Source organism: Rhineura floridana, chromosome 7 (assembly GCF_030035675.1).
Source record: "Rhineura floridana isolate rRhiFlo1 chromosome 7, rRhiFlo1.hap2, whole genome shotgun sequence".
In the NCBI taxonomy this organism is placed as follows: domain Eukaryota; kingdom Metazoa; phylum Chordata; class Lepidosauria; order Squamata; family Rhineuridae; genus Rhineura; species Rhineura floridana.
Window position 1 is genome coordinate 140,210,563 of NC_084486.1, and position 72,089 is coordinate 140,282,651.

The following is a 72,089-nucleotide window of genomic DNA, read 5'->3' on the forward strand; positions in this document are numbered from 1 at the left end:
CCCGGGGCTTTCTGCATGCAAAGCAGATGGTCTACCACTAAGCTAAGGTCCTTCCCCAGGGTTCACCTTTCAAGATGTACCCCACAATTGTGAATTAACTCTTATGAAATCAGAGACATTTTAGACATCCAGTGGCTCCCATATCTGGGTAACTGCTGAAGTTCTAGTATGATCCTGACTGCTGTAGATACGTGGTTCTGGAATCTAATGAATATGACAATATTTCTTTAAAAGTTAATGTTAAAAAAAGAAAAAGAAAGTTAAAGAGTTAAAAAAGTGATATCACAGCCAGTTAATGCACAACTATAACAATAAATACACAGAAGAAAACATTCCCCAATATCCCAACTTAAACCACGGCTGGCTGCTTGGCAAGGGTGGATTTGTCAGTTAACAGCCTACTCCATGATGGCCCCACAACCGTAGAACTCGTACCTCATAGAGGTGCATTTGTTCTCCACATTGACATCATTTTGCCAACAGTTAAAGACACACTTGTTTGCCTGTGCCTTTGGAGAAAGGTGTTTTAAATTATCATTACAATTATTATTCTTATTAATAGTAATTATTACTATAACAATGACTACAATATCTATTTATTTATTTATTGCATTTGTATACTGGCCCATAGCCAAAGCTCTCTGGGCAGTTTACAACAATTAAAAACTTTAAAAACAAATAAACAAATTTAAAAACACATTTAAAAAAAGCAATTTAAAAACACCTGCTAAAATGCCTAGGAGAAGAGGAAAGTCTTGACCTGGCGCCGAAAAGATAAGAGTGTTGGCGCCAGGCACACCTCGTCACAAAGGTCAATAATCATAAATATATGAATGCATGCAAGATGGTAGAAAATAATAACATAATAATACTATCTATTACTAACTTGAAATAAATAAAATGCTACAGAGACTTACACAGCAATCCAACTCAGGGGAAGCTGATGGAAGGGATGCTGGAGGAGGAGGAGCTGGCGGGAAGCTCCGCGGCATCCATTTGCCATTCGGGAGTGCTGGGCCAGCTAAATGTTAGCTCAGCCAGGAGATGCATGCACGAATGGAAAAGAAAAAGGCAGCTCCGACGAATACTCCTACCAGCGAGTATGCACTCCCCGCTTACTTTCATTGCAATTATTTTCTTAGACCAACCTTTTTCTCAGGGTAACTTTGGCCCAGATTGGGACCCACAGGAACTCTCTGAACAGCAGTTGCATGTTGTGTAAATCCTGCCCCTGGCTCCTCCTCTGTCATGCCCCCAAACATCCCTTTTTCGGGCCTTACGCCAGCTTATGCCAGCACCCCTTATGCCACCTCCCAACCAGGCTGGGCTTCCCCGGAGGACTGCTAGCTGAGCTGGCAGGGTCCCAGCTCCACTGTGGCCGAGGGGCTTCTGCTGGTGGAGCTGGGACCCTGCTGGCTCAGCCGGGGGTCTGCCATATCCAACTTCCCTCAGCCCTTCTTAAATACAAGTTGGATTACGCCCTTAATGCCTTGTTTTCTTGTCATCGCAAATGGTTTGACATTATATTGCATATTAGCATTCCAATATATAATAAAAGATTCTTTTATTTGTCTGTTTAAATTTGTTAGCCATTTTATGCAAAAAAGGTCTCAAAGCGACTTAACAAGATAAAGTGTGCGTAAACAGTAAGCACGCCCACAGAACAGGAAAGATGCAACATTTTACTGGAAAAAAAAACTGGAAATGGCTGTTACATTTCTCACCTTACTGAAAAGTGGAACAATGGCTTTGCCACTCTACAGAAAGTTGCTAGCATTAAAGAAGAAGCCTGCACAAAACAATTTCTGAGACGAAATTGCTGGTGTGTATGTGTTTTTCCTTTTGAACACATCCTGAGATAATCAAGCCGTTATGAAATGGCAGGGCGCTCACCTCTCCACATGAACAGACTAATTCCAGGTCTTTAATCTCGCCTGCTTGTGTAGGAAAAAGAAGAAAGGAAGTATCCCAGAGGGGAAATGACATGCCTCTTCTGGTATTAGCCCTGATAATTTACACTGGAGTTAGCAAATGCCCAAATGGACTTCTAGTCATTTCTCTTTTTGAGCCTTGGAGAGATCCAGTGCTGTTGCTACTGAGAATGAAAGTAGTATTGTGGGAAGTGCCATAGCTCAGTGCTAAGGATAGAAAGGTCTGTCTGTTTTGGTGCTCTCACGTTTCTCATTTCTCCAATGTTAAATTTCTACATTTCTACAGTGATCTTCAATTTTTTTAAAAAAAAATCCTCATGAAAATCCACCATTTTAGTGTGAATTTCTCCAAATAAACACATTTTTGTAGGCAGTTTTGACAAAGGTACACATTTTGTGAGCCATTTCTCATCACATCATGTCTTTTTGCATGTTATTTTCACATGTATTCATTTTTATGCACACTTTCCCCTAATATATGCATTTTTGTAAATGTTGTTTAGTTGGCGAACTGCATCCCAAAATTCTAATAAATGTGAATTTTGAAGGATGTGTGTGTTTCGGTTCTCATATTGTTTCTGAAATTGTGAATGTGATAAATTCTGCTTGAAATGCGAACTGAATTGAAATTCCCACCCATCCCTACTCAGTACTAGTGCCAATGTGCAGCTTGCAATGGATCCCTGCAATCTCCAGTTAAAAGGACCCCAGGTGCAGCTGGCCCAGGAAAGACCTCTGAGCACGGAACATGGACAAGTAGATGCTCAGATTAGATAACAGTGGGCTAGATAAGATGGTAGGTTGACCCACTGAAGCCCTATTCAGGCATTTGTTCCCTGATGCTCTTAATGATCAGATGGTGGGTGAGAGTAGAGCTGTGCTTGCTGGACCCCCTCTTGTGATACTGGACTTTATTTGTTTAAGTTAAAATGCATTTTAACTTACTCTGGCTTGCACAGTAAACTTACAATTAATTTACTTGTGTGTGTGTTTAACAGAAATGCTAAATTGCTGACTGGTATTGTTTGTATAAAGCTGCGTTTGCAAAATAGCTGGGAAAATCAGGCTTAGTTGCAATATCCAGCTGTGCTAAAGAAAAGTATCAAACTTCGTTGCAACGTCCAAGGTGAAAATGGGAAAAACAAGTTGTGAAAAACAACTCCAAATATGGAACTAGGAAGAGAGGGGAAGGTACCAGTGGGCATGGTTAAAGTGATGTAAGGAAAATGAAAGTGATGTAGTTATGATGATAATGATGCTAATGTAATTAACATAACGAAGCTGATAAAAAGGCCAGCAATGCTTGATTTTGCCAGAACTGCCTTGGCTACTTCTCCACGTGCACGTGATAGAAATAAAGATACTCCTTCTCCATCATTGTTTCGTCGTTTCTGAGACTCTATTGGGGTGAGTATTGGGAGCGAACTCAAGCCACCAGGATCCCTAAAAGGGACTGGGGCGTTTTGTTTGTAACACTCTCACAGCCCCACATGATGAGGGTTCAACAAGCTCCCCTCTAAAGTCATTTATAATGGTTAGAGTGTCAGATTAGGCATTGAGAGACATAGAAGGTTCAAATTCCCACTCAGCCACAAATTTCACTGGGCTGGTTGCTCTCTTTCAGTCTACCCTACCTCGCAGGGTTGTTATTAGGATACAAAGTGAAGGTGGAGAGAACCATATTAATTATCCCACCCCTCCTCCTGAAGGAGCCCAGGGCAGCTTTTCTGCAGCTAACTGACATAAACCTGGATTTCCAGGCCCAGCTCTCCAGATATATAGTCCACCTTGAGTGTTGCTGAACAAGGCTTTGCTCTTGTAAATTAAGTGTCAGGGCTTGCTATAATGAAATAACTGAAGCACTGTACCAAGATTGACCAAATGCATTGAATTCCAAGCTTGTATAAGGGTTGGGAAAAATTGTATCTAGCTGATTCTTTTGCAAAGTGACTTTGCTAATCATGGTGAAGAGGCACAGGGCTTTGTGAAAAACTGATGTACCCCATCAGCTGCCAAACAGAAAAGCTACCTAAGGATGAAAGGCTCAATCTATTTCTAGTTTGTGTCAGTTCCACATGGGTTCCTTCATGAATTTATGCATTCAGTGTTGTGGGTCCAAGCCTATGGAACCCCTTGCAAGCTGAGTTTAGACAGGGAACCTCCTTGCTGAATGTCAGGCACATTTTAAGATTTTCTAATTTCAGCAGGCATTTTAAGGTAGAGTTTCTGTTTGGTTTTATGCTGAATTTATATTGTTTTATTCTCTGTATGGTTTATTTCTATGCATACCACTTAGAAATGCTAATGATTAAGTGGTATATAAATACCAAAAATCAATAAATTCCATTTCCACATAAATCTGTGATTCCCCTCCCCTGCAATCTGTATGAAAATATCAAATTAAATTCATATTTAAATAGTATAGTATTTTAACACAAAATATGCTTTTAAATATGTATTATGTCTCAATGTATGCATTTCTAAACATATTTTATCCTAAAATAGATATTTTTAAAATACATTTTGGTACTTTTTTGAGCTGGGAACTGTATAGCAAAATTCAGAGTTGTGCAAAATCCTAAATACCATTACGTTCCAATCCATCTATTATTCCTGAGGCTGCAAATTAGGTCAGTTTGCTTAAAAATGCAGACAAAACAAAATTCTCCTCCACCTCTACTGCTAACACACACACAAACAAAAATAGATTGCACCAGGCATAGCTAACTTTCCAATCTGTTTTCAAAGACCTGAGGCTTAGAAACTTTTTTTTTTTTTTTTAAGAAATAGAAGTTTCTTCAGATACTGATTTCTGTACCCGATTCAAGTTTCTTTGCTTGTCTGGTATGACAGCAGGAGTCAGGGGCACTCCTGGCCTTGGTACCTTCACTCCATTTGTGCCCACCCTGAATTATTAATCCATTATTAATTTTCCATCCTGTACTGGATACTCCATATGGGGTTGCTTTATACAGCAGCTTTTGTTCTTATTCCACTGGAGCAGCCATGGGGAGCCTTTGAATAAAACAGCCAACTCACAGTCAGGTGCCTGTGTATACCAAAAGAGAAATAATGCCTCTAATGTTACTGTCTCATTAAACAGAGAGGACTTTCAAAAGGAAAAGAACAATGGCTCTAACGGGAATTTTCATGTAATGAGAAATGGATCTTAAAGCATCTTCAGCATTTAAGCAGTGCTATTGAAAGTTCCAGATTCAGAAAGCTTAAGCACCTTTCCTTTATTGGTTGTTATGCATTATTTAGTATAGTGATAAGTGAGCCCATTGTGAAGTCACACAATCATGATCATACAGAGATCAAAGTGGCTCTCGTCAAGACAAATGAGAGTTTTGTTAAGAAAAAACCCACGTGCTGCTATCCTTGAGTCAATCCTACACTGCCATATATCGCCAATAGGTAGTGTTACTAATTTGTTAACAAAAAAAGTCTGTTATCTCGGGCATAGTACCTCTGAGCAGGTATGGAATTCTTTCCCCTCAACATGATACTTCCTCCCCCCAAAAAAGGGCCCAAGAGCAAAGTATCTCTGAACATGTTTAGAGTGTCCTTCCTTAGTGAAGAGAATGCTTCCTCAGTTGTTCACAGGGACAGCCCCTGGAAACTGATGAGCTATGTCGCACCCTCAGTTTGCCTGCCTACGGTTGCAGTCATCCCACAAGGATTGTGCTGTCTGAGGTAAGATAGCAAGAGGGGACAGAGTGAGAGAAATGGATTCTGTGTTACGATCGTATGCATGGCTACCAGAAGTCAGACACAGTCATGAACAATCTTGCCAAAATGCATCAAGAACACAAAGGGGAAGGGCCGTAACTCAGTGGTGGACCATCTACTTTGCATGCAGAAGATTCTTGGTTTATGTTGTGTAAATTTTGTATAAATGTTAGCAGAGATTGTCAACGGTCTGAGATGCTGTGTGCCAGTGTGTGCATTTACCTAAGAAAGCAGGCTTTTACCCTGCATGGAGATCACTGAGACTTAAGACTTAGTAAAATAAGAAAAGCTACTTTATTTATAGAAATACATAGTAGATACAAAGGCATACCTAGTTCTAACTACATTGGAGGCGCAACGCTCAGGTTTGGGAGTTGCCCCCATGGCTCAGGAGAGAGCGAGCAGAGACAAAAGGATGTCTCCTCTCTCTCAGACAGTCGAACAAGAGAAGAAAGGGAAGGGCGGAAGGAGGAGGGGCAGATAAGCGTCCCTAAGCATATCAGTCTGCGAGGGAAGGAAGTCAATCAGAGCATCACAGGTGAAGGTAGTCAAGCCTAGCCATCTGGAGGACCCTAACTCTATCTCCCTTCTGGAACATAAACAAAAGAACAAAACAGGAGTTGCTCTTGCCCCACTTCCAACAGTTTAATCCCTGGCAGCATCTCCAAGTAGGGTTGGGAGAGATTCCTGCCTGAAACCTTGGAGAGCCACTGCCAGTCAGTGTAGACAGCCCTGAGCTAGACAGCCCAATGGTCTGACTTGGTACAAGGCAGCTTCCCATGTCCCTATAAAACAAAACACCACAGAATCATAGAATTGTAGAGTTGAAAAGGGCCTGTAAAGCCATCGAGTCCAACCCCCTGCTCAGTGCTGGAATCCAATTTAAAGCATGCCCAACAGGTGGCTGTCCAGCTGCCTCTTGAAGGCCTCCAGTGTGGTCACCTCCCTAGGTCATTGGTTCCCTTGTCATACCGCTCTAACAGTTAGGAGGTTTTTCGTGATGTTCAGCCAAAATCTGGCCTCCTGTAACTTCAGCCCATTATTCTGTGTCCTGCACTCTGGGACAATCGAGAAGAGATCCCGGCCCTCCTCTGTGTGACAACCTTTCATGTACTTGAAAAGTGCTATCGTATCTCCCCTCAGTCTTCTCTTCTCCGGGCTAAACATGCCCAGTTCTTTCTGTCTCTCCTCACAGGGCTTTTAAAGGCTGATCTAATCCAGCATCCTGTTTCTTACAGTGGCCAACCACATGTCTCTTGTGCAACCCACATGCAGGACATTATTTATGTATGTCTTTATTTATTATTAGATTTCTTCCCCACCCTTCACCATGAGGTCCCAAGACAGGTTACAGCAATTTACAATTACGATAATGCATTAACCCTCTCCTGTTATTTCTCCCCAGCAACTCCCCAGAGGCATAGGGTCTCTGAACATGAAAGTAGTATCTAGCCGCCATTAGACAAGCTGGCCCAGTGGTCAACATTCTTTTTAGTATAAATGACAAAGTGTGCCCCCTGCCCCCTTTAAACAGTACAACAGGATGGCTCCATTGGACACATACCTGAATAAAACTGATGTAGAGAAGGTGTCTAGCATTGCAAAATTAATGGGTTTCCTGGTTTCTCAGGTATATACATGACTATCTTTATGAGATATCGCTGCAGAGTTTTTGTAAAGTTATTGCAAGTGAGATGTTGCTCCATCCTCACACCCAACTCGTCTAGACTGCATTAATCTGTACCCACCTTACTCCTTGTCCCCGAATCTTAGGTATGCCTCAGTCATTTTCAACACATGTTGGTGCTGTCCTATATACACAACAAACATATTCAATGTAGCTTAAAAATCCGTTGCAACCACCTGCCCTTTTGCAAGCCTCAGATTAAAGCTAACATCTTGGCCACGGCAGTGTACCACAGCCACCACAACCAATTCTCCAGCACTCTGCCATTTCCCAGCATTTGGTAATTTACATCTTGGCAGCAGCCAACACGAAACCAGTCAACGGTCGATGTGTTGCTCCCTTATTCTCCTGCTTCTAAATATTGAGTGACGAGTAGCCAGGGCCGGATTATCCATTAGGCTTAGTAGGCTGAAGCCTAGGGGCCCGGAGCTCTTGGGGGCCTGTGGGGCACTGGCCTGAGGGCCCCTGGAGCTACAGGGGGCCCTCCGCTCTCCTTCCACGATCCACAGAAGCATCCGCGGACCGCCATCCCCCCGCTTTACCTACCTTTCCATTGTTTTTTGCGGTGCACAGATTTTCCATCAATAAAGATGGCGGCCGAGGTTTCCTTAAGGGGCTGAAGCCTCTGCCGCCATCTTGGCTGATGGCACACATGTGTGCTACACGCGCGCGTTGCTGCCATCAACAAAGATGGCAGCAGAGGCTTCAGCTCCTTAGGGAAACCTCGGTAGCTATCTTGATTGATGACAAACCTGCGCGTGCCGCAAAAAACAACGGAAAGGTAGGTGAAACGTGGGGATGGGGGGCCCAAACACCAATCAGCCTAGGGACCCTCCTCAGTTTAATCCGGCCCTGTGAATAGCCACCACTGATAGCCTTTTCTTCTGTGAATCTTTCTAACTGTACTTTAAAGCTGTAAAGGGGAATCTCATGCTCGAGAGCCAAAGGCAGCCCTCCAGGCCTCTCAATCCGGCCCCTGGGACTCTCCCAAAGCCACACCCCTTCCCCAGCCACACCCTCTCTTGCCAGATTACATCACTTACTGGACATGCTTTGCACCCTCATTGAGTGTTTTTGCATGGCTGTAACGTGTCCCTGACCTCTGATAATACATTTTGCTTACCTGGATGAGGGTAGAAAGGGGTGTTCATCATATGTGTAGAACCTAACCTCCAGTACAACGGTAAAATTCACATTCATTGCTCTGCCCATTTTTGTCTCTGGCCCTTCCCACCACTAGTATGTGGCCCCTGCAATGTTGCCCAGAATGGAATGTGGCCCTCAAACTGAAAAAGTTTCCTTACCTCTGATTTATAGGATGCAGCTCTCCCAGCTCGTTAGTTGCACACTGCACTACAAGTGTAGGCAACAGCCTCATAGGATATCGTAACTATTTGTGTAACGATTGTATCACAGCACACACATGCTTGCCACTAGGAGGGAATGGTCCCCCCCCAAGTTTTGTACCCTTACATTCTGGTAACCACACCCAAGGGTAAAATTTAAGTTGGGCCAATTAATTCTGTTAAGATGGCAACCCTGCCAATAGGAGCAATGGAACCCTCTACAGAGGCGTGCCAGCGCAATTATACAGAACTGTGTGCAACAAACTCATGCTTGTCTAGGAGACGAAGCAGGAAGCCTGATTTACCGTCCAATGGAATGAAAAACAGCCGGGAACTAAAAACACACCAACTGGCCTCGGAATCCAGCACAAAGCACCTGACCTTCGGCACCTGCTCAGTTGGGCATGACTCTGAAAAATCTTTCCAGAGTTCAAACATGTGATGTCTAAATGCATTTGTAAAATTTGTGGCATTACAACGCTAGCGGCAAAAGTTCCCACACCTAAGGGCAATGAATGAAAAAGGAAGTCTTCATGTGTTTGGGAGTTACCCCCCCACACCTTTGACAACCTTCACAATCTGCCATATTTTTTATTCTGCCTTTCTCTCTCTCTCTCTTGCTTTACTGCTTCTTTGCTTGTGTGGTCTTAGCTTTCCTCCTGTTCCAGCTTTGCTGACCAGCAGCAGCCAGATGTTATTTTTTTATGAAAATTGCCCTGCTGCCTCCACTATACACTGGGGCCCTTCAAAGTCACTGTGGACTTGCGGAGCAGCGAGGAGCGCTTTCTGCCATGCTGGGAACACCACCAACGGTATGGGTACTGGCCACGCACGGACTACCCCCTCTGCCACCACCCGCTACGCTACTACAACTGTGATGGCGAGAGCAAGCCGCCCCAGCAGGTGCGCCCGTGCACTGTCTTGGCCCCATTTACACTGTCATCCGTGCCGTGGCCTGTGGCTTCTTCGATCCCATGCTGCCCGATGACAACAACAAGACGATGACAACTGGCCAACCAAGGTCTACATCTACCCAGTCTATTCGCTCCATCCGCAGACACCGCCGGGGAGTTGTTTGGCCAACCCGAGATGAACTTAAGGTGGCACCCACCGCCCCAGAAGAGATGCAAGACTACGAGGCCTGGGAGCTACCACTGCAGCGTCGGAGGGCCCACGGGCCAGACCAGTTGGTTGGTCTGCCGGTTGCTGCCACCCTGTTTCTACTCTACCTGCATCAGCGTCGGCATCATGGGTCAGGGCATGCAGACGGAGACCCTTAGCGTTAAGCTAGATAGATAGATAGATAGTTTTTATTACGACCATATGGTCAGCAAAGAAACATTATAAACAACATATTTTGAGAACAACATAGTCCAATAATATTGGATACAAAGTTTAGTCAATTATGCATATACATGTTATAAAATAAAGGTAAAATAGATAAAATGTTATGTAAGTATAAAACAGATTTTTTAAAATTTACTAAAAATTACAATTTATCATTCATTATATCTTCAAAGTTAAAATCGCACTAGCTTGGTCTAGGAAATTTTTATAAAATTATTTCTTAATTTTTGTGCAATAAAGCTAAACTTTGCTAGTTGTACGGTTATCTTTGGTGATGTGCTATCTATCTAGCGTTAAGCTGTACTACTCTTGGCCTCAGCTGCAGGCCATCGCCGTTTCGGACTGGTGTACCGCCCCTTGAAATAGCTGTAAGTCCAGGCGAGATGGAATGTCTTTCCTGGATATTTTTTCTTAATATAATGTTATTTGCTATTTAATGTAATGTTTTGTACAATGTATTGCTTTATTGATGTATTGCTTTATTGACGTATTGCCTTGTTGATGTATTTTTATATTTGTGTTTACTTTTTCTGTAAGCTGCCTTGAGGGCCTTTTGGCTGAAAGGCAGGGTATAAATAAACATTAACATAACATAGCATATGCGAAGAGGTCTCGTTTGCATTTCAAACCAAACTCTAAATGCCAGCAGTTCCCAAACGTCTGATTTCTTCCCCCCCCCGACTTACAACTGGCAGCATGGTTTATTCTTGCACCTGAAAATATTTACTTTGAGGATCTGCAAGGGCCAAAGCCGATGTGACATGTGCCTGAAAGCTTGTAATGTGTGCCCCCCCTTTAACAACAGCAGCATGGGAGAGGAGCAGCAAATGGGGGAGGGAGTTAACTCTTTCTGTCACACCACTGTTGGCTTAAGGGTCGTTCTAGTAGATTTCATCAGATTTGAATATAAGCGGTTGCTGCACCATTCAATAAAAATATGATTCTTACCCATATTAAGACACCAAAAGCATAGTTGGAAATTTTTTATGTGGCACCCCTGATTTACAGGGGGGTTGGAAACAGGGGAGGGTCATCTTTAGGATTTGCATTATCTTCAATTTCTCTGCTTCTATAAATGATATCAACTTTAACCAAAAGCTGGTTTTATTCACCGTAGTCTGGACATCATTTTTATTTAGTTGTTAACTACTTTATACTAATAGAGCAAGCAAGTAAAGATAGGGAAAAATGTGGTTTCTACTAACTTTGACCCCTCTATAAGTGTTTAATTTCACAATTGCCATTTTTTTTACCATTTCCCTACCCAAAGGAGAGAAAGAAACCCCATAGAGTTTAATTTAAGTATCTTCTTCTAAGGGGGAAAAATCCTAAAGTTGGCCATTTTGTAAAACTGTCAGTAACTTTGTTATACTGAGAAATTGGAAGTTTTCCTGTACCTATAGAAATGCTGACAATACATGTAGAAGAATGACAAATGACCTTTGGTAAGTTGGCAACATTAGGTCATTGACTATTTGCTAGAAGTCAGCAAAACTGAGAATAATACAATGAATGATTCAGAGGTTGCAGTTTGCTTATCTTGTAGCCTTGTGCACAGTGTAAAAGCACAGAGCATGACTAACTCCCACCTTCGGAATTTGTGTGTACTGCCAAATGCTTAGAAGATAGGGTATAACTATATGCCTCTGAAAATGTGTGCTTTAGATCTCACAGACTGGAGCTTCTGTGAGTTCTCCACTTGCAAGTGACAATAAACGCCTTGGTTTGTATTTTTTATGAGTCTCCCGTTGAATAATTATTGGGGCCTTCATCCAGCGGCACGAACCTAATTCTAGTGTAACTATTTTACTCCTCATATCTCAAAAGGAGGTTAATTTAAAAATCTGACATTTTGCTCACAGAAAGCCTAGGTCAGTGAAAGCATCACCACCAATTTTCAGCATAGTGTTTTGCCCTAGGCTACTGTTAGTTTGAGAGGGAAGCCTCCATTGTGGCAAATGACAGCTTCTCTCCCAGGCTAATAGCACTTTGGAGGGATTTTTAGTGGGACCATGATTTGAAAGGGTAATCCCTCCTCTCATGTATCATATATCTGATCCCGCCTAAACCCTTCACAGCTGCTATTGTTAGAATATACTGGACAACAAATATATTAAATGCATTCAACTTCCATGACTATTTGGGTCCTAAGATTACCTAATCTCAGTGGACCCAATCCTAAATGCTTCTGTTTGAATCACTGTTCTGGGCATGCCTTCTGCTTTAAAGAGGCAAGTCCAGCACCATGACACATACAGACATACTATGGTTATTCTCCTCCAAGGATGGGCAATTCTGTTGTGTCTTTATATTAGCAGTGACTTAAGTATCCAATCACACAGTATACAGAAATGCATCAGATCAGGGAATCATGCAGAGATATAGCAGTCAGCCTTTTCTTTAGGTGGAGCTTTTAATTATTAATTTTCTTTATTTCTCATTGCATATGAGCAGTTCTCTCATGACACACTAATTGACCTGGCACACCGTTTCGGAACTATTGCTGTATGATCTCCCATGCTTTCTAAACTTTTCTAAACATTTAGGCCTTTTCTAAACTTGTATTCCTGTTAAGGGGGAGAAGCTTCACATTTATTGGGGGGGGGGCAACACAAGATAATTCATTGCTTTTTTTGCAGTCAAGGGTTCATACTTTCCCTTCACAGCCTCCAAACGCTAGTACATATTTTTTATCCCATTTCAAAATGCAGCAATTAAAGATGTGTCTAAAGGCAGATTCAAAAATACAAATGGAGTCTCCAAGACTTTTCTCAAGGGTCTCCAGGTAAAGCTACATAGATGCAGCTGCAATTTTTCATGATCGTGGTGGCATTTAAGTGGCGCCACAATCACAGATATCACAGCAGGAATATAGTTCTTCTGGTACTTGCTGAGTAGTGGGGCTGGGGAAGAAATCTGATTCAGTTCGCTTCAAAGCCAGCATTATCAAATTTGCACTTTCCAAAATAATATCAGAACCGAAACAGCCATTTTTCAAAACTAAAGCTTATCTGAATTTTGCAAAGCAGTTCTCCAGCCAGTGTTTGCAAAAATGTATATATTAGGGGAAAATGTGTATAAAAATGAATATATTTGTGAAAATAACATACCAAAATGCATTACTATATATTAGGAGAAACTGGTTGCAAAAATGCATGCATTAGCCAAAACTGCAGACAAAAATGTATTTCTCCTAATAAATGCACACAAAAATGCTGAAGAATTTTCATGAGGATTTAAAAAAAAAAATAGCAAAATGCTGCAGAAAAGAACTGAATTTAAGATTGGAAAAATGAGAAACTGAGAGAACTGAAAGTGACAGATCTATCTCTACTAAGAAGGCACCACATGAAGGGGAGTAATTTTGATGCAGTACACTGTATATAGCATTTAAAGTTATATTTTAATTGAGTTGAATTTGTTTGGTTGTTGGTTTAAGCACTGGTATTGTTCCATAGTTCGTGGGATAAAGTTGGTTCAGCATAAGAGTGACTACTGTGATAGCAAACTTAACAGGAATGGGTGGGGTGTTGACAGAAGATTTAAGGGGTGGTTTAAGGGGTGGAAATTTATTTTGGTTCAAACTCCAATCAACCAGGCTCTGGCCCATTCAAAATTTATTTCTTTATTTTTTTTAGTAAATGGATATCACACTATGTAGCACAATACCATCATTATACTACAAGGCACAGTTAGGGACCTAATCCACTCCAGAGCCAATCTGGAATTCAAATCAATTCTCCAGGTATCCAGAGGATGTCAGAGAAATTAATCTGGTTATTTGCTAATAATTCCAAAATTATTTGAGTACCCATCTGTTCATCACTAAAAGTACAGAGGAAAAAAAGCTGATATTCTTTTTACATATTGCCTCTGACAAGAATTGGAAAAAAAAATGGAGAGCACACCCTGCTGAACAGTATTACAGGCGGGCCCTGCTTATACGGCAGGTTCCGTTACGGACCCCCGCCGTAAAGCGGAAATCACCATAAAGCGGAACCCCATTGAATATAATGGGGAGCATCACGGAAAAATGCAGCAAAAGTGGCCGCAAAAGTGCAAAATCGGCTTTAAAACGGGGAATGAAAGCTGCCGCATTAGTGGAACACCGGGAAGCGAAGTGCCAGGAAGCAGGGCCCTACTGTACATGTTTTCAAAGCTCTGCTTCTAGATAATTACAAGTGATTGGTGGAACCCCAGTCCAATCCGGAATAGGACCCTTGAAATCAAATTAATTTACAGCATCTGGTAGGCATGTCCAAATTCAATTTAAAACTGGACCCATTCTGGTTTGCACTCCCTATTGTGTCATTGGTGCAATGAGGCCTAGAGCATGGGCAGCCACTGTCCCCTCCAGATGTTGCTAGACTACAGCTCCTATCATCCCTGACCATTGTCCATGCTGATTGGGGCTGATGGGAGTTGTAATCCAACAACATCTGCAGGGCACCATGTTGGTTGCCCTTGATCTATCTAGAGGATTTGCTGGTCCAACTCTAGATGGACCAGGAAATCCAGCATCTCTCTGAACATCTCCATTTCAGACTCCACCCTTATCACTGGTCATTAGAGTAACTCCAATGCATCACATGCAAGTGACTTGAGCCAAATTTGTTTACAAAGTAGAGTCTTTCAAAGCTGTGTCAGAAATGTTTTATTTATAACAAAATGCAAACTGGTCTGCTAATTAATGCAGTTTAGAAAAATTAAGGAACTTTCTGCTTTTAAAGGGCAGTTTGAATCATGTCTGTGAATTTAATTAACTGAGCGGCAGCTGGGAAAACTAAAGTTAATTATATGGATGTTAATAAGTGCCTTAAATTGTATTTTGACTACCATACAATTGGATTAACGGGTGAGTAGGGATTTAAAAGTTCTTTTCCAAGACCATATGCCATGTGCCAAATGCCATGAAAGCACACAATAAGGCCTAGGAGCATGACTTTGCTGCATTGAAGAGGGGGTTAGACTAGATGGCCTTATAGCCCCCTTCCAACTCTGATTCTATGAAAAGTACATGTGCATGACTGGAGGGACAACAGATTGGACTCATTCAGTAAAGTACATCTTTTAATATTTCATCACTTGACAGGAGGCAGCTGAATGTGTGAATCGACTCCATGGCAAAGCATTATGTTTGAGATGATGTTGTGGATATCTTTGGCATTTGCCCATTGATGCATGCAAGTAACCACCTGGCATTGCATGGAACATAGGAAACTGAGATGAGCCTGACCATTGTTCCATCTAACTCAGTATTGTCAACACCAACTGCAGTCACTCTCCACGGCTTCAGGCAGGAGACATCCTCAGCACTACCTGGAGGTGCCAGGGTTTGAACCTGGGACCTTCTGTATGCAAAACCTGTGCTCTGTCATTAAACCCTCATTCAGGCTGTCAGATGTCAGCAAAAGAAAAAAAAGAACAGAAATTCGCTGCTTAGCTCGTTCTTTTCCCAATGGTGAAAAGTTTGTGGCAGCCTTGTCATGGTCTGTTTCCTTCAGAAGAGAGATCACAGAGGGGAGAGAACGGGGGCAACATCTTTACTGGAAATCTGTATGTTTGCATTTACAGGCAGAGAAGGCATGGATAGGGACTGACTGTCAATGTCAGAATAAATGTTGGTCCCAGAATTAAACAAACTCAGAATCTCCTTGACTCATTCTGATCAGCGCCAGCAACTAAGACAGTCATTCCAGTCTGCGTCTGTGTTAGAATTGCTTTTAATATGTTTTCTTTAATAATATGTTTTTAACCCTTTTTTAAAAGATGTTTTTAAAACTTTTTAAAAAAATGTTTTTAACATTGTTTTGTTTTAATGTATTTTAAGGTCTTTTTATGATGTTTTAAAGTGTTTTTAGCATTTCTGTTTGCTGCCCTGTGCTCCTGCTGGGAGGAAAGGCGGGATATAAATCAAATAATAAATAAAATAAAATAAATTCCCAAGCTACGTCTCCACACCCAGGGCACTATGGAACGGTATCAGTGGCTATCTGTATCTCTTGGATACCTGAGCACACCCCACAGATAAATACAGGTAGGCTGGTGTTGTGTGCATTTTATTTCCAGGAAAGCCTGTTTATGATGCATGGTGGTCATCCATAGATGTTTGGCAGGCCCCTTTTTCTTTAATTGACTGACACCACACCCTTTTCTAAGCATCTCTCCCCCATAATAGTCATGGGGCTTCCAAGAAGAAAGTAGTGTTCCCCTGTAATTCATTCACTGGGCTGATTTTGACCACAGCCCCTGTCAAAATACCATGGCTATGCAGCTAAAAGAGGGCAGACAGATCTAAAATCCTTAAAAATATGGCATATACTGGAGCCCCGGTGTCTAGCGAAAAAAAGAGGAAAAAGCTAGCATGTGTTATAATGCTGCAATTTCTAAAAATAAGGGGTCATCCATTCTCTTACATTAAAGTACCATGATGTTCTTGGTTAAGAGAGAACTTTAAACAAAAGCAGCCCTTGAACTAAAAGCTAGCAAGCCCAACCCAAAATGCCATGAAATTTAAGTCTGCTAATACCTCTTATCATGAAAACACTATTCATAGGGTCGCCATAAGTCGGGATCGACTTGAAGGCAGTACATTTCCATTATAAAGCCTTTGGGGCTTACAAATGCATGAATGCGCTTGCATTTTGCTTCTTTCTGTAGTCTAATTATTTCAGATTATAGTCCTGTGATACCTACTTTGTTTCTGCTTTGCCTGACTGCATTGTAATTACTCACAGTTTACTATTTGCATCTCCTTTGCTTTGAATGCATTTCTTGAAAAGGTTATCATATATGAGCTTGCAGACAGTATGGAGGGAACCTGATTTCATAAATGTTGTTTATACCTCTTGTCTGAGGCTCTCAGTCCCAGAGAGAACAATCTGTGGGTCCCTGCGGGGAAGACTCAGCACCTGATACTGACCTCAAGGCCAAGTGATTCAAAGCCCTGATGGTAAATACAGGTATACATACAATCAAGAGACAGTCCAGTTATCCTACTACTGGGTGAAGTTGGGTTTCCCATGCCTTTACTGACACACATGCTCACCTCCAAAGCCATTTAAGCAGGCATGGTTTTCCCCAAAGTATTTGGGAATTGTTGTTTGTTAAGGGTGCTGAGAGATGTTAAGAGATACCCATTCCCCTCACAGAGCTGTAATTGGCTTAACAGTCAATCCTTCTTCCCAGGGGACTCTGGGAATTGTAGCTTTGTGAGGGGAACAGGGGTCTCCTAACAACTCTCAGCACCAGGCCCGGCACCAGCCTGTCCCAGGCATGCATCTCCTGCCTGTTCCACGTACCTCTCTCCTGTCCTTGCTGCTGTGCACGCTGCGTTTGCACGCTGCATGTGCAGGGCTGCCATCAACCAAGATGGCGGCGGAGGCTTCTCTAAGGGGCTGATATCCCCCCCACCATCTTGGCTGATGGCACGCTTGCGCAGTACTCTATGTGTGTGCACATGCCTGCCATCAACTAAGATGGCAGTAGGGGCATCATCCCCTTAAAGAAGCCTCAGCACGCGCAGCAGCAAAAACAGGAGAGAGGTAGGTGGAGCGAGCAAACAGGCAGGCCGCCTAGAAGCTCCCTCCTGGCAATCCGGAGCAGGGACCCTGCCGTGGATTGCGGAAGGGGAGTGCTACTCTCCCACCCTAAGGAGGGCCCCCTCTGGGCCGCAGGGGCCCTCAGCCAGGGCTCGACCTGGCCGCCCTTTGGCACCAGCCCTGCTCAGCACCTTTAACAAACAACATTTCCCAGGATTCTTTGGGGGAAGCCATGACTGTTTAAAGTGGTATGATACTGCTTTAAATGTACAGTGCAGATGAGGCCCAACACTGTTTCCCTTCCCCTCCTTTTTAAAATAAAGGTGTCTGGCAAGTTTACCCATTTAAAAGCTTTTTCAACCCTTAAAAAAAAACCACACACACACACAGTTTAAAAAGTAAACTTGAAAACTGCTCTGGAAAGGGTATTGGCTCATTTCACAAGAACCAGCCAATGTGGGCTGTGCACAGCTAACTTCTGTTAGAAACTATCATGGCTGTTCTCTGCTGTCCTCGACCCTGTGAGAAAAATTGTACATCTGATCAAAACGGGGTGAATGTGATTCCACAGCAGCTTGACCACCCTAACGATGTATGTATTTGTGCACCCAAAACCTGGAACTCTGGTTCTCTGTTCCACTAACGCATGAACCCCTCATGATTGCAACTCTTCTGAGGACCTTCAACTGAGAAGAAAGGCTGCATACCTCAAAGCCACATGCAGTGAGGTCACAGTAAAAGGCTTTAAGCTAGAGATTTGCCCTTTAGAAAACCTCTCCCAGGAAACAGCTGAGGGAAAAGGCTTGGGGTGTCAGGAGGAGGCCTCCTCTACTAAGCAAGAGCTCTGCTGGCCTCTGACATTTGTTGGGGCAACATCTAATTTTCTCTTCAACAAAGAAATGTAGCCACAAGGAGACCTGTGGAGACCTAACCTCCTGAAGGATATGCCCGGCACCTTCCCTGAATGTTAGCTTTCTTTATTAAAAATAAATAAATTAAAAATGGACACTAAGCTTTTTATTTGTATAAATGTAAGGAAAAAAGTTTAAGCAGTATTATTCCCTAAGACAGCCTTTCCCAACCAGTGTGCCTCCAGAAGTTGTTGTACCACAACTCCCATCAGCCTCAGCCAGCATTGCCAATGGTCAGGAAAGATGGGAATTGTGGTCCAAAACATCTGAAGGCACACTGGTTGGGAAAGGCAGAGGTAACCCTAAGAAGTAGATTTGCCTTTAAATGAAAACTGAATTGAATTTCTCCCCCAATCCTAGGTACGCGTGTGGGGCAGAGGCAAACAACTTATTGGGGGGGGCACTTTCCCTCCTCACACACACTCCTTCTGGTACAGCCTATCCCAATCGTCAATAACATTAGATAAAATGCAGATTTTAAAATGCAAAATATCACCTGCTCTCTACGCAAAACAGCTTTCCCTAAGTTGGTGGCCTCCAGACGTTTTGAATTATACCTCCCATCAGCCCCAGCTAGCATGGCCGATTGTCAGGGATGATGTGAGCTGTAGTCCAGCAACATCTGGAGGGCACCAGGTTGGGGAAGGCTGTTTTGCACACAAAGCTGACGTGATTCCCATGCGCAATTTCTTTCTGAGTGAACAATAACATTTTCAAGTTAATGATTCTTGCACTGTCCCAAATGCTTACAACATCTTTGGCCTGATGAGAAAACAGCAGCTAGAAATGAAAGGTGTCCTTTCATCTGAAAATATGTCTCATGAGTCACAGCCAGGCACTCTTAGTTCTCTTTGCAAACCAAATGTGCTCCAGTGGATTGTGGGACAGCTATTGACACCTGATCCACTTATGACACTATTGTCCATTTTCACTTTGCTTGCCTTTGACTCTGGCCCCCTCACCAGTGGCATGTGAAATGTTGCCCACATACGAGTGCGGCCCTGGAGCTAAATAAAAGTTTCCCATTTCCGCTGCAGACAATACTGGCCTAAATGGACTATTGGTTTGACGAAGAAGACTGCTTCTGTATCTCAAGAGAAGCAGCAGGTGCACTCCAACAACTGGTATTCAGCGATACTGGCATTCATCGACATGGTGGTTCCATGTAGTCATGAGTGTCAGCCGTGATATCCACCCTTTGGAACTCCCTGATGAAGATACTTTTTTTGGTTTCATCCCTTATACGCTTTTCACCATTAGAGATGAGGGAGGAATTTGATTCAGTTTCCATTTAAAGGCGAGTCTATCTAATCTGCACTTTCCGAAACAATATGAAAACCAAAATATTGTTGTTGTTATGTGCCTTCAAGTCGCTTAAGACTTATGGCGACCCTATGAATCAGTGACCTCCAATAGCATCTGGCATGAAACACCCTGTTCAGATCTTGTTAATTCATGTCTGTGGCTTCCTTTATGGAATCAATTCATCTCTTGTTTGGCCTTCCTCTTTTTCTACTCCCTAATGTTTTTCCCAGCATTATGGTCTTTTCTAATGAATCGTGTCTTCTCATTATGTGTCCAAAGCATGATAACTTCAGCTTCACCATTTTAGCTTCTAGTAATAGTTCTGGTTTAATTTGTTCTGACACCCAATTATTTGTCTTTTTGCAGTCCATGGTATGCACAAAGCTCTCCTCCAACACCACATTTCAAATGAGTTGATTTTTCTCTTGTCCACTTTTAAAATTCACACATCTCCAAATTTTGCAACACAGGTCTCCAGCCAAGTTACATGCCAAAAATGCATATAGCAGGGTAAAGAATGCATAAAAACACATACATCAGTGAAAATAACATACAAAAATGCATCATACTAGGCAAAATTGCTTTGCAAAAATGTACATATTAGGCAAAACTGCATGCAAATGTGTGTATTGAGAGAAATTCACACTAAAATGTCTACGAAGTTTTGTAAGGAAGTTTTGTGAGGACTTTAAAAAAACCAATAAATCACGAACTATGCAGGAAAGTGAAGGACTGAATATAAGATTGGAAAAAATGAGAAACTGAAAGAAACCAAAACCAACAGATTTCCCCTTCCTTGTTCACCATCAGCTTTAAAACATTATTCTTTTTTCCAGCATTTCCTGGCTTTAACTGACTGCTTTCTAATTTATTTGTCGTGGTGCTGCTTTCTGTTTTAACAGTGCAATCCTGTAATGCCTATTCAGATGTAAATCCCATTGAGTTCAGTGGGGCCTACTCCCAGGTAAATGGGTATAGAGGACTGCAGCCTAAATGTTGTTTTAAATTGCTTTTACCTACGGTGCTTACTGGTGGGTGTTTGTTGTGGGATGGGTGCTTCTAATGCATGCAATATTTTGTGCAACATCCACATGACATTGTTGCCATCAAGTGCAAGCCTGTACTTTTCCTAATTTAATCTCCCTTTTCCATGGAAAATCCAGTAAATTTAAAAAACTTGTTACCAACAGCCCATTTGCAGTAACTAAATGACCCATTTGTAGTATTATGCCCCCATCTGAAAACATCCCTAGAGTAAAATCCAGCCAAAATTCTAGATTTTATAGTCCCACTGAATATATAACTCTATTTTTAAGCCCATGCACCAAACCTCAACAGGACTTAAAAGGACTCAGCTCTGGGTGGATCATGCGCTTATGATTTCATCATTTTTATGTTATATCATTCTGAGCACTCATTTAAGCTGGAAAATTAGACTCAGAAACTCTATGAAATAAATAAATGTTCAGCAGCGGAACTAAGCAGGGGTCCCAGTTGAATGCTGCTGTTTGTTTTCTGGTCCTGGAGCAGCTGGTTCCTACTATATACACGCAAATCATCCTGCCACAGATCCCTCCAGAGGGCAGTTATTTTTGTTCTGAAAAAAGTCACAGGTGACCGTGTATCTGCAGAGGGCCTTTGGTATAATACTGAAGCGTCCTTGTGGGACACAGCGCCTGTCTTTGTAAGAAATAATAAATGATGGTAATTCTTATAATACTTTAGATGGCCCGCTGCACACACTCAATGTGCTTCACATGCATTATTGCAGGAATGACTATATAGGAGCAACTGCATTCTTTGGTGCATCTGAACTGTGCAGCAACTAGGGATGGAAGGATCTGTCCGTTTCCATTCCCTCAGTTTCTCATTTTTCCAATCTTAAATAAATTCATTCTCCACATTTCTGTAGCAATTTACGATAAAAAAGTCCTCGTGAAAATTGTCCAGCATTTAGTGCAAAATTCTCCTAACACACACATTTTTCTATGCAGTTTTGACTAAGCAGACGTTTTTTTTTCTAGTGTAATACATTAATATATTCATTTTTATGCACACACCCCTAACACATGCATTTTTGTAAACATTCTTTGGTTGGAGAACGGCATTACAAAATTTGGATATGTGTGAACTTTGAAGGATGGCTGCATTACAGATCTCATGTTTTTTCGGAAAGTACAAATTTGATAGATATGGCTTTAAATGTGAAGTGAATTAAATTTCTCCACCATCCCTAGTCACACTCCACCTTTCTGCCTGCCTAATGCCTCCACAGTTCAGCCATAGATCCCACAGGAAGCAATGGGATTCCTCCTGACATTGATGAGCAATGGGAGCATGGGCTTACAAAAAGTAAAACCAGGGCCAGGGGGTGGAGGAGAAATTAGAAGAAGAATCATTATCATTACATTTATATCCCACCTTTTCTCCAAAGATCTCAAGAGGGAGTGGTACATGGTTCTCCTCCTTTCAGTTTTTTATCACAACAACCCTGGGAGGTAGGCTAGGCAGAGAGGCAGTGACTGGCTCAAGGTCACCCAGAGAGTTCATAACATAACCGAGTATGGATTTTATCTCTGGGATCTCAGGTCCTAGTCCAACGCTAACCACTACACCACACTGGCTGTGAAAGTGAAAAACAGAAAGCACAATGATGGCCACAGGAAGGGGATGCTTCCTGCAGGTTCACATCACATATGATTTCATGGACTTGGATATTAGGTGCAGAGTTCAAGGAATGTGTGAGCCCGAGGTTCAACCCTTGACACCCAAACCATGATTTTAGAAGTGATGTCTAACCAGACTATCTCAATTATATCACATCAAACATTTATAGTGAAATCCTATATATGTCTACCCAAAACTAAGACCTACTGAGTTCAATGGGCCTTGGACGGGTATCCTATATGCCACAGGTGAGCAACCAGCTCATGACTTGGTATTATGTAGCCCCTGATAACTTCTGAAGCAGTCTCATTCTTCCATGCCATCCTTCTTTCCTGTTCTTCTTTTTTGCCTCTCTGGATAGAGTGTATAGCACACTAAAGTCAGAAAGGAGTTATCCCCAGGTGGGGCTTACTTCTGAGTAGATGTGCATGGGACTGGGAATTCTAATATGAGGCAGCCATGCTGAAAACTGAAGCAGAGTGGTTTTTATTCTAATGAATCCAGCTGGGCTCTGCCTATCATCAGCTCTGTTTCTACTCACCACTGGCATGTAGCCCCCAACAGATTATTCATAAGGGAAAGTGGCCCTTCACAGAAAGGGCCGCCCATTCCTCCTATACAGTAATAGCAAACTCATTCTCTGCATATCAATCCTTATGTAGCCAAAGCTGCACCATTCATGCACAAGAGGGGAGGTATGAGCAGGCTTGGGAAAATCCCAAGGGTTGCAGTGCCTGCAAGGGGAAGAGGACCATCACCGCCCAGGGAGGGAGAGCCATCTGCCCGCTTGTGCTGCTGCTGCTTGGCCAACATCTCTGCTCTCTCCTTCTTGGGCTCCTGCTCTGCACATAGGCACCTTGCAGGACCAGGCTCCAGGTACTCAGCCAGCTGTGCCTGATACTGTTCCACCTGTCCCTTCTCTGGAGGGGATATATAAGCCGGCTGGCTGAGAGGGCTTGGGAGATCCAGTGCCTGCAAGGGAAGGGGACCATCACCGCCAGGGAGGGAGAGCCATCTGCCTGCTTTGCTGCTGCTGCTGCTGCTGCTTGGCCAACATCTCTGCTCTCTCCTTCTTGGGCTCCTGCTCTGCATGTGGGCACCTTGCAGGACCAGGCCCCAGGTACTCAGCCAGCTGTGCCTGATACTGTTCCATCTGTCCCTTCTCTGGAGGGGATATATAAGCCGGCTGGCTGAGAGGGCTTGGGAGATCCAGTGCCTGCAAGGGAAGAGGACCATCACCGCCAGGGAGGGAGAGCCATCTGCCTGCTTTGCTGCTGCTGCTGCTGCTGCTGCTGCTGCTGCTGCTGCTGCTTGGCCAACATCTCTGCTCGGCCAACATCTCTGCTCTCTCCTTCTTGGGCTCCTGCTCTGCATGTAGGCACCTTGCAGGACCAGGCCCCAGGTACTCAGCCAGCTGTGCCTGATACTGTTCCATCTGTCCCTTCTTTGGAGGGGATATATAAGCCGGCTGGCTGAGGGGGCTTGGGAGATCCAGTGCCTGCAACGAGAAGAGGACCATCACCACCCAGGTGGGAGAGCCAGTGAGAGTGTAAACTGAATGTGTGGCTGTCTGTATGAATGTATGTTATGAGTGAATGTGTATTTTTTATTTATATGAGTTTTTATTTTTATGAGTTTTTGTATTTATAGTTTACAATGTGCCTGGGGAAGAGGCCTTTCTATCAAGTGGGGAGACTTGAGGGGCCCCCAATTGCCATAGTGATGGGCAGAGGGAGGTATAGTGTTATGAGAAGGACATGCCAGGTAAGGGGAACGCGGCCCAGACATGTAGTGCCTGTGCCTTGTTCCGGTCCTTCTCATATCCGCAGGGTTGTTGGTTGTCCTCTCAGCCAACCCTCAGATCTCCAGTTGCTGCTTCTTAATGCCAGATCGGTACAAAATAAAACCTCCCTCATCCATGATTTGATTATGGAAAGGCAGCTGATCTGGCATGCATAACCAAGACCTGGGTGGGCAAGCAGGGAGGAGTTAGTCTCTCCCAGCTCTGCCCACCGGGGTATTTGGTCCAGCATCATGGTAGATCTGAGGGTCGGGGAGGTGGGGTTGCTGTGGTCTATAAGAGTTCCATCTCACTCACCAAGCACCATGTCCATGCAATTACTGGTCTGGAGTGTTTGCACCTTGTGTTGGGCCAGAGGGACAGACTGGGAATCCTTTTGGTGTACCGCCCACCTTGCTGCCCAATGGCTTCTCTAACTGAGCTGACGGAAGTGGTCTTGGAGGTATTGTTGAGATCCCCCAGACTATTAGTACTGGGGGATGTCAACATCCATGCCGAGGCTACTTTGTCTGGGGCTGCTCAGGACTTCATGGACGCCATGACAACCATGGGGCTGTCTCAACATGTTAGTGGCCCAACACATACATCGGGGCATACTCTCAACCTTATTTTTGCTACTGGACATGGGGATAGTAATCTGGATGTGGGGAGTCTTACATCTCTCCCTTTGTCATGGTCAGATAACTGCTTGCTGAAGTTTAGACTTTCAGTGGCCTTCTCCCTCTGCAAGGGTGGGGGACCTATTAAAATGGTCCGCCCCAGAGACTAATGAATCCTGAAGGTTTTCAAAGGGCTCTAGGGGATTTTCAGGCTGATAGGAGTGGTGCTCCTGTCGAAGCCCTGGCTAATCTGTGGAATGCAGAGATGACCCGGGCAGTGGACACGATCGCTCCTGCGCGCCCTCTCCTTTGTAGAGCTCATACAGCTCCTTGGTATACTCCAGAGCTAAGAGCGATGAAGCAAGATCAGAGACGGCTTGAGCGGAGTTGGAGATGAACTCCCGACGAATGCAATTATGCGCTGGTTTGTGCTTCTACCAAGCTGTATGTAGGAGCGGTGAGGGTGGTGAAAAAACAACATTTCGCCGCCACTATTAAGTCATCTCTCTCCCGCCCAGCGGAGCTTTTTAGAGTCGTCCGAGGGCTACTCCATCCAGGTCCACAGGACATGGCAGATACATCGGTGGCCCGCTGTAATGAGTTTGCTGAGCACTTCCAGCATAAGATCTTATGCATTCGCCAGGACCTAGATTCCCATTTTATGACAGTTAGTCCTAATGAGGTGTCTGGAGCACAGTCTAGTCATGTTTTGTTGGATGAGTTTCAGTCGGTTCAGTTCGAGGACGTAGACAAGGTGCTTGGACAGGTTCGTGCAACCACTTCGGTACTCGATCCTTGCCCCTCCTGGCTTATAAAAACTAGCAAGGAGGGAACAGCTGGCTGGGCCAAGGAAGTGATAAATGCCTCCTTGCGAGAGGGAGTGGTCCCTGGCTGTCTGAAAGAAGCGGCGGTGAGACCACTTCTGAAAAAACCTTCCTTGGACCCAGAGGACTTCAACAGCTATAGACCAGTGGCAAATGTTCCATTCTTGGGCAAGATCTTGGAACGAGTGGTTGCTGACCAGCTCCAGGCGCTATTGGATGAAACCGATTATCTAGATTCATTTCAGTCAGGTTTCAGACCCGGTTCTGGCACTGAGACGGCCTTGGTTGCCCTGTTTGATGACCTATGTCGGGAGAGAGACAGAGGGAGTGTAACTCTGTTGATTCTCCTTGATCTCTCAGCGGCTTTTGATACCATCGACCATGGTATCCTTCTGGAGAGGCTTGCGGAGTTGGGTGTTGGAGGCACTGCTTGGCAGTGGTTCTGCTCCTACTTGGCGGGCCGTCTCCAGAAGATAATACTTGGGGAACATTGCTCGACACCGTGGGTTCTCCAATATGGGGTCCCGCAGGGTTCGGTTCTGTCTCCCATGCTTTTTAACATCTATATGAAGCCGTTGGGTGTGGTCATCCAGAGTTTTGGAGTGCGTTGTCATCAGTACGCTGATGACATGCAGCTGTACTTCTCCTTTTCATCTTCTTCAGGTGAGGCGGTCAATGTGCTGAACCGTTGCCTGGACGCGACAATGGACTGGATGAGAACAAACAAGCTGAGACTCAATCCTGAGAAGACTGAGATGCTGCTGGTGGATGGTTTCTCTGGTCAGACGGATACATACCCTGTCCTGGACGGGGTTACACTCCCCCTAAAGGAGCAGGTTCGTAGTCTGGGAGTCGTTTTAGACTCTTCCCTATCACTCGAGGCTCATGTAGCCTCGGTGGCACGGAATGCGTTCTACCAACTTCGGTTGGTAGCCCAGCTACGTCCCTATCTGAGTAAGGAGGACCTTGCATCAGTGGTACATGCTCTGGTAACCTCACGTTTGGACTACTGTAACGCGCTCTACGTAGGGCTACCTCTGAAGATGGTTCGGAAGCTACAGCTAGTGCAAAATGCGGCGGCCAGACTGCTAACAAGAACTAAGCGGTTTGAGCATATAACACCGGTTCTGGCTCGCCTGCACTGGCTTCCAATATGCTTCCGGGCCAGATTCAAAGTGTTGGTACTAACCTATAAAGCCTTATACGGCGTGGGACCACGATATCTGCTGGAACGCCTCTCCCGATACGAACCGGCTCGTACACTATGGTCTACTACGAAGGCCCTCCTCCGGGTCCCGACCCATAGGGAGGCCCGGAGGGTAGTAACAAGATCTAGGGCCTTCTCAGTGGTGGCCCCCGAATTGTGGAATAGTCTCCCCGAGGAGGTACGCCTGGCGCCGACACTATTATCCTTTCGGCGCCAGGTTAAAACCTTTATCTTCTCTGAGGCATTTTAATCTAAGTTAATTTGAGTAAATGTTGTAATTTTATTTTAGATGGTGTACTTTTATATACTTGTTGTATTAGATCCTGTAATTTTATTATTGTATATGTTTTTATGTTCACTGCCCAGAGAGCTGTTTGCTAGTCGGGCGGTATATAAGCTTAATAAAATAAATAAATAAATAAAATAAAAGAAAAACCTCTAGGAAAAACCCTATATGGGGGACTAAGCATGCCCAATGGCCACAGAACACTGTTTGACTGGTGAGAGGGGGGAGAAAACCACAGTAATGGGATGGAATGCAATATCTTGGGAAAGAGCATGGCTGGCTGACTGAAAAGGAGCATTCCAAACTGCAATGTATTGTTGCAGGTCCCACTTGTCTTATCTTACTACATAATAAAAATGCAAGCATCACACTGCAGTTCTCTTAGCCACAGACAGGTTGTGATGCAAACTACAACGTGATGACCTGCAGCATTCCATGGTGGTGACCAGGCTAGGCACAATGGGAGAACAAACATACAAGGTGTGCAGTTGAGGAGCATGAGAGAAACGGAAACAGGCAGGTGTAAAGGGTCCCACTTGTCTTATCTTACTATTTAATAAAAATGTAAGCATCACACTGCAGTTCACTTGGCCACAGGCAGGTGGCAATGCAAACTACAGCATAACAACCTGCAGCATTCCATGGTGATGGCCAGGCCAGTAACAAAGGGATAGCAAGTGTGAGATGCCAAGGAGTGGAAGAGAAATGGGGACAGGCAAGAGTAAAGGAGGTTGGGTAGGAAGATTTAGTGAAGGAGACAAACAGAGACAGCCAGAAGTAAAGAAGGGGAAGTCTTAGCAGAGAAGAGAAATGGAGACAGAGGGGGTGGCAGCAGAGGAGGAACAGGTGAGGCAAGTGGTCAAGGAGCACAAGCAGTCCCATGATGACTGACATGCACCAACACCTTGAGGCACTAAGAGTTAAGCGAGGGGAGTGGAGAGGCCTGGGGGGTAATGCGGTGGTGTGTGAAGCATGCAAGGGTGAAACCTCTGGTTTAAAAATAAAAAATATGTATAATGAGCAAAAACTTTAAGGCAGAGAAAAATATTGTTTCTGTATAATATCAGCTACAAGATGTTGTAAGAACCCCTTTTTCCAGGTAATCAAAAATAAAATCTGAGACAAGGGTGGAAGGGACTTCTGAAAGAAGTGGGGAAATTTCAGTAGGAACAGCAGAACTTCTTGGGAGGAAGTTGGGTTGGGCTCCTGCCATTCCCCCACAGCTTTGGATCACTTTGCTCACTGCATTTTTTTCCAGGAACACTTAACAACATCTTGTTTTAAATGCACATCTAAAAATAGAGAATGTGAATGCAGCAAATATGTAGTTGCAAACAGGTATATCCTACAAGCTGCACTCATGAAGGAACTGTGATTGGCTGCAGCTACCTGTTGAGGGCGCATTCAGTAGCAAACCCACCTGGCCTTCTGGCAAGCCAGTGTGGCGTAGTGATTAGCGTGTTGGACTAGGACCTGGGAGACCAGGGTTCGAATCTGCCCTCAGCCATGACCTTGGTGACCTGGGTCACCTTGGGCCAGTCACTGCCTTTTGGCCTAACCTACCGCACAGGATTGCTGTGGGGATTACATGGGGAAGGGGAGAATCATGTGCCCCACTTTGAGCTCCTTAAGAGAAAAATAAACAAACAAGCAATATGAGTGAATGGTCTTCTGTCATAACAACCTTACATGGTAGGTTTGGTTGATAATAAGAATGGCTGAATTTGTCATGTTTGGTTTCTCTCCATTTCTCATTTTTCCAGATTTAAATTCAGTTCTCCGTATCTTTACAGTTGAATGGAGGGGGGTAACCCAGAATGACAAAAAAAGTAAGTAAAAAGTCACAGTTTTATTCCATTTGTGTAAATTAAAATTGTATTAAAAAAGCCCAACACATTTCGGCTAATCTTATATAGCCTTCATCAGGGGATGCTTATTTTAAATTCTTTCTTCATTCAAAGTAATGATGATTCAGATTCTATTCAAAAGATTGTTGATTATTAGCAGCACGTTCGTCATTCCCCCCTCCATTCAACTGTTTCATTGAATGACATCCACTCTCTACCTACCTCCGTATCTTTACATCAGTTATTTTTAAAGTACTCTTGAAAATTCATCAGCATTTTAGTGTGAATTTCTCCTAATATACACACCTGTATGCAATGTTACCTAATATATACATTTTTGCAAAGCAGTTTCCTCTAATATAATCTGTTTTATTGGTTATTTTCCCCCAGTGTAAGCATTTTGTGCACACTTCGCTTGGTATATGTATTTTTCTACACATTATTTGCTTGGAGAACTGCACTGCAAAATTCAAATTTCAAAATCTCAAAGAATCCATGTGTTTTGGTTCACAGAAGCTTCAGAAAGTGAAAATGAGGCAGGTTCACCTTTAAATGTGAACTGAATTGAATTTCTCCCTCATCTCTAGCTGATAGTGACTTATTCAAGGCCACCCAAGAATGCTACACAGCTGATCACAAAACATCAGCGGCCCTGCACCACACTCCCCTCAAACCTAGCCAGCAGTGGCCAACCAAATATCAAGGATAACAGGAAATTGAAAGCAAACTACTACAGAGAGGTTAAGAGTCATTGAGCCCCTCAAACCTATTGGGACTTAATCTAAATAAAATAAATGGGTTGTGCTTCATAAACGAGCGGCTGAAAGTCCCTACAGTGAGCCCAATCTTTCCTCTGTCGGAAGGTGACAATGGAAACATATATTTGATCCTAATCTGTACACTAGTATGTGGAACATGTACCTGTGATAGCCACTAAACTGTGCAAGAGGAATTATTGTTTTCATTCTGCTTTACTGAAACAAACAAACCAAAAAAGCAAGAGGTATCAAAATAAGACACTTTCAAGTTCAGTAAGAGAGATCAAGTGACATCAGGCAGGAAAGATGGTACAAACTTGCCAATTCAGAAGAAGAAAAAGGGACAGTATTAAGAAAGAAGCTGAATGTTGGAAGATTCACGACAGACAAAAGGAAGTACTTCTTTACTCAGCGCATAGTTAAACTATGGCATTTGCTCCCACAAGATGCAGTAATGGCCACCAGCTTGGATGGCTTTAAAAGAAGATGAGACAAATTCATGGAGGACAGGGCTATCAATGGCTACTAGCCGTGATGGCTGTGCTCTGCCACCCTAGTCAGAGGCAGCATGCTTCTGAAAACCAGTTGCCGGAAGCCTCAGGAGGGGAGAGTGTTCTTGCACTCGGGTCCTGCTTGCGGGCTTCCCCCAGGCACCTGGTTGGCCACTGTGAGAACAGGATGCTGGACTAGATGGGCCACTGGCCTGATCCAGCAGGCTCTTCTTATGTTCTTATGTTCTTATTAGCAATGTATTGTATTGCAAAAACTAGGCTAACTGTAGAAACAGGATCTTAAATGGCCACATGTAATCAGGGCCAGCACTCAACATTCTGCCACCTGAAGATCTGCAGCGGCTGATGTAGGCACTGCTATTAGCCTTTTGCACTGCCCCTATGCACCAACTTCCTCTGATTGCTCCTCCTGCAGCTGTTGTCCAACTTTCTGCTGCTGCGTCAGCCACAGCATGGACATCCCAGGTCTCCAGAGCCATCGTCTCAGTCAACGGGGCTTTACCGCTGGGCAAGGTGGCCCCAAAGAATGCCTGAGCTGTGGCCATTTTGCTGTGATGGCAGCGAATACTGTTTAAAATTTAACAGCAGACAAAGGTCTCCATGTGGTTAATGAGTTGCCCTACCCTGCAAGTAATTACAGTGGGTAATCACTTTAGTTTGATCACTTTAGTTATCAGATTCACTGGGGTGCTGGTCTGCTGCCCATTTCAGACTTTAACTTATTCGCAAGCCACCATTTAGATCATGTCTGACCCCCTGAATGCAAAATCAGAAATCAGACGGCCCTCTGTATATTGGATTATCTTGTGTAGAGCGAACTGCTGTTATGTGCTCATGAAGAAAGTATTGGCAAACAGTTCTAAACAAAGGAGCTAATTGGCTCACTTATCGCAAGATGTCACAAATATTGTTGCTTGTACTGGTAAGACTTTGGTCAAAGAGCGGAGCAGCCTGTGGTGTTTCTTCTTCTTCTTCTTAGGACAATTGCTTTGTATGTATTTGCTGCTGATTTGTTTTTATATTTAACACTATTTAATTGCTGATAATTGTTTTTAATTTGCTTTATAAATTGGAAAGCAGCAAATGAATACGGCAAATAAATAAGATTTTAAAGCCATTAAAAGAAGAGCTAATAATATGCTTGTATTTGCAGGCATGCCTTTTTGAGAGTGAAGGATTTAAACACCTCCAGAGGCTGGGAGTACATCCTCACAAGAATCCAAATTCTACAGGAACACCAAAGTAGAAGGCCAAGAGCCTTACAGTGTGGTCTGAAGACCGGTGATGCAGACACCTTGCATCTAGGCCTGGTCAGTGCCTGGATGACGGACTTCCTGGGAACACAGCTCCAAAAAAAGAGGGCATGTATTGCCCCCCCCAAAAAAAAGAACAAAAGGGGACACAGACTCGCATAAAATGTTTAGATGATAATGTATGTATATATATGTTTGTACAGAGAGGGTAAGAAAGAGGGGTGCGCATTTAGAAATAGTTACTATAATTTAAATAGAAACAATATATCTCGAGGGGGAATAGCGCGGCCATGAGACTTGAGTTCCTGCTGAGTTTGCTGCCCAAGTGCCAAGTGGGGATGGGCAACTCCAAGGCCCATCTACTGCCCTCCCTTCTTATGACTCTTTGTCCTTAAACTGGACATGCATTAGGCAGGTCTTCAGACAGAGGACTCCTTCAAATAAAGGACTACCCTCTGTAAAGTATTATAATTTGAAAGATTTCTTACCCACTCTTCACCATAATATCCCAGAGTGGTTTACAACAATATAATATACAATGATAAAAGCAGATTTCAACACTGCAATGATGAAACAAGCAAAACTGTTTCAAATGGAACAGAACAGCACAAAAGAGGTGGGCCCCACAAAACAAGATACCTTAACTGTTAGAGGCCAAGGTAAAGAGGTGCACCTTCAGCATACGGCAAAAGCTCTACAATGAAGATGCCAGATGCACCTCTGTAGGGAGGAAATTCCACAATTTAGGGGCTGCCACAGAGAAAACCCTCTCCCAGGCTGCCATTTCCTGAGATTCTGAGAATGGCAAAACTACCAAGAGAGCCTCCACTACAGAATGTAACACCTGAGAAGGTTGGTAGGGACGGATACAAGGCCTAAACATTTCGGGCTTTACATGTGAATGGAAACACCTTGACGAGTAGGCCACTGTAATGCCACAGGGTGGTACCCCTGTGCCAGAGTTACTTTCAATTCATTAGTGAGAGGCAGTTAGTTCATGAATCCCAATCAGGCCATTTAAGAACACCAAATGATAGGAAGCCTAGTAGCGTTTATTGCTGAGCATATACACAGAAATAAGCATAAAATCTCGTGTTCCTTGGCAGCAGTGTTTAGGAGATCCCCTGGGGGCAGCTGGTTGCCACTCTGTCACTCCTGGGAGGGGCCTCCATCACTATGGTTCTCAGCCTGGGTAGTGCTATGGCTGTGCAGGATGATGTCTCCCTGGTCACTCCCCCCAGCTATGTCTTCCTCTCTCTGTGTTACAGGTTGCTAGATATAGTCTACCCGCCCCCTCCCATAGAGGAGTCAGGAGATGGGTGTCTGCTAGGCTTCTGCAAAATCGAGTGACCTAATACAGATGGAATGTTCCCCTGGGATTGCTCACAGTTCTCAGGAGCCCTCAAGCAGCCAGCTAGCACAAGCCTGGGCATTTCATCTCTATACACAATGATGTAATAATTAACCCCATCCTCTGCATAGGGGATGCGCTTCAACATTTAGCCTTATACAAGATCCCACATAGACCCTAAATATAGCATTTGAGAAAGTCACCTACACCTGCTTATCTATACAACAGTCTTTGGCAATATAGCCAACTTGGTGACCAGGTAAGCTTTTGTAATAGGGAGAGAGTTCCTTCTTTTGATTTCCAGGCCACGTGTTGATTATGTGCCCTCTCTAGCCTAATCCAACCTATAAACACAACAGGGAAAGGGTGTCAGTGACAGAGGCTGTTTCGCTTCGTCCCCTCCATGCTACCAGCCCCCACCACAGCCCACCCTCCTCCTTGGACGGCTGCACAAAGATGCCATCTGTAGCCTCTGTGCATTACCGAAAGATCATGAGACGATGCATAAATCCCCCAGTCCTGGCTTCTCCAGGCCTTGCTGGTGCTAGACGTTATTGGCTGCCACGTTTGTGTGAGGACAATGTGAAGCAGCGCACCTGGGGACACCATTGCAGTGAGGCTTAATACCGCCTTCCATCCCTTCCACTGGGTTGCCCAGCCTCTGTGAGAGGGGTGCAACACGTGTGCATGTGCATGAACAAACAGCAGCACATTACCCTCTTTGAAATCCATACAAGCCCTCCTCTCTCTCTCTCTCTCTCTCTCTCTCTCTCTCTCTCTCTCTCTCTCTCTCACACACACACACACACACACACAGACACACACACACACACACCCCTGCCCATTGTATAATGAGCATTTCCCCAGAAAGGATTGACAGGCATATTGTTAAAACAAGAGGTCGTTTAAAACAACAGCGTCCCTCAAAGGCTTCCCATTTGCAATTTCCTGGCATGGCCTAATACCTTAATAAACTATTTGGAAAGAATTTTTTGACGGTGTGTTCAGGCTGGTGGGGCTAACCTTAAGAGTACTATTCCATAAATGGCAGTATCACAATGTTAGCTTCCTGAGAATCACAACTGAAAAAGGGAGTGCAGTAAATAAACAAGGATCTAGTCCGTAGGAGCATAATGTGGCCTCTTCCACCAAAAAGCAGGCACTGGAAGCAACTGTTTGCTTCACCACAGGTGCAGTGGTCTCATAGGACCAACCCCTTATGTGTGTATGCATGTATTGTGTGGATATATATAGGTATATCTAAGTCCACAGTATCATGCATAAGTATGTATTAATGTTGCATTGAACAAAATGGGACTCACTTCTGACTAGACAAGCATTCTACATCCACATATGTTTATTTAAAATAAACTTCAAACTGGCTTACAAAAAAAATAAAATACATAAAGCCCAATAAAATGGTTTAACTTACTAAGGCCCATTTAACATATCCCCTCAATAACAAGAACAGGAACAGCAATAATATGAGTGTTGACTCAAGAAGAATTTAAGCTGCTCCCTTGACATTTTTGACACCAATCCTCTACACAGTACTGAAGTAAGGCCAGCAAAACAAATGGAATTGCTTCTAAGCAATGAGACTATCTGCATGTCATCATCACACACAGAGGCATGGAAGGTTAAGGACAGGAGAAACGTCTCAATGGTGTCCTTTACTCTCTGTAAGTCCTCGAGTCTGTACTTTCAAAGCAGCTGCATTAATTCCTTTTTATTGAGAGCTATTGCTAAATATGATCAGAATGTAATTTTTGCTGGCATTTATTCCCCCACCACACTCCACTGCTTGTCAGCCACACACATTCATTTTTAATCTTTTTTTTGGGGGGGGGGGGGAGACATCGGTGGAATTCATCAAACTGAATGCCTTGCTCAGGGAAGTGAAATAATGAAAAAGAGGAAAATATGGAAATTATGTTTATAAGTGGCTGAAATGCCTAGATGGAATTATAAATGGGTTTTTTTAAATGAAATTTACAAAAAGACTGTCTATGGACGTCTAAAAAATGAAATCAAAAGAAAAAGATCAATCCATCTAATAATCTGGAGGGGGACTGCACAACTATGATTGAACTAGAAAGCAGAGAATCCATCTAGTGATCCCAAAGAGATCATGATACAAATGCAAACAAAGCTATGTACCCAGCTGCAGAGCTTTCCCGTTTCTGCTACAGCAGCCCATCCTGCAGAAAAGGCAAACCACTGTTAGATTGTAAAAGTGACTTGCCCATTTTAAACGGGAACTGCTGTGACTAGTTGTGAAGGGCTGTGCATTTAGTCTCCACCCACAGGAGATATAACTTTTTGAACACTGCATGGCCTCTAAAAAGTAAAACCTAGTTATTTGGTTCTTAGCTCCGCCAGTGCATGTGCATGGTCCTGACCTCACTGCTGCCTCACCTCTCCCACTCCCAGTAACCAGCAGCGACACAGCTGCTGGGAGGCTATTGCTGTTGCTCCAGGCAAGCTGCTCCTGGTTCTAAACCTGTTCCAGTAGCACATGAATGAGGCCTTAAGGAAGAGGCCAGACTCTCCTTAGAAACTGCTTTGCACCCTGTGCCTACTTCAGCAAGCCCACCTCAAGAACCTATGGTTTTTATTTTTCTGTAGTCTGTTATCAATACCACCCCTCCAGCTTTCTGTGTTTCATTTCTCTCTCTTTCTCAATTTTCCAAAGCACTTGTTTCTGGCAATCCCCCTATTGCTTACCTTGCAATATTTTGGAAGCATGCTAGAGCATCAGATCACGCCTGGAGCTTGGGATCAAGTCCTGAGAGAAATCGCCCAGTAAAGACAATAAAGCCCCAATTTAAAAAGAAGTTGAAGGAGTCTCTTTCTTGTGCATCTGCCACACTGCAGGACATCAGACCACTTTGCATCCTCTGAGCTGTTGTCCTCTGCATATCCCTAACTGTCTTAAGCAGAGTTAGAATGCTGCAAACCGCCGAGGTTGCAGTCTGTATAGACAGAGGGCTACACTGACAGCAGGAAGCTTTTACCATGGCCTGGTTCCTGTCAGTGCTAATTCAATCTCTCTTATATACAGCAATAAATTCACATGAAAAATTAACCGAAATGTAGCCGGCAGCTGTACTCTCTGTTCCCTCCCTCACCCTTTCCCCACCGCCAACTCCATTTCTTTATCTTACCATCATTTTGCTCTTAATGGCTTTGAGATGCTAGCAGCACATTCCATATTTCTGCACTCAAGTGTAACAGAATCCTGTCTTTATTGCCAGATATCTTAACTTGCACTCAATTCAGATATCATCTCCTCCAGCATCTGGGTCTAGATTGCCTTTACAATAAACTCATGTGACCCCAATGATCGAAGCAGATTGCTTTAGGCCTGTGAAAACTTGCTATCCATTTATCTCGCAACTTCATGTACTTCAATACAGCCTCATTCTGTCCTAAAGCTACTTTGATTTTGGTAGAAATTTAGATGTCTATAAAGGGCCAAGGGGAGGTGTAGGACCCAAGGGGAGGTGTTCTTGCCACCCCCCCAAAAGCAGGTATCCACAAATCTAGTTGATTGCTCGCCAAAGGCAAGTGCTGCTTCCTCTCTGATGAGTACAACACCCAGCAGCTCTGCAATTTCGATAAGGTAAGACTGAGCTAGAGGCTCTCTTCTGAGCAGTAAGGCAGACACCTGATTGGTTCTTACTTTCTAAAAACCAAGGCAAAAACTGAGAGGAGACCCTGTTCCTCCTCCAAGCCCTCAGCACAACCCAGAAGTCTCAGGGAAAGAAAAGACACTGGAAGCATCCACCAATCTTGGGAGGTTTGCAAGCCACGCCAGCGTTTGGAGACCTTTGCTGAAAAGGTTGAGTCCCTCTCACTTTTGAAAGCAAGTGCTTGAAAGGCTCAGTCTGCTCTACTTTTGCTAGCAAATCCCACCCACGTTCTGTGACTCACAGAGAAAGGAAATGGAGAGGGGATGAGAGCAAGTGCACCATGGTGCAGCTTCACTGGAGCATCTCGTCAGTCAACTCAGTCTAACTCAGCCTTACCTTATTTTCTCAAGCAACTCTGGAATGCAAGTTATGCATTTCCCATCTTTTAATGGGGTTCCATTTCAACGGCAGAGAAAGCGAAAACAGAAAACGCTCCATTCTCCAAAGCTGTAGTTCTCTCCCTATGACAGAGTTACCATTTAATCTGTACCTTTTTGGTGCCTGCCGTTTGGGCATTAGCACAATCGTTAAATTGCTACTTGGACTGTAGTGAACTTCTACAGCAGACATGGCCAAAAGTGCTACTGTGGAACCTTTGCAGCCTTCCAGATTATCATTACTTTTTGTATACTTGCATCCAACTCTCCCTTTAGAAAGCTCGGAGCAGTTTATGTTAGACTCCCATCCAGACTCCCATCCCATCAGGTTCACACCTCAGTACCTTCACTGCTACCAAGCAGGCTGGAGGGAAAATGTTTGAACCCATAGAGCATCCACGATTGAAGGCAGCATGCTTCGGAATACCAGCTGCTGGAAACTGCAGGAGGGGAAAGTGCTCTTGTACTCGGGTCCTGCTTGCAGGCTGCCCAGGGGCATCTGGTTGGCCACTGTGAGAAAAGGATGCTGGACTAGATGGTCACTGGCCTGATGCAGCAGAGCTCTTCTTACGTTCTTATGTACTGACTTTGACAAGTGGAAAAAACAAAATCTTGGCTTTTATGTTCTTGTGAACCTGGGGGGCGTTCATCTCCCCTCCTCACTCATGAACCCCTTTGGTTTGAAAAAATACATGTACTTTTTTTAAAAAAGGCAAGAGCAAGAATAAAGAAATCTCTGAATGAACATCCTGCAAATACTTCGCTGAAGTCCCCCCAGCCCGTGAAAGTCTTATTTTTCTGGTGCTTTGGGGGGGGGGGGACACTTCAGTGAAGTATTTGAAAGGTATTCGTTCAGGGATTTCTTTATTCTTGCTCCTACCTTTTAAAAAAGTACAAGGCAGGCAAGTGATATTTTGCTCTTTTAACTTTCCCCCCCTAAAGTTTCACACCAGGCTCCAGCACTTCTCAATTTCTCACATTTCCTGAAATTAGTGTGGGAGGGCGTAATATCATAAGGTGTTGAAGGACCACCTTGTCCCTTATAGACCAGCAAGATCACTTTTGATCATTTGAAGAAGCCCTCCTGAATGCTCCCCTGCCCCAGTTATCTCACATCTGTTTAGTTTCTACGCCAACTACGTCTTTTAACATAATGACACCAGTACTTTGGAATCCTATTTCTATTGAAATCAGACAGAAACTCGTAATTCTTATTATTTTGCCACCTGCTGAAAACAAATCTATTTCGCCAAGCATTTTTAGAGAACTAATTTGAATCAGTGTTGGTCATTTGTTCTGTTTTATCATTATATACTTTTATGATGTTTTAAATGTTTTACTGTACATCATTATGATTTTTTTAATGAGCTGGCATTCAAAAAATATACTCATAAATAAAATAAGCCCCCCCCCACACACACACAGAAAGTGTGGCTGATCTGAAGATTGCTGCAGGAGTGATGGAGATCACTGGGGGATTTTCTTTTTTAAAGGAGAGGATCAAAGATAACCTCCTTCTCCCTACCACCCACAAATGTTTCACCAAAGGTATCCTTTCCAAATCCTTGTCTCATGGGCAATTTCTTCCCCATCCATCCCCCACACACAAATAGTCAGAAAAATCTGCTGAAAATATTGGCACAGCCCTAGTTCTGAACTAGCCTCTTTTCCTGACAAGCTTGTGTTTACAGAGGCTTCCACCTGAATCTGAAGCAGTACCGCCCAGCAACAGATCCATCAAACAAATCTGATTGTGTCGCACAGCTCGGAGTGCCAACTAAGAATAAATGAATCTGTCAATGAATCTGTCTCTTTTTTCCAGTCTTAAATTCAATTTGCTCCATTTTTGTATCAGTTTGCAATTTTTTTCTTTTCAAAAGTCCGCATGAAAATCATATGCATTTTCCTAAGCATTTTTCTGCTTATTTCTCCCAATATATGCACTTTTGTACAGAATTTTGCCCAGTATTTGCATTTTGGCTAGCAATTTTCTGTAATATAATGTAGTTTGGGATATTTTTTTCACTAATATATCGATTGTTGTGCAACTTTTAAATTGGAGAACTATATCACAACAGTTGGAGGAGTGCAAATTTTGAAGAGCAGTTGTGTTTTGGTTTGCTCATTGGTTCTGGGAGTTCGAATTAGATAAGTTTTCATAAAATGTGAACCAAACAAATTTCTCCCCCATCCCTAAAGCCAACAATATTCTAAGTGCAGGACATGTGACCAACTCCTAAACAAACAACAGAGCACCTCCAAGGCATATACCTGGGTGCTTGACATCAAGGATTGCTCTCAAGCCTGCAAAAGCAGAAGGCTCAAAGAGATGTGAATGCGCTCACAAATAAATATTCAGCACAGTGGCTGATGGACGACGTAATTTGACTCCTGGTTCTCTTGGGCCCTTTAACAAAAAAAGGGCAAAGCAGGCGCCTCCAAGTCACTCACACATCAAAGAAAAAAAAAGAATTGAGAATATACACAGTGATTAAAACTTTCTCAAAACCTCCTCTAAATAGGAAAAGTGAAGAGATGCCACCTGATGTGCTTAGAGAATTCCTTTCCTCTCGGCAGTACAGCTGTGTGAAGTCTGAGAAAAACCCCTTGGCATAAAATCTCTGGTGCCACCTGCCATCTTTCACACAGCTCAGTTTTCTTTGGTGTGTAAAAATTTAGCTTTCTCAGCACATTGCTTTCTTGCAATTGTCAGCATTTTGCCATTTCACTGACCATTTTCTGAGAATGCCAAGTCTATTTCACTCAGGATAATACCATTTCTGTTCCTGGTTTTCCTGATTTGCTTTTATTTGGTAATAGCGCCTTTGTTCAGTGTAGCTCCTCTGAACATTGCAAGGGGGGGGGACCCAGGTGCAGGGACCAAATGTGGCCCTCCAGGTCTCTCTATCTGGTCCTCAGAACTCTCTTCAGGTTATACCCTTCTCCCCAGACCGTATGTCCCACTACCCACCCTTGTTTTGCCTGGCTGCAGTGTGTAACTAAACTCTGATAATGCCTTTGGCTTCCCTGGGGAGAGAGAGAGAGAGAGAGAGAGAGAGAGAGAGATGGTGTATCTATGTATGTATATGTATGTATATATGTATGTGTGTGTGTAAAACTCAACTGTATGAAGGTAAAATTCACTGAGGTACTAGGCCCCAGCAGCTCTCTAAGGGTACTGATGCTAGGCCTGATTCACGATTCCAAAAATTATTGTAAAGGCCATATTATCTGAATCAGATTGGGTTGTTATACAGGAAGAAGCAACACTGAATGAAAACAAAGAAAAAGATTACATGAATGGAATTTACAGAACAAAATCAGTTTGCATGTGTATGTTTATTGCTTCATGCAATAAAGTGAAATAAAGTGGTGATTTGAATGTTTCAATAGCCCACTGCAGATGAATCTCAGAACTTGCATACATCATCCTGCATGACCTTACCACAGCACGCATGAAAACCACTTGGTTGGTAACCTTGCCAAGCAGTGAAGAAAACCTTAGCGCATTTCTGCACCCGAGCAGATCCCTAAGGAAGAACAATTATGGTAAGGTTCTCCCAAATGCCTGGCAAGACAATATAGGCCAGGGATGGAGAACCTCAGGCCTGGGGGCCAAATGCTACTCTCCAGACGTCTCCATCAGCCCCTTGGGAATCTTCCCCGGCCACACCCCTCAACAGCAAAGCTTCACATCCTCCTCCTGCCTGGCTGGAATGTGTCTTTGCACTCTTGTAATGCCTTTGCTTGCCTGGAAGGAGGAGTGCGTGAGCCTGTGTGGAAACTAGCCCAATGCACAATGGTAAAATTCCCATTTGTTGTTCTGTCTCACTTTTGTCTCTGGCCTCATCCACTACTGGTATGCGGCCCCTGGAAAGCTGCTCAAAAGGGAATGCGGCCCTTAGGCTGAAAAAGCTCCCCTTCCCCCAATATACGCATTTGGCTCAACAAGTGGTTCCATACTCAACTGTGATAGGATACCTTTTGGTAAATATGCTTTCTGTGTGCACCCGCAGACAGTGGCCTTGACTGTCTATACGCACATAGCAACGGGCAGCTGTGCATGCATTTGTCCTGGCTGAGATGCCCGATCGAGTCACAGATTGTTGGCAATGGCATCTGACTTCTGTTTATTATTTATTTATTTATTACGTTTATACTCTGCCCTTCTTTCCATGACAGAAACCCAAGGCGGCTTACATATGGTTCCCAGGTAGTCTCCCATCCAACCTGACCCTGCTTAGCTTCAGCAGGGTGCTGGCCTTGTGTGCCTTCAGACCATAGCCTGGGACATATTTGGGTGGCAGGATAATAGAAAGGAAGGACTGAATTTTATGTTCCTCACATTCCCCAAACAGTGTGTGTGTGTGTGCGTGTTTTGTTTTTGTTTTTGCAATAAAGCTGACAATTTGGTTTGTCAACCTGGCTCTTCAGACGCAGCACTAGTCCGGCTGTGCTGTTCAGCATCCAGCTGGGGATACAGATGAGCAAGCCTGCTTTATGTGGGTGTATGTATGTCATGAGCAAATAAATTACCAAAGCCTACCACTCATTACTAGGACTAAAAGGCATTTTTAATACAGAATCAAAATAGGCTTAAAAGTAACCACTGATTAAATCTTCCCATTTCCAATTAAAATTGGCATCCACCAATTAATCAACTAAAGCTTTATATGACTAATATACTGATTAAAACATGCAGCTCTAGTTATGTATATTAATTATATTACAGTATGCCACCCATTTGCATGCTAGGAAGTAAATGTAAAGCCAGAGCTCAGTGGCAGAACTCATGCGTTGCATAGTAATAATAATAATAATAATTTAATTTTTAGGCCGCCTATCTGGCCGAAGCCACTCTAGGCAGCGTACATATTAAATTCAATAAAATACAAAATACAGTAAATACAATAAAATACAAATAATCATCAGTGACAGAAAGCAGCAATTGTAATACATAGCAGCGGGGATTGAGTATATAATTAGCCCATCCCGATAGTCTCAAAGGCCTGACCAAACAGCCAAGTTTTTAATGCTCGGCGGAAAGTATCCAGGGAAGGGGCATGTCGAAGATCGAACGGGAGGGAATTCCAGAGAGTGGGGGCCGCCACCGAAAAAGCCCTCTCTCTAGTCCCCACCAACCTAACTACTTTTGTTGATGGGATTGAGAGAAGGCCCTGCGTGGCAGATCTTGTCGGGCGGCATAGTTGGTGACGCTGGAGGTGCTCCTTCAGATAAACCGGGCCGAAACCATATAGGGATTTAAAGGTTAACACCAACACCTTGAATTGGGCCCGGAAAACTACTGGAAGCCAGTGTAGATTAAATAATACTGGTGTAATATGATCACGGTGATGGCTGTTTGTAAGTAAACGAGCCGCCGCATTCTGTACCAGTTGAAGTTTCCGGACCGTTTTCAAGGGTAACCCCACGTAGAGCGCATTGCAGTAGTCTAATCGAGAGGTGACCAGGGCATGTACTACCAGTGGGAGCTGATGAACAGGGAGGTAGGGTTGCAGCCTGCGTATGAGGTGTAGTTGGTACCAGGCTGCCCGGCTCACTGCCGAAATCTGAGCCTCCATGGACAGCCTGGAATCAAGAATAACCCCCAGGCTGCGGACCTGGTCCTTCAGGGGCAATTGTACTCCATTAAACCTCAGGTCAACAGAACCCAGCCTACCCCTGTCTCCCACAAGCAGTACCTCGGTCTTGTCAGGATTTAGCTTCAGCCTGTTCCTTCCCATCCATCCACTCACGGATTCCAGGCACTTGGACATGGTCTCCACAGCCAACTCTGGTGAAGACTTAAACGAGAGATAGAGCTGTGTGTCATCCGCATATTGGTGACACCGCAGCCCAAATCTCCTGATGATAGATCCCAGCGGCTTCATGTAGATGTTAAATAGCATGGGAGGGAGGATAGAACCCTGTGGCACTCCACAAGTGAGGGGCCAAGGGTCAGAAACCTCATCTCCCAATGCTACCTGTTGGTGCCTGTCAGAGAGAAAGGAACGGAACCACTGTAAAACAGTGCCTCCAATTCCCAGTCCTTCCAGGCGATCCATCAGGATACTGTGGTCAACGGTATCAAAAGCCGCTGAAAGATCTAGGAGGACAAGAAAGGTGAATTCTCCCCTATCTAATGCCCTCCTCATATCATCCACCAGAGCGACCAAGGCTGTTTCAGTTCCATGTCCAGTCCTGAAACCCGATTGGTATGGATCCAGATAATCCGTCTCATCCAAGTGTGCTGACAATTGGTTAGCCACCACTCGCTCAATGATCTTGCCCAAAAATTGTAAATTCGAAACAGGGCGGAAGTTGTTCAGAACTTGGGGATCCAAGGAGGACTTCTTTAAGATAGGTTTTATAATTGCCTCCTTGAGGGCCAGTGGCATCACACCCTCCACTAAGGATGCATTTACCACCACCCTAATCCCTTCGCCCAGTTTCTCCTTGCAATTCACAAGGAGCCATGATGGGCATGGATCAATCAGACAAGTGGTAGGCTTCACAGATGAAAGCACCTTGTCCACTTCCTCAGATGGTCCCACATTAAATCTCTGGAAAGTCCAGTAGCAGGTGATGTGAAAAACCCTCTGATGGAGACTCAAGAGCAGTGGCTCCCAAACCTTTCCCCCCATGGACCACTTGAAAATTGCTAAGGGTACTGGCAGACCACTTAATGATTTCTGTGCCTGATGTAGCAATTGTACTGTGCTGTGCTAGATGCTGTATGCTTTTTAATTGTATTTTTACAGACACACCGCAGACCACCTGAATGAAGATGACGGACCACTGTTGGTCCATGTACCACAGTTTGGGAACCCCTGCCCTAGAGAAATGCTGCCAGTCAGAGTAGACAGTCCTGGGCTGGATGGTCAAATAGTTTGACCTGATATAAGGGAACTTCCTATATTCTCAGATGTGGTCCACAGGCACATGAGGCCACCACCTTGCTGAAGCTAAGCAGATTTGGATCTGGTCAGTGCCTGGATAGGTGACCAGCAGGATAGGTGACCTTGCTGCCCTGGGCTCCTTTGGAGGAAGGTGAAGGATATACATTTAATAAATAATAAGAGCATAAAAAGAGCCTGCTGGATCAGGCCAATGGCCCATCTAGTCCAGCATCCTGTTCTCACGGTGGCCAACCAGATGTCCATGGGAAGTCCACAAGCAGGACATGAGCGCAAGAGAACTCTTCCCGCTTGTGATTCCCAGCAACTGGTATTCAGAATCATGCTGCCTCTGACCACAGAGGCAGAGCATCGCCATCATTTCTAGAAGCCATTGATAGCCTTATCCGCCATGAATATGTCTAATCCTCTTTTAAATCCATCCAAATTGATGGCCATCACTACCTCTTGTGGGAGCGAATTCCACAGTTTAACTATGTGCTGTGTGAAGGAGGACTTCTTTTTGTCTGTCTGTCCTGAATCTTCCAATATTCAGCTTCATTGGATGTCCATGAGTTCTAGTGTTATGAGAGGAGAAAAACTTTTCTCTATCCACTTTCTTCATGCCATGATCTTTCCATCTGCTCTCCCCAGCATCTTCTAACTGCTGCAACAAATTCACATAATTTTATACACTTCTATCATAATAATAAATAATAATGTACACCATCTTGGGTCTCTATGATGGAAGAAAGGTGTGATATAAATGTGCCTGCTTGTCACCACAGAGAAACAGCAGGTGGTATCTCTGCATTATTCTACATTGTACTGATTGCAGTGGTGGACAAGGGGCGGCAGCGTTCACTTGACCTCCAGTCGCTTGTGATGCTGCTGCTGCTGCTTACCAGGAGGTAGAGGGAGAGTGGGGAGGCTGGGGTGAGATTGGTGTAGCTCAAATGCAGTGGTGGAGCCAATCCAGCTATTCCTACTGGTGCACTTGCATCGTGCCAACCTTGCCCTTTACCTCCTGGTAAGCAGCAGCAGTGATGTCCCGCCATCTGCTACTAACTGATTGAGAGTGCTTAGTTGGCATTGGAGAGCTAGTCAGTGAACAATGGGAGGAATTAAGGGGCACTTTTGCCTCCAAATGCTGCAGCCCACACCTCCCAAAGGCAGAGCCCTGCATGCTTCCAGAACCTCAGTTAGTTTAACCAAGTGGCTAATTCTGTCCCGCTCTGGAGTGGTCCAAATGAAATCAATACAACCAATCTGGAGTAAATGATCTGAGTTACACAATCTCACAGCCTTACACAATACAATTTCAAGTCATTCGTTTTAAAAAAATCACAACACTAATATACAAAATGGTCCACTCTTGGGCCAGGCACAAGGTGTCAATTACTCCTTTTTTCACTGAACTACAAAGCCACTTAATATTTCACAGGCTACTCTCTTCCTGCAGGAAAAAAAGACAATAACTCCCAGCCACAGAAATGTGACCCTCAGTTCTTTTTTAAATGAATGATGTCAAGCATTCCTTCACAATCATCTGTCTCATTCCTGCTAATGATCTTTCCATTTTTTATCTGCTGTCCCTAGCATCTTCTAATTGCTGCAACGAATTCCTGTAATAAAGCAAATTTCTGAATGGATAGGCTGAGGTCCAGATTTTGTAACTATTGCTGACACTGACTAGTAATGCAGTCCACAAGTAGTTCCATCAACGTCAACAAGGACTTCTGAAAGCAATACATTGCCACCCATTTGCACATAGAGCGTTAACACATTCAATTTAAGTGTGTAACATTACTTGTTTATTTGAAACTTTACAATCAAAGGTGGTATATCAGTCCTGCTGGAAACCACAGGATGGGAGAGTGCTGTTGTGTTCAGGTCCTACTTGCAGGCTACCCAGAGGCATCTGGTTGTCCATGGTGAGAATAGGATGCTGGACTAGATGGGCCTTTGGTCTGATCCAGCAGCCAGGCTCTTCTAATGTTCGTAATCCAATTTTCAGAGTAGAATACAAAAACAAACTAAAACATAAAATGGATCCAAAAACCATCAAACACCGAAAGAGAAATAAGATAAACAGTCCAGATCAAACAGTTGCCTAAACTGAGAATCAGACAGGCGCCTTCTCTATTGTCTCTTCATAGCCTGCTAAAGGCATTTCTCTTTCAACAAGCCTTCTAAAACCTTTATCCCAGTTGGGATCTGTCTTGGATTTGAACTGATTTTATGTATGTGCTCTAGCTGTTTCAAACTGCTTGTAAATTTATGTGTTTTTTTAAAAAATAATTGCTTTTATATATGCAATTGTTTTAACTGTTTTTATATGGGTAACTCTTTTATATATGTCATTATATTGTAAACAGCTTCAGGATGCCTCATAGGTAGCGATGTTTAAATGATGATGGTGATGTAGTAATGACAACAACTAGGAAGGGTTAAGACCTGTAGAGCCTAGCTGAGGGAGAAGGAACGTGTGACCTCTAGATGTTATTAAACTACAACCCCCATCATCCCTGTCCATTGGCTACGCTGGCTGGCTAGGGCTGATGGAGTTGAAGTCCAACAACATTTGGAGTGCCATAGATTCTCAAACCCTGGTGTAAACAGATGTTACATAGGAGATCCATGACTGTGTGTCCTCTGAGGCTTCAGTGCAGCACAGGAGCTAGCATTGTCATGTTGCTTGAGAGAGGAGCTAAAGTGAAGAAGGAACAGGAATATGGGCTCCTATTTGAAGAAGAGTATGCCCTCAGTGACAGCTCCAGATTTCAGGGGTCCTAGGCACAGTGTCCTCAAATGCCCCTCCCGTCCTCAATTAGTCTTACTGGGATAATCCCACTTCAGAAGCTGGAAGTACTGGGCAGCGGCACCTGGAAGAGTTCAGCTTCTGCTCATTTATGCATTTATTTATTGCTCATGGCAATTAATTGGCACTACTTTGTGATCCTGATCAAGCTGTTGCCTGGAGCTAGGGATGGGGTTCGCTGCCTGGCTCTGATCCGCTTGAATTCCGAGAGTCTGGCTTTCATTGCCAATCCGCCCTTTTTTTGTTCCTGTTAGCTTTCACAATTGCAGATCCACAGAATTTTTTTGTGAAAAACAAAAATGCTTATGAAAATGCTTGAGCTGTTCCACCTTTTTTTCCTATTTACACATCAATTAGGCAGCTAATTGCCTACATTTGGAAGGAGGTTAATGGATGTAAATGGCAGCAGTTAAGACTGTATCAGCTTAGAGGAAAGCCAGTTAAGAAGACGATAACGTAAAATTCGGAGTGGACTTTTTTTAAAAAAATGTGCCGATGTCAGCCATGACCCGCCACAAGAAATCAATGCCAGTCTGAAAACACAGCAGATTGTCAGCTTATGTCAAAATCTGGTACTAACTCTGATTTAGCGGATATTCTCCCCTATCCTTACCTTGAACTATGGTAAAAGGGCTCCACTCACTGGATCATCACCTTGTAGTGGTGAATGGGCTTGCATGTTCCAATGAACCCTATCAGTGATGCCGTCGGGAATCATGTACTCCCAGCAAGGTCAAGGGAGAGGAACCAGACAAAGAACGATCCAAGAATGTCCTCAACGGGAGAACAGGCGGAGGATAACAATGTGTACATTACAACGGCTGTGAAGGCGGATGAAGGCTGCAGCAGATAAAAGACTTCCAATCATCATGGTATCCAGGCCATTGGATCAAAGCATTTTTCTGTCAAGATTGTGTGTTGATTGTCGTGCGCCAATCTCCCTACATAAAACAAATTCATGCACAGGCGTCTTCCAACCAAATTATCTTGGAAGACACTCTTACTCAGCCACGAGTGATCGCCAATGGAATGGTAAAAGGGCACCTGCCGCAACGTTTGTGAGAATGCAAAACCCTTTTCTTCAGGACAGCCTTGCAAATAAGCCCACAAAAACAGGGCCCCACAAATGTTGGGGTGGCTTACCACTGGCTATGATTTCCGGTCACCATCAATCCCTTCCCCTGTCTTGAGTCCTCTCCTGGCTTGCACAGAGCACAAGGGAGAGGCAAGGTCATCTCTCACTTGTGAGCGGGCAGAAAACTGGGGGAGCCTTTCCTGCTGCCCGGAAGGGAGAGGCCTTTTCTGTGGTGGCACCCCTTCTATGGAATGCCCTTCCCAGAGCGACTCACCTGGTGCTTATGCTATTGCTAATGAGATTGAAGCAGGTGTGGAGGAGGAATGGAACCCTTTCCTCCCCTGCTAAGGTTCTGATGAAAATAAGTTATGTTTAGCTAGCATTTCTAGGAAGAAATCCCCCATCCACATGAATGGCTGTTTGCTCTGCTCATCCCATTTGAGTGTGCATGCACTGAATTTTGGCTCTCCTTGTTGATTACATCCAGCAGATGTTTTAATGCAATGACAGCAACTACTTCCTCCCCTGCTGATATTGCCAAATAGGACTGCAACTTTTTTCGAGATGATCTTGCAACAAAGCCAAGAAACTCAAGATAGCCTGTCAGGAGTGATAGATGCAAACTACCGTGCAGGGACTTAAACAGCTTTTGAACTAGCATGCCTTAAAGGACTTAGATTTTTGCAATGGCTGGGCTTCCCAGCACATTATGAACAGAAAGCATTCAGAGCAAACTACACCATCTTTTTGCATGTGTCCGCACACATGTATTTTCAAAGACCTGCAATTTTTGTAATGGACCCTTTGTGTTAATTTATGGCAGCTGGTGCACTTAGGCTTGAAGTAAAGGAGGGGAAGTAAGGAAGCACATGTACTGGGTCGCCAAGCTGTGTTCCCCAGGCCCAAAACACTACTAGAAGTGTCAGCTTTATTTCAAACCATGTAACATTAATCTATGTCATTTCTAAATAAAATAGCAGCATTGGGGAGTGGATCTGATGTATCCACATGCACCAGGATAATATTGCCTTCTATGGATCTGAGGGCGTTGCTCACAAATTATTTGCTATGTGAGAGATAGTGTGGCCAAGTGGTTAGAATGTTGGACTGGGACCTGGAAGACCAGGTTTCAAATTCCGTTTCAGCCATGAAGCTCATTGGGTGACCTTGGGCCAGTCGCTGTGTCTCAGTCTAACCTACTTCACAGGGTTGTTGTGAGGGTGAAATGAAGAAGGGGGAAACCATGTATGCCCACTTGAGCTCTTTGGAGGAAAGGTGAGATATAAAGGCAATGACAATAATAAATGTAATACTAATAATAATCCACTGCTAGGTATTCAGAGAATAGGGCTAGTGCTAATGGGCTTAAGTTTATTTTATTTATTTATTAGATTTGTTAGATGCCCATCTGGCAGAGGTTAATCTGCCACTCTGGGCGACGTACAACAAAATATAATACAATCCATGTAAAAACAATTCAAAAAGCAAACAGTATAAAATTTAAAACTGAATAAATCCCCACAGAACTACCCTCTGCCACCCTAACCCCCTGCCACCCTAACCCCCTTCCCAAGCCTGGTTAAAGAGCCAGGTTTTCAAGGCCTGACGAAAGCATAACAAGGAAGGGGCCTGACAGAGGTCAGTTGGCAAAGAATTCCAAAGTGAGGGAGCCACTACTGAAAAAGCTCTGGACCGTGTCCTCCCCAATCTCGCTGCTTTTGTTGGAGGAATAAGAAGCGAACCATTCCAGGACGATCTTGTAAGCCAGCGACCCTGGTGCGAGTGGAGGTGACCCTTTAAGTAAAGTGGGCCAGCCTCATGGAGCACCTTGAAAGTTAAAGCCAGGATCTTAAATTTGGCCCAGCAACCACCGGTAGCCAGTGCAGTTCCTTAAGTACTAGGGTAATATGATCACGGTGGTGGCAGCCCTTAATCAGGCGAGCCGCCGCATTCTGCACTAGCTGCAGCTTACGGACCATTCTCCAGGGAAGACCCACATATAACGCATTATAATAGTCCAGCTGGGACAGAACCAGAGCATGGACCACATTAGGGAGCAGGTGGCTTGGGAGGTAAGGGCGTATCCTACGAATGAGGTGAAGTTGGTAAAGCGCCGCCTGACTAACAGCTGCTACCTGTGCCTCCATGGATAGCTGGGAGTCAAGAATGACCCCCAAACTCCGGACATGGTCTCTTAGGGGCAGTTGCAGGAGGACAGATTTCACTTGACCATCAAGAGAAATTTCTTCACAGTAAGAGCAGTTTGACAATGGAACCAATTAAGGAGAGGGGTGGTGGTCTCTCCATCTGTCGGAGGTCATGTCAACGCCATACATTTAAAGAGCTCTTAAGAGTAATGGCTTCCTGCAAAGAATCCTGGGAACTGTAGCCTGTTATGGGTGCTGACCTCACAAAGCTACAGTTTCCAGCGCCCTTAACTAACTACAGTTCCCAGGATTCTCCGTGACTGCTATAATACTATAAGAGCGCTTGGTGTGGATGTGACCCAAGATGCTCTAGTTCTGGATTTCCTGCATCAAGCAGGGTAAATGGTCTACAAGAACTGATGCAATGCGGCAATTCTGTCAGCCCACTTTTGCTGCTCTGAATGGCTGGTCATTAAAGAACTAGAATCAGACCTTTTTTGTCTGACTCCTCTGCAAAGACGTTAGTTTGTGCTTTAGTTATTTCTCACCTTGACTATTGCAATCTCCTTTTGACTGGGCTTCCACAAACTCGTATCAGTCCCTCGGTTTCCGTTCAACACTCCGCTACCATCGATTTGACCATGTTACTCCACTTTTGATGTCTCTTCATTGGCTCCCAATTTGTTTTCAGGACTCAGTACAAGCTTTTTGTTTTAACTTTTAAAGCTTTACGTGATCTGGCTCCTCCTTGTTTCTCAGTTCCTATTTCTTATTATAACCCTGCTCGGGAACTCCGCTCCTCAAACTCTGGCCTTCTTACCCAGCCCAGGGTTGTTTGCTCTTCAGCTCAACTTCATTTGTTTTCTCTTGCAACTGTCTCCCGGAGCACTTGCAGACTGCTCCCTCAATGTCAGATTTTAAGTCTAATTTCAAAACCTTCCTTTTTTCCAAAGATTTTGGAGTTTCAACTTAGTTTTTTTTTAAAAAAAAAATGTATCTGTATACCTAGAGTATGTGTATTTGAAGTCCTCACTTTGTCCTCTATTTTCCTTTGTTCTCATTTTATTTTATTTAGATTGTACGCATTAGGCAGGGACTTGTTTTTATTGTCTTATTTTATGTTCAACACCATGTGCATATGATGGCGCTATATAAATAAATTATAATTATAATAATGATAATTACTAAGAACAGAACTGGGCTCCTGCTGGGAGGAAGGGTGGGATATAAATAAAATACTAAATAAATAAATACAATTAATTTGATTTGATTGTTCCATAAATCTCCCACCAGTCTCCTGATGACTGAACTGGCCATGTTGGGTTCCACCGGGCACGTGCAAACAAATTTAAAATGGGCAGTTCCCATCTGTGCCACCTTGATTACAAGCTGAGCCTTGCATTTTGGGTGGCAGTTAAAGTTTGGGATTAATCCAGCAGTGCACCTCTGTTTGTGTCCAGTCAAAAATGAATGTATTTCCATATTACTAGCACACGCCTGGAGGGGCCAGCAACTCTCTCTGGACGTTTGAGAGTATAGTTTCCATCTGAAGAACAGTGAGATAAGCCAAAGTTTGAACATAACAATCAGCATCACACAACCTTGGACTGGAAGGCTGCACTTGTGAATGATGAGCTCCTCCATCAACATAATCACAGGAACAATCCACTCATTAACTTACATGATTGCTGTGCTGAAATTCATAATGACCAAGCTTTCTTCCAGCTTGCTTGAATATGGCTTCTCCCCCCCCCAATGTGCGATATTGTTTTGGCTCTCGAACTAAGCTACTGTAGCTTCGGAAAGCATGGAAACATTATTGGTAGGCACCAAATGCAATGACTGCCCTAATTTGCACCTTCATCTCCTTTTCACAAACATGGCAGGCTCCTGAGTCATTGACAATGTTTGGCAGGATATAGGCCTTAGCAAACCAACCAAGTATCCTATTACGGAGAACTGGCAAAGGGAGAGTCGTTTCCTCAGAGTGCATTGATCATAACTGTCAGCATAAAAGAAGCAAGCTAAGGACATTACTAGTGTTACGCGCCACTCCAATCTCCGAGCAATGCGAGACTTCCAGGGGTCCCTGCACTCACCCATGGTTTGGTTTCCTTGGAAAGAAGGCCAGTGGGGACTGTATTGTCTTTTAGGAAATATGGTTTTTATTTACATTCCAACCTGAGCTTAAAATGGAGGGGTTCGCAGCATTATCAGTCCATCAGATCTTGCTCCCCATTGCCCATAGCTTTGGGGGTCCAGACAGCAAGCAAGCTTCTCTGACTGTCTCCCTAGTTCCCAGCTTCTCCAACTATATGAAAAACACAAGCCTCTCCTTGGCTCCAGGATGGAGGGAGGAGGGCCCCTCACCTGAAAGGCTCCCTTTGGATATGCAGATTGACCATTCAATAAGTCCATTAACTCACAGACTAGCTTAACAAAGGAAACAAGTCTGACCAGTAGAGCAGGTTTCTCACTTGTATAACCCAACTTCAGATACAACATTACTGGCTGGAAGGGGACACAAAGATCTCTCTCTCCCCTCAATTCTATAACAAGAGGAAAACTGGAAAAAATCTACATAGTAAGGAGATTGTTTAAAAAGCTAGACAAATATTAAGAGACCTATAAATAAGATGCTGTAAAGGATCTTCATAAGAACATAAGAACATAAGAAGAGCCTGCTGGATCAGGCCAGTGGCCCATCTAGTCCAGCATCCTGTTCTCACAGTGGCCAACCAGGTGCCTGGGGGAAGCCCACAAGCAGGACTCGAGTGCAAGAACACTCTCCCCTCCTGAGGCTTCCGGCAACTGGTTTTCAGAAGCATGCTGCCTCTGACTAGGGTGGCTAGTATCATGGCTAGTAGCCATTGATAGCCCTGTCCTCCATGAATTTGTCTAATCTTCTTTTAAAGCCGTCCAAGCTGGTGGCCATTACTGCATCTTGTGGGAGCAAATTCCATAGTTTAACTATGCGCTGAGTAAAGAAGTACTTCCTTTTGTCTGTCCTGAATCTTCCAACATTCAGCTTCTTTCAATGTCCACGAGTTCTAGTATTATGAGAGAGGGAGAAGAACTTTTCTCTATCCACTTTCTCAATGCCATGCATAATTTTATACACTTCTATCATGTCTCCTCTGACCCGCCTTTTCTCTAAACTAAAAAGCCCCAAATGCTGCAACCTTTCCTCTTAAGGGAGTCGCTCCATCCCCTTGATCATTCTGGTTGCCCTCTTCTGAACCTTTTCCAACTCTATAATATCCTTTTTGAGATGAGGCGACCAGAACTGTACACAGTATTCCAAATGCGGCCGCACCATAGATTTATACAATGGCATTATGATATCGGCTGTTTTATTTTCAATACCTTTCCTAATTATCGCTAGCATGGAATTTGCCTTTTTCACAGCTGCCGCACACTGGGTCAACATTTTCATCGTGCTGTCCACTACAACCCCGAGGTCTCTCTCCTGGTCGGTCACCGCCAGTTCAGACCCCATGAGCGTATATGTGAAATTAAGATTTTTTGCTCCAATATGCATAATTTTACACTTGTTTATATTGAATTGCATTTGCCATTTTTCTGCCCATTCACTCAGTTTGGAGAGGTCTTTTTGGAGCTCTTCGCAATCCCTTTTTGTTTTAACAACCCTGAACAATTTAGTGTCATCAGCAAGCCTTCAGACACTCTAGGACTGTGTGGCAGTGCTGCTGCGTGGGATGAGAAAATCTCTTCTTGGGACAGCGATGGATAAAACCATTCATTCCAAAGTCAGGAGATACGACTTCACAGCAAGAGGGATAGCGATCAGCCTTCACACATTAGGAATCTTCAACTTAAGGAGGGCTTGGAGGATTCTTTGGGGGAAGCCATCACTATTTCAAAATGTATGGTGTAAATGTGATCTAGAGTTCAAGTTCAAGGTTCTAGTGTACAAAGCCCTATACAGCTTAGGACCAGACCGTCTTATCCCTTATATACCCAGTCGATCACTGCGCTCTGCAGGTGAGGGCCTCCTGTATATACCATCTTATCAGGAGGTCCATTCTGCACAACATAGGAAATGGACCTTTAGTGTGGCAGCACCTACCCTTTCAAATTCCCTCCCCTTAAATATTAGGTAGCCACAATCTCTGTTATCTTTTTGGCACCTATTGAAGACTTTCCTCTTTCAACAAGCCTTTTCAGTTGAGACCCATCCAAGTCTGTGTCTGTGTTGGAAATGCTTTTAATATGTTTTAAACCTTTTTTTAAAAAACATTATGTTTTTAAACTTTTTTAAAAGATGTCTTCAAAGCTTTAAAAAAAATTTTTAAGTTGTTTTGTTTTAATGTATTTTAATGTCTGTTTTTATGATGTTTTAAAGTGTTTTTAGTGCTTTTGTTTGCCGCCCTGGGCTCCTGCCGGAAGAAAGGGCAGGATATAGATCAATAAATAAATAAATAAATAAATAAATAAATAAATAAATAAATAAATGAGCCTTATACTGATCCAGCAGGACCTTTCTTATGTTCTTATAAAATACAAAGTACAGTGTATGTGAAGCTGAACCTTTCCTCCATAAAAGTAAAACTCAGTCAACCAATCAACCTGATGGGCAATATTATACAGCCACGAGAATGACTGTATACTATAGCCAGCATGGATTTTTCTCAATCCACAATATTAAACTGATAATACCTCCATGCTACTCTGATGCTTCCCATAAGCTCATTTCAAAACAAAAACTTACAAAACTTATAGTCCTGAACTCAGAAATACTTGCTTAACAACCCTCTAAATTTTCATGGTGATACACAAAACAGTCAGAGAGAATTGAGAGTTCAAAAGGTAAAAAGAGAGAAAAAAACCCAGACCCCTTTTGGACTTTTTTCTATCAGAGTTCTCATAATTTGTTGAAATTAATTAAATATCAGCCATGTTCACTGAGTACCTGTAATCCTATTATTGACCTTGCCCCATACTCTGACCTTCATCTTCTGCAGTTTAAAAATTAAAAACATTCTTGGCCAATTTTTAATTAATTTAAGAAATTTAGCATTGGAGTCAATGATAAGCCCAGGCATGCTCAGTTCAGTGTTCTAAAAGCCAGACTCACAGCTGCTTGGCTTGGCTAATCAGGGGGCCACACCCACAGCAGACTTTGATTTCACTTTAGACAGCCATGGCTTCCCACAAAGAATCCTGGGAAGTGTAGTCTGTGAAGGGTGCTGAGAGGAGACTCCTATTCTTGACAGAGTTCCAGTCACCAGAGTGGTTTAACAGTCAGCTGCTCTGTGAGAGGAACAGGGTGTCTCCTAGCACCTCTCAGGACCCTTCACTAACTACACTTCCCAGGATTCTTTGGGAGAAGCCATGACTGTCTAAAGTGAAATAAAGGTCTGGTGTAGATGTGGCCAGGGACAGCTTTGGTTTGAATTTGGGTGGTAGGCTACATGTGACTGCTTTAGAACAAAAAGGTGGGGGGAAAGCTGAAAAACAATGATACTGTTCACTATTTTTTTTCTTTTGGAAAGGAAAAGGGCTTCCCCTCTGCCCAGTGCCCACTCACCCAATTTCCTCCTCCTCCTCTCCCTCCCCCAGGTCAGTTTCACCTAAGCATGATTGCACAGGAGTAAATCCCATTGAACTAAAAAAGCATATAAATGATCAAACCTGCCCTCCGCTCCTCCTCCCTCCTATCCCCTCCCTCTTGCTCCTTCCCTCTCCCTTCCTTTGCCCTCCCCTCCCCCTCCTCTATCCCCTTCCAATCCCCTCCTTCTCCCACATTACCAAATTATTCCAAGCTATATAGGAAGTGAACTGTGAAAGACCAACCCACATGGCATTTGCATTTTTACAAATTTGTAGGGCAGTACAGTATCTCAGACAGAAGGTCAGGTCTCCTGCTCTCTGGGTGCATTCACTATAGCTGCCCGATTTCCCTGCTTTTTAAAATTGATAGAAATATCTCTTGGCTATAGGTACGTTCTTAAACTGCAAGGGTTTTTTTGCCTGTTAGTAAATAGATTAAGAAATGACAAAAGGAAGTATTTATTATTATTATTATTATTAATTATTAATTGTTGTTGTTGTTATTAAACCAGTAATGATTTGAAATGAATGCTGATGAAAGTTAGAGGAAAGTGCAAAGCAGGATGACAACTGAACGTCAAGAAGACTCAAGTAATGACAACAGAAGATTTCATAGAATCATGTAATCATAGAATAGTAGAGTCGGAAGGAGCCTACAAGGCCATCGCGTCCAACCCACTGCTCAATGCAGGAATCCAAATCAAAGCATTCCCGACAGATGGCTGTCCAGCTGCCTCTTGAATGTCTTCAGTGTTGGAGAGCCCACTACCCCTCTAGGTAATTGGTTCCATTGTCGTATGGCTCTAACAGTAGAGTTTATGAAACTTTAAAGTTGACAATGAGGACATTGAACTTTTCAAGGATTATCAATACCTTGGCACAGTCATTAACCAAAATGGAAACAGTCAAGAAATCAGAAGAAGGCTAGGATTGGGGAGGGCAGCTATGAGGAAACTAGAAAAAGTCCTCAAATGCAAAGATTTATCACTGAACACTAAAGTCAGGATCATTCAGACCATGGTATTCCCAATCTCTATGTATGGACGTGAAAGTTGGACAGTGAAAAAAGTGGATTAAGAAAAAAAACCTCATTTGAAATGTGGTGTTGGAGGAGAGCTTTGCACATACCATGGGCTGCGATAAAAACAAATAATGGGGTGTTAGAACAAATTAAAGCAGAACTATCACTAGAAGCTAAAATGATGAAACGGAGGTTATCATACTTTGGACACATAATGGGAAGACATGATTCACAGAAAAGACAATAATGCTGGGAAAAACAGAAGGGAGTAGAAAAAGAGGAAGACCAAACGAGATGGATTGATTCCATAAAGGAAGCCACAGACCTGAACTTACAAGATCTGATCAGGGTGGTTCTTGACAGATGCTACTGGAGGTCGCTGATTCATAGGGTCACCATAAGTCGTAATCAACTTGAAGGCACATAACATTTATTATTATTATTATTAACCCACCCTTCACCCTAAAGTCTAAAATAAATTGCAATTACAAAAATAGGGTGGGTTCTAGAAATATACATCTCAAGTGTCAACCAGAATAAAAAAAGTATGTCTTCAGTATGTCTTTAAACAGTCAATAATTGCCATAAGATGTGAAGGTGGTCACTGGCTTAGATGGCTTTTGAAAAAAAGAGTAGACCAGTCTTCTCCAACCTGGCGCCCTGCAAATATTTTGGATTACAGCTCCCATCAGCCTCAACCAGTACAGGCGTGATGGCTGTGGCTGAGGGGAGTTGTAGCTCAAAATATATGGAGGGCACCATGTTGAGGAAGGGTGGATTAGACAGATTCATGACAGATAGATCTATCAAAAGCTATGAGCCATGATGGCTAAAGAAAACCTCCATGTGCAGAAGCAGTATACCTTTGAATACCGATGTTGGGAACAAACTACAGGGTAATGCCACCAGCTTTACACTCTGCTTGTGAATACCTGTAGCTGGTCACTGTTGGGACTAAAAAGATGGACAAGTGGACCCTGGAATGAACCAGCAAATCAATCTTTATATTCTTAACATAGAAATTCAACTGTACTTGACAACTGAAGGATTTCAGCAACTATGTAATACATTAAATTAGGGATGCTTGAAGAAATTTATCTTTGTAAATTCCAACATGAACTGACCTGATCCACACTTCCTGGACTAATGTGTGAATCAGAATATAGTTATCCATTAGAATTAGAACTGCTCCAAATATTGCAATGCACTTTTCATAGGTTGAGAAATGTGTATTTTGGAGTAATAGATATATTTTGAGACAATAAGTTAAAAAATATGTATTTAAAGTTATTTCAAAATGTGAATCTTTGTGCAGATTTTTTTTGAAAAAAGCAGTAGTTTAATGGGGGAACAGGATGGAACGGACTTATAAATGAATACACGTATAAGTGGTATAGAGCAGAAATAGATGGATCATTCGGTACTGCAAGGGAACATTTCTGGTCTATCAAAGCAGTTCCACAATTGCAGCTTGCTCTATTAAAAACTGTATCGTTACTAATGTTTCTCACAGCTGTTGCTGAACAGAAAAATGAGAAGAAAACTCTTCAAAAGTCCCAGCCTCCTGGACATGTGCTGGATGAAATTAGTAGTTTAATAAATCAGAGGACTTTTTATCACTCTGCTTATGCGAGAAGCATGAAAAGTCATTAGGCAATGATCTCATATATTGGAAGCCACTTTTTGGCATAGCTCCTGAATGTCTGCAATATGATGAGCAAATAAAAGCTCCAATGAACAATTTTAAAAAACACCACCTGGAAGGACATAAAGCAAGTGTTATACCTGAACAACGAACAATAGCAGGTTATGTTACATGCTGTGATGATGTGCAAGGAGACAAGCAAGGTCTGAAATGGCACAGCAATCAATAAGAGCAAAACCTAAATTTTATTAAGAATTTTGATTATGCCTTGGGGTTTCCAGCAGATATTGTGGATTCCTGTTCTTTTTAAAAAGAAATTAACAACAACAATAAGAGTAATAAAAGTCTGCCTACTTCCACGCTGGTGATTTAGCACCAAACTCAAAACATGTGTTGAAGGTCTCACTTTATGATTACAGACTCTTTAGGATCAAGAAATACAGCCTCTCTTGTCACCTGCCTTGGACAGACAGGGACAGGAAAAATCAATCCATAATTATTTTCAGCTCCAAACATATGCATATGTGTAAGGCATTCAAAGCAGTTGGGACACAGACCAGGCAAATCTGAAAGCCTAGCCAAGTGCCCATCTTCATTTTGCTGGGCTGTACTTACTTTCTCTCAAAGACATTAATGGGAACCACTGATCTGTATGGGAGAAAATAAAATAGCTGCAAACATGGGCATAGCACATGTAGTTTTGCACTGATTTTAGGGTATGCTTGAATGTTTTGGTGAGGAAAATGCAATTTCCTCTGGACATCCAAAATGTTCATCAGTTCTCCCAGTAGAGGGATGTAGAAAGTGGAGTCCCCCAAGGATCAGTATTGGGACCTGTGCTTCTTAACTTGTTCATAAATGATTTACGGTTGGGGTGGGCAGTGTGGTGACCAGGTTTGCTGATGATACTAAATTGTTCAGGGTCATTAAAACAAAAAGATATTATGAAGTGAAAATGTTGACACAGTATGTGACAGCTGTGAAAAATACAACTACTGATTTTTATTTATTTATTTATTATTTGATTTATATCCCGCCCTTCCTCCCAGCAGGAGCCCATACTAATATCATAATGCTGTTATATAAATCTATGGTGCAATCACATTTGCACTGTGTACAGTTCTAGTTGCCTCACCTCAAAAAGGATACAGTAGAGTTAGAAAAAGTTCAAAAACAGGCAACCAAGATTATCAAGAGGATGGGGCAACTCCTCTATGGGGAAAGGTTGCAGCATGAGGTTTTTTACTTTAGAGAAAAGACGACTAAGAGGTGACATGATAGAAATTTATAAAATTATGCATGTATGGGGAGAGTGGATAGAGAGAAGTTTTTCTTCCTCTCTCATAACGTTAGAACTCGTGGGCATCCAATGAAGCTGAATGATGGAAGATTCAGGACAGACAAAAGAAGTACTTCTTCACGCAGCACATAGTTAAACTATGGAACTCGCTCCCACAAGAGGCAGTGATAGCCACCAACTTGGATGGCTTTAAAAGAGGGTTAGACAAATTGATGGAAGATTCCAGTATTAAAGCCTTCTGGCCACAACAGCTACGCCTGCTGGATCAGGGCAATGGCCCATCTAGTCCAGCATCCTGTTTGTTTGTTTGTTTATTTATTTATTACATTTATACCCCTTTTTTCTTTTCATGATAGAAACCCAAGGCGGCTTACATACGGTTCCCAATCGGTCTCCCATCCAGGCACTGACCAGACCTGACCCTGCTTAGCTTCAGCAGAGTGCTGGCGTCATATCCGTTCAGACCATAGCCTGGGACCTCTGGGTTCTCACAGTGACCAACCAGTTGCTCATGGGGAGCCCGTAAGCAGGACCTGAGTGCAAGAGCACTCTCCCCTCCTGTGGTTTCCAGTTACTGGTATTCGGAAACATGCTGCCTCTGCCTATGGAGGCAGAGCATAGCATAAAAATGCACATATTTGTGAAAATAATGTGCAAAATGCATTGGATCATGGAAAATTGTTTTGTGAAAACATGTACATTAGGATAAATTCACACTAAAATGCGGACAATTTTAATGAGGACTTTAAAAACGCAAACTAATGCAGAAGTGTGGGAAAGTGAACTTAAGACTGGGGGGAAAAGAAAGATATAAGCTAAAATTGACAGATCGTACCCAATGACTACAGAAGAGTTATTTATTTTATCCACCATCTGCTCAAGCAAGGGAAACAAAAAATACATCTGATAGCTGAGGTCCCCATAAACAAAATGGCTGAGGTCTCCTCAGATAAGAACAAAATGGAAGTGAGGGGGTGTGGTGAAAGAAATCACTACCATGAATGTCACTACACCCGTGAATAACTGTCCACAAAAACATATCAGATTGTACTGATATCAGGGTATCCACGTGCCTGTGATGCACACACACTGATATTGCACTTGTTTTTCCTGTTGGATTATCTGTGGATCAGGGAAAAAACCATTAAACAGGCAGTAAGTTCAGGGTGGCCTCTGGATGAGCATGATGCCATGTGCACAACACGAAAAACAAGCAGACATAGGTAGCATCAAATCCACATTACACCCCAGGTGTTTCATTACATGGCCAAAGCTGGACATACTGCTGCTTTAAAACAAGTTACTCCAAATGGAGTGCCCTAAGCACACTGTTGCATCATCTTGCAAAATTACCTGTCTTTAAAGCCCCTAGGGGAGCTACAAGGGTTGATTTTTTGGTGTGCCTTAGTTAATGGCATGAGATTCTCACAAAGCCAAGGCTCTTTTATTGACAGTCACTAAAATGGATCAAGAAGACATGACTGAAATGCCACATCTTCACTGGGGAATGGGAGGAAAGCAAGGGAAAATAGAAGCTTTCAGGATGGGGCTGCTGCTGTTGTCACTGTCGTGTAAATAATATTTCATTTACAGATTTTTTCACTGCAGTCAATAAACAAGACCTGGAGCCTTTTAATGGACTGAAATCCAAACTGGCAAGGCAAGTTTATAGATCAGGAGGTTCCTTCTCAAAGCTAAGGCAAGCGGAGAGATTAGGACAGCCACACTACTGTGAGGCTGCTCCTGTGCCTCTAGCAGCCTGAAATTCAGTACATACACCCTTTCATATTACTTTGTCTCTGCGCCAGGAAAAAAAAAAGTAATTTCTATGTGTCAGGGGCACAGAAAGGAAGAAGAAAAGAACTGACAAATTTAATCAAGGCAAGAAAATACTAGGACCTATGACAACCCGAAGAACTGAAATGGGTCCTTCTAGGAACAGAGTTCCCAACTTTACTGACTGATGCAGATGTGTCTTAAGCAGAAGTGTTAATTGCAGACTAAGGGTGCGATCCAACTGACATTTCAGCCAGGCTGGGAGGAGTTGGAAGCTGTGGTCCTCCAGTTGTGCTGGTAGGCTCTGCCGGCAGCAGCCCTTCACTGCAACTGACCCATGGCACCACCAGGAGCCTGCTGGGGGTCTGCCAGGGATGGCCGGCCTGGTGGACTGAGGGCCAGCAGAAGCCAGTGGAAGCCCCCAAAATGGGCCATTCCAGGGGCATGGCAGGAAGGAACTGCAGGGGGGGATTTATGTGAGATCCTCCTTGCATTTGGAGCCCTTGCCTGGGTCCCAATCTGCCCAGAAACTCTGCCAGCCAAAAGACCGGTGCAGTAAAAAATTGTAATGGCCATCTACAAGGAATGCTTACTCCCCGGGAGGCTGATTTGTGGGAGCTGGCTTTTTCCTTCCAGCTTATGACGGAGCTGGCGTTCAGCTGGGGCAGTGGCTCCCGAGCGGGAAGTGGATGCCATGGAGCTTTCTGCCGGCTCCTCCTCTGCCGCCCCCCTTCCGGCTTCCCACTCTATGGATTGCTCTGTAAGGATGAGCAAATCTATCAATTTTGGTTTCTCTCCTTTTCTTTTTTGTGCAAGCATACCTTCAGTTCTCCACAATTTCACATCAGTTTGTAAATTTGATTTTTAAAAGTCCTCATAAAAATTTATCAGCATTTTAATACAAATTTCTCCTAACGTACTTCCCTGTGGGGCGAGCCTCTTTTAATCCCTGATTAGCCCTGACTTTGGGCTAATCAGAGTGACCACATGGATATCTCAACTTAATTAACTATGCAAATGAATGGCTGATTTAAATGTCAGTTCAGCACCTTGGTTGTTACCAAAAATAACTCCTGTCTGATCAGGATCTCTTGAAGCGACGTAATATTTAAATCGGGGGGGGGGAACTATTATCATGTTTCATACTTATAATGACTGGAAAGGAAAGGTAACTTCTCAAAAGCCAAGATTTTTATCTTCCTTGTTCTATGAAAGGCTCCATCTGTACTATATATTTAAAGCAGTATTCGAGGGATTGATTGTTAAACCACTCTAGAAACTGTAGTGCTGTGAGAGGAAGAGAGCCTCCTAACAACTCTTACCCCCTTAACAAATTACAGTTCCCAGGATTATTTTGGGGGAAGCCATAACTGTTTAAAGTGGTATAAAGCACCATCTCTGTCATCTTTTCGGTGCCTACTAAAGACCTTCCTCTTTCAACAAACCTTTTACATAGAGATCTTATCCCAGTCTGCATCTGTGTTGGAACTGCTTTTTAATTTTTTCAGACCTTCTTTTTAAAAATGTTTTTAAAGATGCTTTGTTTTAATATGTTTTAATGGCTGTTTTGTTTTAATATATTTTAAAATATTTTTTTATGTGTTAAAGTGTTTTTAGTGCTTTTGTTTGCCGCCTTGGGCTCCTACTGGGAGGAAGGGCAGGATATAAATCAAATCATAAATAAATAAATAAAACATTTCTTTAAAAGTATAGTGTAGATGGGGCCGAATTCAATAGCTAAAACTTTTTTCTAGGATGGAGATACCAAGATTTAACAGTTTAACCAAATGAATTTATTTTGTGTCTTGCAGGTACTAAAATCATAAGAGCCCAGTCTGGAAAAAAAGTAAAAAGGTCAGACCTGATTCTTCTCAGCACCAAACTAGATGTATTATCCCAATGGTTTGTTTCTTTATACAAAGCCCTGGAGAAGCTGGGTCCAGGATACCTGAGCCCTTATATCCCATAATGAACAGGATGGAGATCACCCAGAGGAGTACTGTTAGTTGCCTCCCATGTTACACAGGCCTGATTGGCCTCCACTAGAAGTCGGGCATTTAATGTTGCCAGTCCCATACTGTGGAATATGCTTCTGGCAGAGATTCAGCAAGCATCCTTGCTTTTGATTTTTAGGCATCTCTTGAAGACTTTTTTTTTATGCTGACTGGCCTATGCTGCTGTTTGAAGCTTTTTTAACTGGCCAGTCATTTTAATGGCTGTCCTTAATGTTGTGTTATTGCTGTACATCGCCCTGATATTGCAATATATAGACGGCAGTATAGAAACACTTTTATAAAATTAAAAAATGAAAGGCAGCCCTGGAGGTGGAAGAGTGGTGGTGGTAGATCTGCTTAACCCTTTCCCCCAAGCCATCTGTTCACTCAAAACAGTATCCCTGGCTGTTCATTTCTCTGAAGGGAAAAGATATGGAGGTCCTATAATAGCAGTAAGGAACCTGCAGCCCATGGCCCTAATTAGCCCTGTCAGGCCTCTGAATTTGGCCCATGAGGCCATTTTGGCTGAATCACATCCGCCTGTTAGTCACTTGAATCATATGACATCAGACACGGAGCTCCAAGCTTGACCTCATAGTAAACTGTCAAAGAGTAGGCAGTATTTCTCTGATCTCCAACTTTGAATCATCTGACATCAGGTGACAGACTGGTGGGTGGCCCTACACACCTGTGAAAAAATGGCCTGTGGGCCAGTTCTCAATCCACCTCTTAGACTGAAGAAGATTCCCCATTCCTCTCCTATATCTTTTCCCCATAGGTGGAAAAAGCAGCTGGGGGGGGGGATCTGAGGGGAAAATGGTTAGAAGAGGCTAGAAGAGAAAGGGTTATATATAACAGTTCCTCGTGGCCCTTTAACAAATTTCATAAGGGACAGCTTCTTACTGAATTTAGTTACAATTTCATTAAGAAGCTGTCCCTTATGAAATTTGTTAAATGGCCATGAGGAATTGTTCATTTACCAAAGCAGCACCTATATTGTGGAATTCATTGCCTTTATATATTAGGGAGGCATCTCTTGTGTGCAGTTTTAGATGCCAGCTCAAAACATTGATATTTACACAAGCGTACTCTGCCATGTGGCTCCTTCTGAGTGCTTGTATACTTAAGTCCTACTTTTGGGCTTCCCACAGGCATTGGGGAAACAGAATGCTGGACTGGATGGGCCATTATCCTGATCCAGCAAGCTGTTCTTATGTTCTTATAATTTTATGTTGATTTTATGTGTACTGCTTTGAGAAAAGCTTTCTAAGCAGTATAGAAACGTATGCATACATTCATTTAAAAAACTGTTGGGAGACTGATACACAGGTCTTCCATGTAACATCTTCTTTACTTATTTAGCACAGGCAGAATGAGATGCAAAATATCCCCATTTGAGTTTTGCTGTTTGGAGAGAAAGATACGAGGTAGACTCATCCTATGTAATAAAGTGTCACACAAGGCGGAGAGGATGCAACCCTGCTCAGAGGAACAAGACAGCCAGCCTTGTGGCAGTTATCCAGAATATTATTATGGAAGATATCCAGATATGATCAGACAATTTTACAACTGGCTAAATTACTTTATCAACCAGCTAAATAACTGCTCAGGTGTACAAAATCATGCCTTGTCCTCTAAACCAGATTTTCCTAATCATGTAAGAGAATCATTGTATGTTCTCATGCAAGTCCTTTCTGATTTCACACGGCCCGAGAGCAGCTCGGGGAGTACAGGGGAGGCACAGTGGCTGACAGACCATATGAACTGCTCTCAGCTGAGCTTGACCTAGAATTCCAAGTGCCTGTTGTCCTATTTCTGTTATTTTATTAGAACAAAATGTTAATGGTTCTACTTGGGTTTTCTGTCATTGTCACAGAATTTGCTGAACAGAGGTCTTTATCATCCTTGGATAGTTTGGTTAATAATGGCACTAGGCAGTGATGAAAAGTATACTGAGATGAAAAATTTGTTGCTATAGAAGGAATTCTGTTAATTTACATTTATGCCACCCTATCTGGAATGAGTCTACTTGGGTCCATTTTCTCATGTCAGCTATTTTAAAAATAGACAGCACAGCCATACCGAGTAACTGGCTGGTAGATTCACCAGAGTTCCACAAAATACTTCAATTTAAACAAACAAACAAACAAAAAGAACGTAAAAGTGTCAATCATTTTTAAAGGATCACCATTACTAGAGTTAACATAGTAAAAAGTGTGGTTTAAACCAGGTTCTGCAAAAACATACTCTGGACTTTCTATAACCTTACTCAGAAATGGTTATTGCATGGTTTAATATTAACACAACATAATAATAGCATCAAGACTTTCAGCCATTTAGACAAATCTGAAATCAATTATTTATTAATTTACATTTTACAATTAATTACTAAATCTACATAAATTTGCATGCGAGTAAAAACAGTATTCCCGAAGGGAAAAAACACTTTGTTTTTAGATGATGCATCTGCATGGACACACACCACAATAGGCACCATCTGAGCTGGTCCTCCAGATATGGCTGGACTCCATCTTCCATCAGCCCCAGCCAGCATGGCCAACAGTCAGAGATCATGGAAGTTGTAGACCAACAACATCTGGAGAACCACAGGATTTAAGAGACATTTCCTGCCATACGACAGAGAAAGAAAACCTTTTCTAATACAGTGTCTTACCACTCTTATCTTTTGTCATTGTTTTTATTTATTTATTTTATTTAAACCTGCAATTAACTCAGCACACATTTTTAATCAAGCTTTTCGGTTAGTTTATTGTTAAAAACCCTGCTTAGCAGGTTTGTGGCTTGCTTTATGGAATCAATCCATCTCTTGTTTGGTCTTCCTCTTTTTCTACTCTTTTCTCTTTTTCCCAGCATTTTTGTCTTTTCTAGTGAATTGTGTCTTCTCATTATGTGTCCAAAGTATGGTAGCCTCAGTTTCATCATTTTAGCTTCTAGTGATAATTCTGGTTTAATTTTTTCTAACACCCAATTGTTTGTCTTTTTCGTGGCCCATGGTATCCACAAAGCTCTTCTCCAACACCACATTTCAGATGAGTTGATTTTTCTCTTATCCACTTTTTTCACTGTCCAGCTTTCACATCCATACATAGAGATCGTCGAATGATCCTGACTTTAGTGTTCAGTGATACATCTCTGCATTTGAGGACCTTTTCTAGTTCTCTCACAGCTGCCCTCCCCAGTCTTAGCCTTCTTCTAATTTCTTGACTACTGCCCTACAAATTTGTCAAAATGCAAACACCATTTGGGTTGGTCTTTCACAATCCAATCCACTTCCTGTGTAACTTTGAAGAAGCTATTGTTACCAAATACTTCCAAGCTACACAGGAAGTGGATTGGACCGTGAAAAACCAACCCAAATTGTGTTTGCATTTTGACAAATTTGTAGGGCAGTACAATATCTCAGAGAGGAGGTCAGGTCTCCTGCTCCCCGGGTGCACTCATTTTAGCTGCCCAATTTCCCTGCTTTTTAAAGTTTGATAGAAATATTTGTTGGCTAGTCTTTTATAGGGCCAGGCATGCTCAGTAAGAACCAAGTGTCAGTGTTCTAAGAGCCAGACTCACAGCTGTTTAGCTTGGCTAATCAAGGGGCCACACCCACACCAAACTTTCATTCCACTTTAGGCGGTCATGGCTTCCCACAAAGAATCCTGGGAAGTGTAGTTTGTGAAAGGTGCTGAGAGGAGACTCCTATTCCCCTGAGAGAGCTCCAGGGGCCAGAGTGGTTTAACAGTCAGCTGCTCTGATTGAAGGTCTGTGATAGGAACCAGGCGTCTCCTAGCAACTCTCAGCACCCTTCACTAACTACACTTCCCTGGATTTTGGGGGGAAGCCATGGCTGTCTAAAGTGAAATAAAGGTCTGGTGTCGATGTGGCCAGGTGCAACTTTGGTTTAAATTTGGGTGGGAGACTACATGCGCCTGCTGAAGAATAAAAAGGTGGGGAAACCCTGAAAAACAATACCGCTCACAATGTTTTTGTTTTGGAAAGGAAAGGGGATTTCCCTCTGCCCAGTGCCCACCCACTCAATCTCCTTCCCTCCACTTTTCTCCCTGTCCCTACCCTTCCTCTCCTTTCTGCCCCCTTTCCCATCTTTGCCTGTCCCTCAGGTCAGTTTCACCTATCCTAAGCATGATTGTACAAGAGTAAATCCCACTAAACTCAAAAAGCAAGCAAATAATCAAATCTGCCCTACACTCCTCCTTCCTCCTACCCCCTCCCTCCCCCTCCCTCTGGCTCTCCCACCCCTTCCCCCTCCCCTTCCAACCCCCTCCCCTCTCCCCTCCCTTTCTATATCCCTCTCCTTTTTCCTCACCCCTTCTCCTCCTCCCCCATGGTCATGTTTACCTATCTTAAGCATGATTGCACGGGAGTAAATCCCATTAAACTCAATAAAGATGCAAATGATCTGGACTGCCCTACACATTTGTAAAAATGTAAACACCATTTGGGTTGGTCTTTCACAGTCCAATCCACTTCCTGTGTAGCTTGGAAGAATTTGGTAACGTGCCTCTGAGCATATAGTGAGTGGCGGCAACACCTGCAATCAGCTCAAATAGCAGAAACAAGACATGTGCTGTGCTGATCTTGTTTTAGCAGGGAGGAAGCAACAATATTAAGACAGTTGACAGAGTTCAGCTAGTCACTTTTAATGTGTTTGATTTACTGTGCAATTTTAGTGAAGCATTTTCTTTTGCTTCTGTTTCTGTGAATATGTGAAGTACAACAACACTTTGCATAATTTGCACTAAAAAAACTCCAAAAATAATTGTGGAATAACGGCACTGACTATTATGCAAAATAGTCTCCAATGGACACGAGGAGTGTCTCAGTCTGCACTAGATAAAACAGTGGGAGGTGAAATATACTCTAGCAAATTTCTAGGTTTACTCTATGTTTTTAATTGACCATACCCACCTTTTCTTAAGTTGGATGGTTTAAGCATAGCAGGCTGAACACAAGCATCTTGGGCAGGCCAAGTTTGTTTTTTCCAGCAGCTAGATTCTTGCTTAAGTAGGACCTATTCTGCTCACACAGCTACAATCCCCAATTTTGTTTCTGTCTTCCAGGGTAATAGCTGCCCCTCCCAATTTTGTATCATCTGCAAATCTGATAAGCGTTCCTTGTACCTCCTCATCCAAGTCATTAATAAAACTCTTGAAGAGCACTGGACACTCCCCCCAGTTTGAGAAGAAACCATTGATAAGCACTCATTGAGTATGATTCTGTAGCCAACTGTGAATCCATCTGATAGTTCTTCCATCCAGCCCACGTTTAGCTACCTTGCTAATCAGAATATCACGGGATACTTTTGTGCTTTGCTGAAGTCGAGATACATTATGTCCACAGCATTCCCACAGTCTACTGGGGAGGTTACTAGGGATGGGTGAGAATTTCAATTCAGTTTTCACATTTCAAGGAGAATTTATCAAATTCACAATTTCTGAAACAATATGAGGACTGAAACACAGCCATCCTTTCAAATTCGCATTTATTAGAATTTTGGGATGCAGTTCGCCAACTAAACAACATTTACAAAAATGCATATATTAGGCGAAAGTGCGCATAAAAATGAATACATGAGTAAAAATAACAAGCAAAAAGGCATGAAATGATGAGGTTACAAAAATGTGTGCCTTTGTCAAAACTGCCTATAAAAATGTGTTTATTTGGAGAAATTCACACTAAAATGCTGGTGAATTTTCATGAGGATTTTTTTTAAAAAAAATTCACAGATCGATGCAGAAATGTAGAGGACTGAATTTAACCTTGGAAAAATGAGAAACTGAGAGAACCAAAAGAGACAGATCTTTCCATCCCTAGAGGTTACCAGATCAAAAAATGAGATAAGGTTATTCTCACAGGATTTGTTCTTGATAAACGCATGTTGGTTTCTAGTAATCACTGCACTGTAAGGTGCTTATAGACTGACCCCTTTACAATCTGCTCCAGAACTTTCCCAGGGATTGGTGTCAGGCTGACTAGTCTGTAGTTCCCAGGTTCCTCCTTTTTGAAGATAGGGGCAACATGAGCCTTCCTCCAGGTAACCAAATACCTCCAAATATCAGTTGCTGGAAACCACAGGAGGGGAGAGTGTTCGTGTACTCAGGTCTTGCTTGTGGGCTTCTCATGGGCAACAGGTTGGCCACTGTGAGAACAGGAAGATGGACCAGATGGGCCATTCACCTGATCCAGCAGGCTCTTTTTGTGTTCTTAATGCCAATCTTTCTTGTCTTCATTATTTAAAAGTAGAAACTCTAAATATGCACAATGGGTGTGGTAAACCTGGTTTCGGCTGAAGCATTTCGGGCTGCCAGTGTGACCACACAATTAAATACCCCTGTGAGTATGTATATTCCCTCATATAGAAAACTAGTATATTGGGGGCAAAGGGTTCTATCGTAGCTGTCTAGTTGACATTCATTTTGGCTCCTTTTGTTGCTGTACATTGCCTTGTTATATTTTCTATGAAGGAGCAGTTTGCAAATATTTAAATAAAGTAAAATAATGAGTTGCTGAACAGAGCCCTAGAGCTCATATAGACAAAGAGAGAAAGCATGACCCAGACAGCTTTTATAGTCCTTGTGCAAAAGTCTGCACACTGAGGTTGATAAGACTCCAACCTGATTTAGAGAAGCAGCTTATCGTGCAGCAAAAGTAATCATGCACTCTGTCTGTAAGTCTCAATTGGTTCTTGGTGGGATCACCTCAGAAGTAAAGTGCATTAAGCAGTTGCTGAAATCCAGGAATTGGGTGAAGATGGTCTTGGACATGAAGTCCATTGCCGCCCTGGGCTCCTACTGGGAGGAAGGGCGGGATATAAATTTAATTAATAAATAAATAGATAATAAAAAAGTGATACCCAACTGTTCCCACCACCTCTTGATGCTTTGAAGAGAAAGGAAGGGGAGACAAACATGACTTAAGAACCTTTCAGTGAGATTGGGAATTTATACATCCCTGGTATTACAGATTGGTGAAAGACATTCCAATTGCTAATCAAGTTTACTCAAGGTTTCTTGGCACTAGGTTTTTGGTTTTTTGCTTATCTTATAGCTTTCAAACAAAGATTTGACTCACCACTGAGTCCAGGTAATTTTTATTATTTATTATCTTCTATACAACAACTTGAGAGCCAGTGTGGTGTAGTGGTTAAGGTGTTGGACTATGGGTTCGAATCCCCACACAGCCATGAAGCTCACTGGGTGACCTTGGGCCAGTCACTGCCTCTCTGCCTCATGAAAACCCTATTCATAGGGTCGCCATACGTCGGAATCGACTTGAAGGCAGGACATTTACATTTTTATATGACAACTTGGTTTTTTACAACTTTTTTTCTCTACACATACACACACTGCTGCAGAGATGACTACATTCATTTAACTATTTTTTGGTTGTTAAAAGCACAGTGACAATTCCAAGTCAGTTTCTCAGACCATTAGTCAGACAGCTGATGCCCCCCATCATCTTGGCTTTTAAAAAAAAGATTAAACCAAGATCAGCACAAGTTGGATTTCTGACAGTACTCTGCCTTAGACAACACTTTCACTGCTAGCAGTTTATTACTAATTTACTGCTCAAACCATCACAGAGAGACCCTCTACAGCACTGAAATGTGACAACTAATCATTTGGCCTTAATAGGTAGGAAGGGCCCCCTCAGAGTTCCATCATCCAAAGAGATTAGAACTGGACAAGGGAAACTTGGGCCTTTTCTGCCAGAATCTTTAGGCTTTGGAATGAGTTACTGGAAGCTATTAGTCTGATTTAGGGTAGCCACTTGTGCATCATCAAAAAAGAGGGCAAAAGAGGGTACAAATTTGCATATACTAATTTAAATGTAAAATGCCTGAGTGAGGAAAATGAAACAGGATGACAAGTTTATAATGAACTGTGAATACAAGATAGCAAAATAGGCTGCAGGCCTAATCCCACTTACCTGGGAGTAAACTCAGTTGAATTCAATGAGAGTTACTTCTGAGTACACATGGTTTGAATTGCAACCAATGTGATGGGCCATTTCTCACTTGATCAACTTTGTCTTTAAGGTGCCACAAGATTCTTGTTGTTTTTGCTGCAAGAGCCTAGCATGAGTACTCCTCTGGAAATTCATTAAGTTTGAAAGAGAACACAGATGGAAGGTAACTGATTTGTAAATATCTGTTAATGGTTGAGCGATATATGTGTCTATTGTGCGCTTTATGTAAAAAAAATCCCAACTATATATGTTTCTGCAGCAGCATATAGCAAAATAAACCAATTGCAGTGGAATGGAAAATGGAAAAGTGCAAATGAATGTCAGAACAGATTGAGGCATGTTCGTACATCCCTAGCGCCACTCCGTCTGGCCACTTCCAGGATAATTAATGTGAGCCTTGGAAAGTACATAGAGCTGAAACGTGAATTGGGAAAGAGCATCATTCTTCCAACGTCCTCGAGCTCCATGTACTTTTCAAGGGAGAAAAATGTAACCATCCTCATGACCAAGTGGACTCTCTCTCTCTCTCTCTCTGTCTGTCTCTCTGTCTCTCTCTCTGTCTCTCTGTCTGTGTGTGTGTGTGTGTGTGTGTGTGTGAGAGAGAGAGAGAGAGAGAGAGAGAGAGCGCTCAGAGGATTTGGGGCACTGGGGGAAGATCTCAAGGCCATCACTGCACCCTGATGGGCTGCAGCTCTTCAGGTTTCAGGTAGGATTCTTTCCTATGCCTACCCAGATATGCCTGGGCCCTGGGATTGAACCTGGAACCTTCTGCCCACAATGCATGTGTTCTACCGCTCAGCTATGGTCCTTCCCTTTACAGTGTGGGAACCTCAGCAGCACAGCTCCTTCCCATACCTTGCAGATAATG

General features: G+C 43.1%; 1 long non-coding RNA gene across 1 annotated transcript; it reads left to right on the forward strand.

Moving 5' to 3' along the window:
• Positions 1 to 23,833: 23,833 nt before the first annotated feature.
• Positions 23,834 to 33,678, forward strand: LOC133388555 (uncharacterized). The gene is made up of 3 exons (XR_009763861.1): positions 23,834 to 23,996; positions 28,948 to 29,013; positions 31,455 to 33,678. It is a non-coding gene; the product is annotated as an uncharacterized LOC133388555 (long non-coding RNA).
• Positions 33,679 to 72,089: the final 38,411 nt, after the last annotated feature.